The 72089-nt window shown below is 33.4% G+C and overlaps 3 protein-coding genes and 1 pseudogene across 3 annotated transcripts; 2 read left to right on the top strand and 2 right to left on the bottom strand.

The window, feature by feature from the left end:
• Window positions 1-34395: 34395 nt before the first annotated feature.
• On the bottom strand, window positions 34396-35794 carry LOC131664698 (uncharacterized). The gene is made up of 3 exons (XM_058935993.1): window positions 35755-35794; window positions 35562-35598; window positions 34396-35254 (listed from the first exon to the last, which is right to left on the bottom strand). Exons 1-3 carry the CDS (start codon window positions 35792-35794, stop codon window positions 34396-34398), a joined length of 936 nt encoding a protein of 311 aa, XP_058791976.1.
• Window positions 35795-43732: 7938 nt separating this feature from the next.
• On the bottom strand, window positions 43733-51400 carry LOC131664421 (female-specific protein transformer-like). The gene is made up of 10 exons (XM_058935480.1): window positions 51231-51400; window positions 50767-51052; window positions 50491-50678; window positions 46173-46274; window positions 45966-46083; window positions 45603-45674; window positions 45425-45544; window positions 45191-45344; window positions 44301-44460; window positions 43733-44175 (listed from the first exon to the last, which is right to left on the bottom strand). The coding sequence occupies exons 2-10, from the start codon at window positions 51048-51050 to the stop codon at window positions 44156-44158; spliced, it is 1218 nt and encodes a 405-aa protein (XP_058791463.1). The 5' UTR covers window positions 51051-51052; window positions 51231-51400; the 3' UTR covers window positions 43733-44155.
• A 638-nt stretch (window positions 51401-52038) lies between these two features.
• LOC131664697 (ER membrane protein complex subunit 1-like) lies at window positions 52039-55538 on the top strand (annotated as a pseudogene).
• Window positions 55539-55604: 66 nt separating this feature from the next.
• LOC131664411 (female-specific protein transformer-like) lies at window positions 55605-60501 on the top strand. The gene is made up of 10 exons (XM_058935462.1): window positions 55605-55757; window positions 55936-56221; window positions 56310-56497; window positions 57972-58073; window positions 58163-58280; window positions 58575-58646; window positions 58705-58824; window positions 58905-59058; window positions 59767-59926; window positions 60052-60501. The coding sequence occupies exons 2-10, from the start codon at window positions 55938-55940 to the stop codon at window positions 60069-60071; spliced, it is 1218 nt and encodes a 405-aa protein (XP_058791445.1). The 5' UTR covers window positions 55605-55757; window positions 55936-55937; the 3' UTR covers window positions 60072-60501.
• The last annotated feature ends 11588 nt before the right edge of the window (window positions 60502-72089 follow it).

The following is a 72089-nucleotide window of genomic DNA, read 5'->3' as shown; positions in this document are numbered from 1 at the left end:
GTAAGGCTTTATTTTACATATAATATTATGTGATTAGTTACTTGAAATATATTTATATAACCTTATTGTAGGATCATTTTGCTGTAGATTGTTGGGAAGTGAAAAATAATAAAAGGTTTTTAAAATCAACTGCTGTTCCTACTATTTTCTCCAATGCAAATATGGTCCAACATGTAACCAGTAAAAAAAGTGGTAGCATCATACTGTAAAATAATTTATTTTATTTTGTAAAAATTAGATAAATATAATCCTAATATTCCTCATGAATTTCATTTTTTGGTTTCCCCGTATTCTAGCTAAATTTATTCAAATTGATGATAAAAAATAATACAATAATAATTGTTTCAGGAAAGTTCCTCAAGGTTAGATGTCATATCTCAACTCCAAAAGTTAATTGACAAGAATTAATACTGCACTATTGATGAAATTGTATATATTGACAAATTTAATTTATTTACAAGGATTTCAATATAACACATCACATATCAAGACTTTACATATTGAATAATTGCGCATTTGATGCGGAATTGATTTTTTAAACATTTATATTAAAGTTTTTAAGTTATTTTATAAATCTATATATTTTTAATATTATTTATTTTGATCACTATTTTTACACATTTAATTTTAACAATCTCAAATACAAATACGATGTATGCTAATGTTTTACTTGTATTTATGAATTATATTTATGTATAATATCTTGCATCATTTGGCAAAACTAGCACTGATTTTTACTACACTGATAAATAAAAAATATTTCAAAGCCGAACATTTAAAAAAATGTTTTTAAAATAAAAAGAAAAATGCGTTTAACGTTTCCTGTACATTTCCAATTACATTTTCAATCGTTTGAACCTTTAAAAAAAAGTTCCGCGCTATCACGTGATACAGCTACTTCCTATCCAACAGTAAAGTTTGTCGCGTCCCTCCATAGAGGGTCCCTAGCCGAAGATTTTCTCATATACAACGTCTGCATTTGAGCTTGCAATCATAGATTTTGCATAGCTATTTGTCTTGCAATAAAAATCCATCTTTTCTTTATAAGCTTTCTTTTCAACATCATTTGCACTATCAATGAAAGCTTCGGTCTACATTAGCTTGTTGTTTATAACGTCTAACTCTGGAGAAATGCAAAATACATTGGATCAATGTAATAATGGCACATGATTATACATATCATACATACTGTAATAATAGTCCGTTCAAAAAAGCGTTTGAAAAACATTAACTTATTCTGGAAATTAAAAAAGGATGAATATATCTCACGTTTCGAAAACGTTTTGAAACGTTTTTTTCACCAAACTCTATAAACGTTTAGAAGCTTTCCAAAAAATGTTTCCAAAACATTTTCTAAACGTTTTTTTTTGTTATAATAGGCTACAAAATTAAAGTAAAATATGTACTTTTGAGAAGAGAGTTAAATATTGTTTCATGCAAAATAAACAAGTTTGTTAACATGTTTTTGGGTTTAAAGTCTTAAAGTATTATTATGAAATTTTATTTATGAATTTTTTAAATCTTTTTGAAGTTGTTGGCTGTAGGAAAAACAAGTTGAAAAAATTTTTTTTTAAATCTGAAAACATTTTACGGTATTATATGTAAAAAAATAAACATTTTTTATAAATTTTTTTTTATTTGAATTTACAGAGTTATGGAAAGTTGATAAAGTGTTAATTTTCAGAAAAAATGCTTGTACGCGCGTTAAATTTTTGAAAATAATTTTTTAATCATTAATTTAAATAAAGCTTTAAAAGAGCTTTAAAACGATGTGTTTTTAATTTTTTCGCGATCTTTTTTTCGATAATTAGCGAGGAGTAAAAGATGAGCAACATTTTTTACATTTTACAATTATGAATTTTCGATGGAAACAATTAAAAAAATCGTTTGGATGCATTCATAATGTATACTGTTTCAAAAATTTTTGGAAAGAGCTTTCAAACACGAACTTGTCCTTTTCTATAGATTACTTTTTACCAAAGATATAAAGTTTTGAATTATAACCAATTTTTCTCGCGAGGAAAGAGGGAGGGTAAAAATACGTGAGTATATATTAACTAAGAAATATGAATATCACTTTAACTTATTGATTTATTTAACAATTTAACTAATTTCCATGGTTGTTGTTTTTTCTTTGTTTAATAAGCCCTAACGAAGTCAAAGGAATTGCTAAAGAAACCTCGCTTATTTAACGGTAATAAACTTTATTTACTGTCCTACTTTTCCCTCATTGATTGTTCTAACTACTGAATGTATACGTAATATGGAAGGAATCACACAGATATCGAATTAATTAGGATTTATTTTTGGAGGACGAGTAAGAAAATTGGAAGCTATTGATTACTTTTTATTCGGAAGGAGCGAACTATACAATCGTAGAATAGAAAGCCCGTGAGCTGTAAAAACAAATAGCTTTACACAATTTCTAGAAACAAAGACAAGAATCGTGCAATCAAGAATAGGCACTTCTTAATGTACTGCTTTTTTCTATTCTTTATCTGCAGTACCAATGAGGACTTGAATAGTACATATCCAACTAACGTTAAAGTCAAGGAGAATGACATGCATGTAGGTACCATCGGGTATTCAACAGCATTTGCAAGATTAACATCTCTTTCAACCATCAACGTTGCGATGAAAAAATAGCAAAATTTTGCTCTAAAAAATGATATACTAAAATCGAAGGGAGCCGCCCTCTTGCTCTCGGAAAATTCACGCCCTCCGACCAATTACGTAATCTGGTTTGGAAAAGAAAATCATTCCGCCAATACGAAAATTTGCGTCGGCATCGACTTTAAGGATACAAAGAGTGAATTTCCTCTTAACCACCGCCTAGCTTTAAAAAGCCCTGTGCGAGGCCTCGGAGGCCTATTCAGAAGTAGTCCAGAGAAGCTCACGGAAAACAAGAAAAAAGCCAAGAAGTTATAAATTAAAAATTTTGAAGTAAAAGTGACACAGTGCGCCGTAATTCTAAGAGTACAAATAAACGTAAGTTTTTATGAATTATTGTTTTCTCTCTCTTCTTTTCTTTCCCATTAGAAATTTGCACAGTTATCAGAAATACATTAAGCAATGTGTTTTCAATAATATTTAGTTATTACTTTCCCTACACAAGACCTTATAGTTTTTTTTGCACAACCAGATTGTTTGTCGTGGTTTAAGCGTTGTACGCAAGCCAAAACAGAACAACCTGAAATTACGCCTGCTTTTAACATTTGTTAGAGTGATTCAAACATCCCAATGCATAATATAATAATATCAATAATACTAAGTAATAAATTATTTATGAAACTAAAATATAACTTATAATTCTTATAATGAATTAAAATGTTGTAACGATGCGACAAATTTTCAATTAAATTTTCTTTCAAGTTTTTTTCGTAGAATTAAAATTAAGAACTTTGAGTTTCTAGCCGATAATAAAGTCTATATATAAAAAAAGCTTCCTACTGGTTCAAGCCCGTGTTCCTTTGATTTTTTAATAAACTGAAATTCGTAATTTCTATAAATATATCTTCTGTAACAATATACAATGAACCTTAAATTGTATTAAAATCATTGTAAAAAAAAGACAATATAAATTGTTAATTTATTATTTGGAGGAATAAGATAGTAATTTTAAAGTATATTCGTTTTTTTTTTGCAATGTATAATCATTTATTATTTTTTTAATCCAATCTAAACCTCCGAGGTATTTAAAATAATATCAAATAATATTTTTCTTTCTTTATGACAAAATAAATTTGAAAAATAAAAATGTCTAGACGTTAAGATTGCTGCTGCCCTTCATCCTGCCGATAGAACCGAACTTTTCGTAACTAGTCAGGAAAAATAGTGTACCTAACAGATACGTAAAGTTAGTGAGCATGCACGCGCGTTGTCGTCTTCGCTTCTCTCAGACAGCAATCTCCGCGCGGTACTCACCCACTTTCTTCACTAGTTAGGTAGGATGCTATTTTAACCCTTAGTAAAAAATATAATGTGTGTATTTTTGAAATATTATTTTAATTAAAAGAAACAATAAGAAAATCAAATCTAAATAAATATTGATTTTTAAATTATTAAATAAATCTATTGTAAGTATCAATGATACCTTACGATTAACGCGTGCAGTGCGCGATATTTACTCTAGCATAGTCAAATTTATTCGAGTAGTGCGCCTTTCAATTATCTATTTCCAAATATATTCATTCAATTGATTGATAACATTATTATGATTTTAATAAAATGCTTTAATTAATTAATATTTTGATAATTAATTTATAATTAAGATATTATTATTATTACTGTTACTTCAAGAACTATATTCATATGGAACACTGCAAAGGTAGACTGGGAGTGTAGGTATTTATAAGTATTAATCTTTATTCCCTATAGTCATGAATATATAGACGCCTATCTCCCCCACTGCTTTTGAAAGGGTGCAAGAGGAAATGTTTACATACCACATAACTGGATTTACAGCTTAAGGTGGAATTTAAATCACGGTAACAAGCATATATAAATTTAAATTCTAAAAATGTTTATATTTGCGGCTCGAATCCGTAATCTCTTGCATGAAAGTCTGAGCTCTTACCCACTGAGCCACTGTGACTCCTGTAATAATAGCAAAACTGTCGATTCTTGTCTGACCTTCGCGGCTCGTACCGGCGCGAGTCAAAATTCACCCCCTTGCCTCAATCGTATAGGAGTTGGGATAGGGCTGGTGTGAGAGGGAGAGAGAGGATCAGGAGAGGAGAAAGAATACGTGTGCCGCTAAATCGTATCTAGCATGCGTGGCCGGCCGCATGAAAAAGTGATAAAAGAAGGGTGGTGGAAAAACGTATAAAAGAAAGAAGCCCGTAAGAGTTAAGCATTGACCGTCGGAGACTGTAGACGCGATTGTTCTGCCAGGCAGTTAAAGTAAGAGACCATCCGAATTATTGAAGAATTGCGGAAAACCAAGCTTTGACGGACAAATCACAACTGAAAGGGAGCAACAGCTTAAAGCGATCTTTGGTACTTTAACAAAGCTCACTCTTTGGACATATTCGCAACTATGTCTCAGCAAGGTAACGTATTTTCTCTCTCTCACTTTTTACCGAGTTGTTTGTCACGCACAACAGGAGAAATGTCGATGCGTTTTTTGTCGTGTTTCTTTAATTAACTTCTTTCTTATATTCATGTTAGATCAAAATCGTTTTAGTGCATTAATTATTATCATGGAAACGGTACTTTTACTAGTTTTGCTGCAATAATTCGCGATAGTCTAATTAGGATAAGAGCAATTAATGTAGGTATTTGTCGTCTCCTGATAGTCATCCTTTTTATAAATAATTGGTGGCGCGTAGTCTGAGTTTGATTTCATTTTACACATACAGTCTAGCGAGAGTTATACGGCTTTGCTGAAATCGGTTGCGCGTTTGCGAAATAGGTTGCAAAATTCAAAGGGCGTCTGTAAGAAAGATTCGGGTGGCGGACTAGAATCATTGAGTGGTTTGTGTTAGAAATAAAAAATCAATTCGGATAATTTATTGCCTGTGCGATCGCTCACTGCCTATTAGTCTGATTATTAGTCTAATATTAGCGTACGATTAATGTTAACGATGCTCGCCTCATCAAAACTTAAATAAGATGAATGTCACCTACGATACTTAAATTCACGCAAGAGGAAACGTATATGGAAATTGGTATCGTTAGGCCATTTGATAGTCAGCGGTATAACGCATAGCTCGCCGTAAAAACAGCTGATGGTACGTATCGATTTTGTTTAGACCTTAACCACAGAACGCTTCACCGATGTAACGCTCGAATAAGGTTCAAGCGATCGCGGGCCGCTTAGCTTCAAACGTTCAGCGATCGAGCGCAGCTTAGCGGGTGGGAAACGTCGCTTCCGCAGATGCCATATTCGAAAGTGCAGAACATTTCAATTAATAACTTTTACTCTACCGTTAGTTTTCGAAGAAATTAAACACAAATTCAAGTAGTTTGAGTTAATGAAATTGAGATGTTACTCAACAATCTTACTGGAAAAATCGCATAATGAAAACAAAATACAGCAGATCTTGCATGTCAGTTTGAATTTATTGTATGCAAGATGTATTATGTTTTGATGCAAGAATTGGAGTAGTCTTTTTGCCACTCGGAATACATTCATGCTTATTTTGTGTAGATTTTTTTCCAATCAAATAGTCATTTATTTTTTCGAAATAAGTATTTTTTACTTTGAATACCTTATTAATTTAATGATATATAAATGATGTTATCAGATGTTATAAAATTATATTCTTCAGTTAATGTAAAATTTTCTAACAAAGAAAAAAAATTCTGAAATAGATAAATTATCAAGGCATGAACTTATAAGCATGAAATCAAATAACTGATCTCATATTTAAAATAATAAGTGTAGTCTTACTAATTGATATATATATATATAATTTTTAAAGGTAAAATGAAGATAAAAAAATGTTTTCAAGAGAATTTATTTATTTTATCTTTATTTGATTACAAATTGCATTTGCAATTATATAAATTGCAAATTACAAAAATGTTTAAATTATGAATCATTACTTTTTGCATGTTGGCGAGCAAGCAGCCACTTTGAAATGGCAAGCGCGTTCTTGTATGCACATGGCGAATTTGCTAGATATTGGCTATGGTCACTGCATGTACAAAAACTATTTTTTGATAGTGACGTGAGTGATGGGTAATCTAAATCTGCAACGTTAACCACCATTACTCTGTAAAACAAAATAAAATTGGTATATATTTATATATATGTAATTTTTTTCATGTCGCGAAAATAACTTACTTTGCATTGACCAGCAGATTTCTCAACCAATATGATTTCTCAGTCCCTTTCACAAAAATGGTAGATCTATAGAGATGTTCACTCAATATTTTTTCAAGGCTATCGTAAAGTAAATCGACAGACTCCCACGAAATACCATGAAATTTTTTAACCAACCAATAGCTTATACTTTGATGTTTTTTCATTAACCATGCCCACGGATAAGGTGATTTGAATAGAAAAAGTAATGTAGTTGCATCTTCTTCTAGAGAAACGATGGCAACCTCCTTGAACACAAATTCGTTCTTGATGCTTTTGAAACCTTGTATGTCTACAACGAACTTCATCTTGACTGTATCAAGTCTTTTACGGGCGTCTTTTATACCTGGATTGCGCACGCCCCACCAATTTCGTCTTCTGATCCCCCACCGTATCTCTCTAGACCAACCCCCTTCTGTTTTCGAACATAATTTTTGCAAACAGAGTCGACTAATGTTCGTTAAAAAAGTGATCAATATTATCAATTGCTCGCTTATATCAGTATCATCTATAGTAAAAAAAGATCATTGTCATATCGTTATGTTACAATTCTACACTATGGCTAAGTATTTCAAGGACACTGCTCTAGTACTTTTGCGTACATATGGCTGTGCGAAAGCTGGCTACGTCAACATTGAAGACATCGAAGGGTGGTTGAAATTGGACTTGTTGGCTTTGCAGAAAGCTAGTGAATTTGCTCATTCGTGAAACTTAACCGTGGCTAATAAACATAAATTACAGACAGCTATGTGTGCAGTTATAAGCATTTTGCTTCTGCTCAATGAATATAGAATTAGACTTGTAGAGTGGTTCATCCAATTTACTGCTGTGTATTATCATTATCAGTGTACGAACCTACGAATGCGGTTTGCGCTGATCTGGAACTATTCGAGCCTAATGATCGTGAAGCGGTACATGATGCGATAGTTCATTGGTATGATATAAACAGTGCTTTTAACGATCGAATTAAGTCTGGTGTAATTACCAATCTGAAACATCTAGCCTTGACCATGTTTTCGATACATGTCAAACGACACTGTGGCATGCGCAAATCAATAAGGCCTTAACGAAGCACCATTCGTTAAAAGTTAATGTTGTATTAGATGTCGAGTATACAGTCACAATGAATGATAAGGAAGTAGTTGATATAAATTAATTCATTTCAAAAATAAGATAATGATTAAATTAATTAAAATTAATTAAATTTTAAACAGATAATAAATATGATTGATATTAAAAGTATTGTACACCGGAAAAATATACAGTACTTTTGTGTCAGTAGCATTAAACCATTCAAAACTTCATCTAACAAATTTTATTTATAAATTTGATTTACTGACTTTAATTAATAATAACTGTAATAACTGTAATAATTTGATGATTTTTTTTTGTTTTTACTTCTGATACGAACGCGCCTAGTCTAAGGTGATTATCAAAAAGTGAGAATTAGTAAATTAATTAAGATTAATTAATTGATAAGGTGACAGATGATACATATAATTGATTGTATCTAAAAAATATTAGTGCAGAAGATATATGATCTGAAATTTTTTAAATGTAATTTTGATTTACTGTAATTATAGATTTATTGTCTTATTAATAATAAATGTAATTCTTTGATCGGTATTGCCTAGACGGTTTAATGTCAGAAAGTACAACTATCGGCATGTATTTAAAAGACAATATTATTAAAATTGATTGCAAATTACGATCCCATGAGTAAAGTCCAAAATATCCCACTGTACACCGCGGCGTCGAAACCGTCCGAGTGCCGAGGCATCTTCTTTCAATTGGTGTGCCACGCCTTCCGATATGTCGGGCACTTAAATTTTTATGTCTGATTTTGAAAAAAAAATACTCTCAGAAATCCATTGAAGCAGGACTTAAAAAAAACTTCTCTTTGAATTACTCTCAATTTATTTATTAGTTTTTTCAATATAGCTTTTCGAAATATTTTTCCTTAATAGTAAATAATTTTTGATATAGTTAATATTTCGAGAACAAAATATTAGAGAAAATTTACTTCAATCTGTACAACAATTGTGAAAAATTAAGCCCATGAAAATAGCCAAGAATCACTCATATACAAATGTCTATCATACTCATGTTTTTCTCTACATTATTTTGTAGAAACTGCTGACACATCTATGTTCAAAAATATTCAAAAAATATTATAGCAAATAACAAAATGCATTCAATTTCACGAAGCTATTGATTATATGTATAGGACACCATAATAATTATTATTATATTTTTAATTACACAAAGCTATTATATGTAGTACGTCATAATAATTATTATTATAACTAATGGCTTCATGTAATTGAATGCGTGTCATTCCAAGTCTCTAAAGATTTGTACAAAATATCCTACTATTTCATCCCACAACTATTTCACCCTTATCGGATCATACAGTTTACTTTTCACTAATTCTTCTTAAGAAGCACAATATTTGTGCGATAATGATTGCACGTTGTAAATTTGAACCAAGCTATTATAACAATAATTATTTAATAATATTGAAATTATTTATATCTTAAACATTTAGCAGTTGAAAAAATGTGTGCTGAAAACAGTGCGTCGAAACCTTAATAACCACGTATATAATAATGTGAACAAAACGTAGACTTTTTCCTAATGAAGGAGATTTGTGACAGACAACTGCGGGAGTGGTGAGGGTTGACTCCCATCTTAACCGCACGCCCCGCTCCAATCCTTGCGTATCGTCCCGTATAATCAACAAACTCGATTTATCCATTCACGTCTCAATCGATTAGTTAGGATTTTTAAGAGTGGCTTTAGTTTAAACTTTGGATTTTAATTATTTTACACGTGTGTAGGTTCTTTATAAATTTCCGTACATTTTTTCTAAGTGCACTCTAAAATCATCATCGATACCATTCCTCCATAAAAACCCGTGTATAAGAGGTGAACTTCGTGATTTATTTTCATTAGAAGTTTAATGGTATTATTAATATTAAATAATAAATATTGAAAAAATTCAGGAACCTTCTAGTTACTCTAATATATCATAGTTTTTAATTTTATCACGATCTATGCATTTTGACATGACTATAGAACCTGCTTAATTTTGCTTCAACAAGGTTACGAGGTTCATTGAAATTACGATCAAATTACAGCATGCGTGTACAATGCAGATTTGCTTTATAAAGTCGCGCAAAGTTTTCATGTAATGTTTGACAAGAAATAACATTTGATTAATTTTTGAAGAATTTTATTATGACGTAAACATTACAGTAAATCTAAATAAATAAATTCATACAATTTATAGTATGTAAAAATAATTAAAGTACATTAAATCGTAGTAAATCAAAATAATCAAAATAAAGTATTATTAATGTTCTTATTCAGTAACGTATTATTTTCCTTCAATTTTTAATTGTACACATTTATACTTCAGTTCTTTGCTACTAGCAATTTTTTTTTCTTTTTCTTTTAAGGACCAGTAATTTGCACCAGTAATTTGACCAGTAATTTAATAGAAACATTGTATCTGACATTTATGTAAAGAGTTTAATTATAAACTTAAGCTTGAATCACATTGATTTAATTAACAAATACCAAACAAAATTAGAAGAAATCGTTTTTTTACATGAAAAAATTGTTGAATTTAAACTATCTATCAAACATTCACTAATAAATTGTACACACTGCCAGACAACAAGAAATAAACACATACAATCTATCCAGCCTACTCAACGTCCCAAGCCAATGTAAAAATGTAATAAATACACAGATGAACTAGATCTAAGACATACCATCTGAATATAAATCAACATTATGTATAATATATATTAATAGTATATTAATATGTATTAGTAAAATGATATAAATAAACATACATACACACGCATGTATGTATGTAAATAATTGTAAATAGTCGCTGATACCCTCTAGGGATACACGTAAAATAAAAAATAAAAAAAATACATTTCAATAACTATCTATTAATTGAACATTGTTAGCAGGATGTTAGCTACATGTGGGAAAGGTAGCTAGATTGGAGAAATGAAAATACTCTCAGTTTGAAGGCATACTTGCAACTGCTCATTTATTTGTATACGTTACTAGATGCCGCTATGATTTTACACTCATTACACATACACACTACAATAATCGTTCTGTTATCTGAATCAAAAAGTACATACATACTTTGAACTGTCAGACGAACTAAATTATATTCGATACTAACAATCGAATGATATTAACAATAAGTGTGATTACCAGCGGTGAAATGTTTTATTAACGGAGATTTAAATTGATTTTTCCAGAAAAAAAGCCTTGGAACATCATCGGCCGGCTCATATCGGTGAAAACGATGAATCCGATTTTCATCGAGGCAATAAGAGAGGAGGTTGGGCCATTGATCTCGCCGGAAAACCGCAAACGCAAGCAGGCCATCGCCAAAAAAAGGTTCTGGAAAAAAGGCTACCGCGTCTTTCCGATGTCAACGGTGAAGGAGGTAGCGGACGAAAATTCAGCAACCACGGCCGCGGAGAACAAGGCGAACGGCTCTGAAATGCCAACTTCGTCTTCCTTCGTACCTAGTCAGGAACCTCAGACTTCGGTGTCCCTGGACGACGAAGACCCTAATCATCAAGTGACTGAGTTGTAAGGGTTCAAAATACACTATGCTGAGGATAAATAGAACCTCACCTACCTTAATTATTTTTCAAATACTTAATTTCCATTAGATTATCAATAACAATATATATTACCAACAACTAGTGCAAAAAACTTGTAACAATATCATTTATTTTCAATGGACTGCCATAGAACAAAAATAATGACATAAAATGATTTCCGATCTCTTTTGTTTAATCTACATCTTCTTGTACAGTGCTTAAATTCCACCCATTTCATCAATAATAGTTGCTTTCATGATTATATGTACACTAACAATAAATGTATATTGAAAATAACAATAAATTCAGTAAAATAATTCAAAATGATTACATATGATTTATTTCAATTCTATATTTTTATATTTATGATTTCAATTGATATTGATAAGTTGATTCACTTTTCTCTAAAACATTGGAATACCTTAGAAACAATTCAATAGAATATGATTGAACCGACTATTTATTGAAAACTATTAGAATTATTCAAATATAAATTTTTAATTTATTCAATTAAATCTTATTGAACAAAGTATAATGAAAAACTATTGATATAAGACAAAATATAATAAAAATTTCAACACTGACAATTTATTGGAATATACTCAAAATTATAAAATTAAATGCCATTGATTCTTTTGTTCTGTTGAAATCTATTGATAAGAGTTAATAGTCTGAAGATTAATAATAATCTTTTCAATAAATTAAATATGACAATATTTATCTCGTCTTGTATATGAAATAAATTTACATATTGTTGTCAAAGATTAGTCGTCCGATAATAGTCAATACATTGCAAAACCCAATCCAATGATTTCAATACTGAGTCTGATAATCGTGAAAAAAAAAACAATTAAAAACTATACTCCAATCATGATATGAAGAGAGGAAATTATAAAAAAATTTTGCACAAAATTGTAAAGAGTGATGATGGATGTCCCCTGGCTGGTAAGCTCTCGTCATCAAGGTGGACAAATGAGAGTAACGGCCAGGACAGGGGGTATTTATAAGATTAGAAAAGGTAGGGAAACGAAAAATTATAAATGCGTAAAGAGAGGGACAAGTGAGACTAACACGCGCCAACAGAGGGACAACCGGGCCAGCATGCACTATACGATAAATCATATAAAACTATATATTGACTATTTGTCGAGCAGTTCGGAATAACAAAATATTGATTAAAATAGCATGGAATACTGTCGTTCCACTATATCGCTTCTATAATTTTTTCTTATAAATATTAACATCTCAAAATTGATACATCCTTGGGATCTTTATGATCAATATAGTACTAAAAAAAATTTCATTTTCGACCATTGGCAATAGAGTTTTATCCATCAAAGTTATGCATTTTTCAACTCTTGGGGTTTCAATTTTTTCTAAATAAACGGAAGTACATATTGATCTTTGGAAAAGAGTACAGGAAAGTAGATACTATGGAAAATATTCTCAAATTTTTTCGCTTCAATTTATCAATAATTATTTTCGTACAAGCGAGTAGAACGCGTGCAACGCTTTTTTCACACATAAAGATGAGTGAGAACCCTCACATATAAAAGAACATACTTAACTATACACAGTAATTTGTTGATCGATTATTTTCAATTTTACTTGAAGTATAAACATAAGAATATTTTCACTATTACAGTTAAAGTTGTTAATTCGTCGAGTATTGCTATATTCCACATTCTCAGCATTCGATATTGATTTAATTGAAATTGAATTTCATGCTTCATTGTCTTTTCCCAAGTATATTATGAACGGTATTTTTAAAGTTTCCATTAATTTTCTGTTGTTAACATCGTCATAAAAATGTTTTTTATTTCCGAGCAATTTCGATAAATATTGTCATACAAAATATTTTAACATCGAAGGAGATTCGTGTATTTAACAATTTTCCGGTTGATCCCTCTAGTAGATTAAATTGTTTATCCTTGTATGTGGAAAAATTTCGTCGATCATTATATAAACCGATCAAATAAAATTCTAAGACTTTTCAAATTTATTTGCATCATCCGTGTTGAATATTATAAGTAAACTCCTATCCTCTATCAAAAATTGATGTACAAAATTTCTATAACATTTTTTATCATATACGTCATTAATCTGACCGGTCTCGTATACTCTTTTGTTTGATATATGCTTGATAAACTTTCTATCGCCTTCGAAGGCTTTGCAACTACAAAAAATCATCACACGACGGTTCGATAAATTTATCTCTTTTCCACCATGTAAGTACACCATAAGTAGTTTTAAATCTGTTAACTTGTCTATTACGTATTTCACATCAAACATTATTGGTTGCTTCAATATGCAATTAAATAATCGTAATAAGCTCATTAACGCTGAAATTGATAACTTATTTACTACACACCTGAGTGACACTAATAGTATTTCACCAACTGATATTGTTTCAGATATGACAATTGATTGAAAAAATTTATCATCGCAAATAAGCTCATTGAAATTTTCCGAATAAATTAAGCTATCGTTTGCTGACATCTTTATTTGAATGAATTATCAAGAATTTCTTTAATTAATAATGCTCGTAAGATTTTGGTAATCATAGATGATGGTAGTATCTAAAGAAACAAATCTGTTCAATCTATACATTTACGTATACTATATAATTAGAATTTCCGTAGATACATGTAAACTTCCATGGCAGTTTTGATACATCGAAATATTTTATTTTCTATTTTACAAAATTTTAGTTCTAAGTTTATCCGGCCCTATGTACAGGTGTATCTATATGATCTATACCTCTGCCGAATGTTGTATATTATTATTATAAAATATTATATACTATTAATCTGTATTGTATGATTAATTAATAAATACAAATAAATACAAATTCATGTTGCCATGGGCTTATACGGTCGGCAGAATTTTTTTACTTATGTGTAGAATGTTTTGCCGTTGGCTTATAATGTTATAAGAATCTCGATTCTAATAAACATAATACATTGTATTGAAATAACAATTGCACAATAAAATTTCTCTAAAATTATGCCTTTTACAATATGTTACTTATTGATTGTCTTGTGACTTCTGAGTGAAAAAATGTAATGTCCTTCAGTTCGGGAAGTTATTGATCTGCGTATCTACTTCATACATATTTGGCATCAAGTAAAAAAATTTCCTAACAATTTTCTAGTATATTCCGAATATTGCACGAGTAAATATTTGTACTTTCGAGGTAATGTAAACTTTTTAAATAATAGTACCATCGGGTAAAGTGAATTGAACGAATATTGATTTGCTTTCCATTGACTGAATTTTGCTGAGTCCAAAGTTTTTTGTTGGCACTCCCTCGGAATGTCCGAACTCATACCTTTTGGCATCTCGTTGAGTTATTTTCTTTGTTGAAACTTCAACCTATTGGGCTCACTCTAATTAAAATATTGTAGAAAATTTGGCTTTCTATTTCCTGATTCAAATAGATGCATCGATTCCAAGAGTATTATGCTTAACTGATTCGAATCCAAGAACTTTAGTAAGTGGAAAAACTATATGTTTGTGATGATCTTTTTATTGTCTTTTTTTCAACAGTGTTTCCTTTATGCGTGACGAACAACCATAGGCGTTCGTAGTTCGATTAGGACTGAATTCAGACACACCAAAAAAGCATGAATTCGACACAAGACTAGTTGATAATCATACGAACTACTGCGCAGGCATGCGCAGACCACTGCTAGGGATCCTTTGAACGCGCATACTTTGAAAGCAAAAACTACGAAGAAAAAAAAATGAAACAAATATACTATATCCTAATGTCTTAGTATATAATCATGTCCTTAATATTAAGTTTTTATGGTCGCATTATTTTAAATGATTGATTTTTTCCAGTACCAACTCAGTACATTGAAATAAAATAATATCAACAGATATTTAGGGATTCCGTCAATATATTTTCATACACATACATAATTTTATAATTTTAATATATTAGTAGTCAGTTAGTAGAAATAAAATTAATGGTTTACACAAAAGAATGTGCGTTGAGAACATAATGAATTCTGATAGTTGTTTTATAAATTCAGTAAATTTGATGTTTGTAGTAGATATAAATAATTAAACACACAAAGTATGAATAAAATTGCTATAACATAGAGTTACATTCAAAATGTAACTGTTTCCACTGTATATTTTATACATACAGTGAAAGCGACTGCATCGAAATTGGCACAGATTGTTGATCAGAATTTCTGTATATTGGTATCCCATTGATATTTATTAAAATTTCAATTCCATATCTCCATCATAATTATTGATATTATCCATCCATTTATTGATTTCAACACAAATATTTAAAGTATTTTCAATGCTAAAATATGTATATAATTCATTATTTAATGTTATCGTTTGCATAACTTTACTTGGCAGAAAAAACATTTTGGTCTTTACGGCCTAATTTTGAATTTTTTTTTTCAAATCAACGTTATTTATTCGTCGGCTGCTCCTACATTCAAATAACAATTATACAAAAATGACTCATTATTCGATAAAATGAATCATTGGCTTCTTGATTTAATCGCGCGCTGTCATGAATTAATCGACACGAATATCGAAATCACTGAACTTGAATGCAGTACTAATCGAAGCAGTATCGATCATTGGATCATCAATGAGATCGATTACTCGACAAAGCGATCCAATCGATGACATCGATTATGCTATGCTTCCCATGGCAATTTAGTATAGCTTGTAAGCAACCTGAGCTTTAAAGGTACTTTGTTAAGAATGCGGCTAACATCGTATGTCGTGCTTACCCTTCGCGAACCTTTGAGTAATTAAGCCCATACTTGCTAGAAAAGTTCTATTAAAGATTATTATTATTATTACGCTGCACGTAATGCTTAGCACGCTGCGTTATATACACGAGGAAAATTCTCTCGGCCGCGCGCGCACATCTTTGTGATCTAATTGTCACGAGACTGTGCTCGCGTGTATATCGACATTAATCTCCGATAACAGCAGTCGGTTATACGAACCAATCTACTGATATGATCTACGGAGGCATATCCACTCGTCACGCTATTCAAGTATAATCGAGCGCGAGTTCATCTCTATACCCCTCAATTCGTTATCGAAAATTAAGTGCTTCGCTACACGTCACGCATCAAAGAAATATAAACAACAGCGGCATCGGCTTTTTTCAGCCACACGTAGCGCGCTGCCGCGTACTGACAAATACGGCTGCCAAGGAAGATAAACGCGCCTTTTTATAGGACACGAACCACGCTCGATCGCGGCAAGGTCACACCGCAGCATCACCACGCGAGCGTACCTCTAACAAATTCATCTCGTACTGAATTTCAAGGCTTCCTCAAGTTTACATGATTCGTATACTGTCTCTTATATTTTTTCAAAAAATGCTAAACCTACAAAAGTGCAAATCATTTGTTCAGATGGTCAATTAAATAATACGTCGATACGTCGATACTCGGAATTGCTTCGCTCGAAGAATGTGGAAATGATTTAACAAAACTAGGTCAAAATTGAACGTTCGGCTATTAATCGTGTTTTAATCGTATAAATAGACCGATATTTTTTGCAAGTAGGTTAACAGATGCTCCGGGGTCGACTTCTCTAGAATGATTAAGATCGCATGCCTCAAGCACAGGAGGCTGCAACACTATTCGTCGAAGAACTTTGCAGCAGTTTATAAAGCAACTGACGTAGAATACGTATATAGTATGGTCTTAATGTACCTTTCGAAACCTGAATTAACATCGGTTTTAATAACAGACGAATATGAAGACATGCACGTATTATTTTCTGATAATGATTTAATATACAAATACTTTAATAAAATAAGTCGTTTATTTATTGATGCGTTATTTCCAAGTCCAACAAAAATAGTGCATGTCTACTTGATCGTCTATTTGCGCTGTATACCCGCTGCTTGCTACAATCTAGGCTGTATATGCTCTTGCTTTTGCCTTTCGGTTTCGAGCAGGGTGAACTTAGCTTAGCAAATTTAGCAGTGTTCCAATTATTTCGTCAACGAGATTATTGCACAAATGTTTATTATATAAAACAAAATAATAAAAGCAACAATGAAATAAAAGTAAAAAGAGCTACCGCAAGGTTACTTCTGATAAATAATATTCTCATTTATATGTTATCATATAATTTACAATATAACAAAGAAAACTTTTTATTATAGAATGATATGTAACTTATTTTTATGAATATCTTTTATATATATTTATAATTCTTACAAAAAACTCTATATATCAAGATAATCGCGTTAAGAGGAAGCTAACTCCTAATGAATCAGCAGTATTTTTTCACGGAAAAGTTTCCAAACGTTTGAGCTTGGAAATGTGATTAAGTATATTTATTATGTCACTGTTACTTCAAAAACTACGTTTATTTTAAGCTCTGTAGAAATGCACTAGGAAACGCAATGCATAATATTGGTTCCTCACAGAAACAAGAAACAAGTAACTCCCTCCCTTCCACTTATTGGAAGTTTATGGAAAGAGAATTATTATATACAACGTAACTGGATTTACAATTTAAACTCACGACCTCCTGATAAGACACTGACATTGTTTATGCGATAATAAATCATTTGCCTTTTTATGCGTTTATCGCGTGTTCTGACTCGTGATTTTTTACACAATTCCCGTGTTTTTTTTTTAATTATTTACATGTTACGAAGAATCATGAAGATCCTAGGGACTCTACGAAAAAAATCATTGGATTTGTATGGATGACAATGAATTTTTTACAGATATTTTTCTACTTTTTCCATGTTTTTTGACTATATGTTTCATTCGATAGTCAAGAAATAAAAGAAGCGCATTTAGATCATTTTTTTTAAGGATACAGAGTCCAAGCGTATAATCTTGATTATATAGATATAAATAAATCGCGATGAGAATCCTAACGTATTTTGATGATACAAGTGACATAATGCTTATAGTCACTCAATTCGTAACTTGTCGTACGTTTCACATTTTTTTTATTTTTCGACCTTTTCTCCAACAAACCAACAATAAATACAATACCACTACTAACAAGATATATCGGTACTCATAACTTACTTGCGTTTTTTTAAGCTAATCTGTGGTGAACGACAATCAAATCAATGTACGTTTTTTGCACATTTTTATGCTGCCCAATATAAATTTTTCAACTCTACGCGTAACTTGTATACGTCTCTTTCGTGGGAAATTCTATCTTAATTTGGAGCTTTGATCTGTATGGTATTTTTTTGCAGTATGATCTGAAAAAAACTGGAAAATTTGTGTGAAAACGTCCACCGGTCAATCACGTGTTTAAAAGTGCACTTTGCGGGAGTTAAGGGGGACGCCGCATAGCGAGAGCGCTCGACTGTATTTTTTATAGGCAAAGGGAACGGCGCCCCTCGCGTGGAAAAATTGAAAGCACCTAGAAAAAAAATTCTTTTCCCAGTTAACCCACCGTGATATACTTTTTAATAATTTTTATATTGTACGAAGTAATCGTTTATAATTTTATTAGCAAACGGTATATTTTCGTAACCCTTTTAAAAAATCAATAAGGTAATGAGTCTTTCTACTGTTGTCCATTAGATTCTCTCGCGATATAAAAAGTGCGATTGAAAGTAATATTTATATATGAATAATTCCATAAAGAAGGACCATAAATCAGTCAATCATGTACTTAAAGATTCTGTAGGCCATTCTCTGCCCTCTAGTGACATCTATTTTTTGTCCGCGGAAGTACTTAAATCGAGTGATAACGCTGCGATCAGAAATTCAATTCCAAGGAACGCACGATTCTCCATGTTTATTCTGAATACTTCGAAATTTGTATATTTGAATACTTCGAAAAATGCATAGAAGTGAACCCTTTCATCATTTTGAAAATGACATGTAAAGAAACGTAATTATTTTAAGATTTCTTTCAAAAAAATCAATAAAGAAGCAACTTTAATGTATAATATAGAAAAAATATATAGTGTAGAACATTATATTTTTCATTAAAAATGATGAGACTAACGTTTAAATAGAATTTTGAACACATCTAACAATCTTCAATCACAGCATGTCGAATTTGGCACCTTATATATATATATATATGTAACAAAAGTAATTCTCATGTGAGTTGGGTTGGGAAGGGCTTTTAGATAATCTTCGGGGAATCGTTTCTTTCTACATTGTCAGCTTGAAGATCAATTAAGGAATACGTTATTGAGATCCGTATAAACTGTCTTCACGGCGATTTTTGTATTTAAAAGAAATCTGAGCTATTTGATGGATTAGAGTTTTGAACATTGTATACGTGTCAAATGAAGATGGAATCGTCCAGTACAGAGTGCTTCATTGTATGGCAGACCGGCTAATAGCCTTTTGATTTTCTGCTATGCTTGAGAGCATAGAGAGTCGGTTACAGATAAATTTAGAATTCCGACACGTATATAACCTCACAAAATTACCAAACAATTCAATTGTAATGTCGCGATTCATCGATAATAATTTAATCACATGTCAAACACTCACGTTTAATTGATAGCGCAAATAAAGCACAAAGCCCATTTTTCACAAATCACTCATCATTACTTTATATTGAAAGTTAGCTCCAAAAAAACATGCACGTCTTGAGCAAGCAACATTAATATTCATCCTTGCCAATCAAAGTTCACGAGGTATACATATCGAGAAACGAAAATCGTCCGTGCGTTTCTATCCTCGAAAAAGAAAGAAAAAAGTCGTTATTGTCCAGTCTCGCGAATCGAATGAAATCTCGTCGGCTTGAAAAATTTATGTGGCCTGGACATTCCTTGATTCGATCGCGACACGCTGCTGGCCACATCTGCGACCCCTACGGTCATCCGCGTCACGCTGAATTAGCCGCCTCGACGCCTGGAGACGCGCTGCGACTTTCGAGGAAGTGAACGCGCGTTTTGTATTTCAACAACTGGTCTATTAAGCCTACAGAAGGGGGATAGAAAGAGAGAGAGAGCTCGGTGGTCTTGGTCAGTGAAAAGTGGCCACGGCGCGTAACGACTTCTTTTTGTTTTTTTAAAGGGTGCGCAATGCATTGCGTATCGTTCCTTTTTATCATCGAACAATTTATTGCTGGTTAACGTTTTTATGCAGTTCGACTGATGATTAACGATGGCCAACTGTGTTTCATTAGACATACTACGTAGATAATTATGAGCGAGCACGTTTGTGCATCAGATGTTGATGCCGATTAAATTGTGTACAGTCGATGCACATTTTAGTATGAAATTATTCTTATATGGAATATCACTTTGAATCGAATTATTATCGTGAGCATTAATAATTTTTCGATAAAGTCTGTAGAGCAAATGCAAAAAGTGAAACGACGACAATATTTTTAAATACAAACAACCATTTTGGCAAAATTACGTCGTCGCCTTTTATTATCGCGGTGTCTCTTTTCATGTTCATTGAATAGTCATCAACTTATTGAAAGACTGTAAATGCTTCAATAAAATAGAAGGCTTGTTCGAATAATCGTCGCAAAGCAAGTTTTTAAATATATTTTTTTTTAATAGTTTTTATAAGACCAACGTATTTATGTTAACGAATTCACAGCATTTGCCGACAACGTTTGTACGTTGCACTCACATGTCAAACAGAAGCGTATCCGTTGGATTCCAATTTTACGAGTATCACGCATTAACGTAAAACTGCAACGTATTAAGAAAAGTCAGCATCTCATTCGCTACCTTCGCCCATAAATTACGTTCCAGAGCCGTCTGCTTCTTGCCCGCGCACCAAAGGAAAAATTTTCCAACTTCGGCATGTCCCCTAATTCGATAACGTCTCAATAACTGTGCACGCGTGACGTCGTAAATAAATCAGTTCGATGACCAAGCTTTTTAGGCATTCTCAAAAGATCACTGGTAATCTTCATAGTTGACTGTTCGATTTACGAGCGGTCCACAATTTTCACGCTTTCTACATTTTTTCTCCATTCGTGTAGGTTAGCTATGAGATTTTATATATTCTGTATACTACTATGATATAGGAGGTGCCTGTCTAGGTGTTTGTGCTTTTTCTACATTGAAATCTGTGGCGCGTGCGCGCGTATGGCAAGGCTCAATGGGGTGACTTTATCGCGCTAATCGGATTAAAGGTTTAATTCAGTGACACGATGCCCTTGTTAAGTTGTCAGATGATCCGTGATTGAAGGGTTCTGATACGTTTTTTTTTTTCCATGATAAGTTGTACATGTCGTTTCGGTGGTATACATTTTTATTATTTAATTTATCACTTCTTACTGATATGTTTCTTTGCACATTTTCAAGTAAAAATATCCATACTTTTTCATTTGCATTAATTGCCATTAGTATGTGCTTTAATTTTAATGAAGTTGAGCTAATCATCAAGCTGCTCATATTTGTTTAACGTAATAACAATAATTCACATGATCAGAAAAATCTTCAGCATCGCGTAGAGCAAACGTGCGCATTATTCCTTGCAAAATTTTAAGCTCGATATTTCAATAACGAATATATGAAACTGTTTTTCAGCTGGTGCTTCTATGTGAAACGTATGTTTCAAGTATCCAAGTAGATCTTAATTATTCGCATTTTACGTATGAAAAAACATAACTAAGCATACTAGTAACTATTCGTGCCAACAAAATTTCTGCGAAATTGTGTAATCGTAATTCTAATTTCATTGGTTTTCTTTTTCTTGTCAAATTGACAAATATTTTTTGGATTATATACTTTTAATAAAGCTTCAACAATAAAAATTTGTAAAATGAAACTTGATACAGTAAATAGTGAATAGTCGATTTAATATTTTGCATTATCAAATAAGACAGTGTTAAAAGTACTTTGAATCACAGTGCTACGATAAATTGAAAAATGCAAAGATCGATAAGCAATGAGATATGCAGTTTTAAATTTAATCAACTTTAATATTCACAGCACTCAAATGCGCATTATGCTTTACGCTTAATTTGACCAATAAGTTACGAAATATGATTTGACTCAAGATAACATATAAACATCTTGCAATTACTAAAAAAGCACATATTATGTTAGTAACGCGGGGAAGTAGACGCTTGTCACGTTGTGAAGTTGACATCCAAGCGTACCACAAGAAAAACAAATGCAACGTACACTACGGCATGGTCGTAAGCTTTTGAGCAAACTACAATTTTCGCAGTATAACGAACGCTTGGCATATCGTTCAAAGCATCAAAGAATAAACACGCGTAGCTTAGACTCGGCGATAAAACATATCTCTCAACCGGTTATTTATTGGCGTGTAACTTTCGCCGCACGGACTGCTATGTATACGAAAAAAATTACACCACGGGGGAAAATTACCCCACTTGCTAGCTTTTTACAATGAAGTCTCAAAAAAAAAAGAAAAAAACACACGTATTAGGCAACGTAAAATTTTTTTTTAGTTGAACTGGGGGAAAAGCGCGTGCTAACGTTCGTACATCTGTTTCCCCCGGTTTTCAGACAAGTCGGCAATGTTTGCTTTTGATTTTTTTTCATCACTGCCGCACGTATGTACGCTTCAATAAATTAAACGCCCTTAATCCTTGCGTGAGCGATCGACGAAAATGGTGCTTTTATACGCAATTGATATACGTATGTGTACCCAGCTCCAGCGATGAATAACGCGTATATCCTCCGTACTCCTTGGCAACGAGTTCTGCTGGCGTCATGATAATATTTGACGTATGCTCGCGTATATATCAGCTATCCAGCGAAAAATGAGAAACAGCGTTTTTCCTAATGCGTTTCTTATCCCATCGTACCATCTTTTTCTCTTTTGACTTTGAAATGCGATTCAATTACCTTTAATTACGGCGCGTCGTGAATGCAAAGATGCGGCACACATGTTTTCGAGTAATTTTTATATAGACGTTTTTATGATTAATTACCGTGAAAGTGAAAGAAAAAGACCTCCAAGTATGCCACGTGGCTACGCGCACTTCTGCTGATGCACTTACGAGATACGTGAAACGCGGTATAAAGTGAATTTAATTATTTCGAATATGTAAAGTGTGTGCGCAACATCTTGTGCGTATCGTTAAAGGGTTCTTTCGTAACATCTGCCAGTCTATATAAAAAATGTAACGGAATTACCTGTACTTTCATGACTATCAATCAATATTATTACTACAATAATTACATCAATAAGAGGCATTCAGTTGTACGTTAATTCAAAATATAATTGAATATGTGACATTAAAAATAGGTTTTAATGCATCCATGACTTTTCTTTAATCACTTGTACAGCATCTTGAAAAACATTTTTGTCTATATTCTTCGCATAATGCCAAATAAATGTTCAAAAATTTGCATAACCGCAAAAATCACCTATTCGAACGGATGTACATTGAATTATTCCGCAAATAAAAGGTATGTTACATTAGCCGACGCATAAAATTTGTAATGATAACTTAACTTTTCGTGAAAACTATTCAAAGAAAGCTTAAAAGCCAGCTGACGCGCCGTGTACTTGCGCTCCATAATGAACGATCGCCCGCTCGTCGCTGGCGACGACAGATGAAATAAATCGCGTGCGAGTACGACCAGCATTCGCGCCGTCGACAGAGTCATTTTCATCGGAAATAAAGCCGCGTAAAATTATCACGCACTCCGTCATCTCGGGCAGGCAAGTTGAAGTGAGAGAGACGGAGTGCACGTGGAAATAAAAGGAAACCGGAAGCAATATCTGTGCGCTTTCTTCGTCACTAATTGGCGCGGATGACGCACGGTTCTCGTAATTGAGAGAACGACGATGCCAAGTACCAGCTCGACTGTTACGTAGGCCTGTTTTGCGTACGTTTTTTTCAAGCTACCGTCGGCTCATGTGAACTTTTTTCGCGAAATTGCGCGAATCTAATGCTGTTGCCGCTTGCATTACGTGAAAACTTTTCTTTTCTATCTTTATCGATAGTCTTATTGGAACGATCACGTTTAAAAATTACTCAAAGTTATCGGTTTCGCAAATATCATCAATACCGTCTCATAGCGTATCAGACTTAAAAATATACAATATCGATAAACCGAATTATTCGTCCTTGAGGCAGAAAAGACCGCGCGAAAATGTAAATTCTATACAAGATTCCATATCTCACGAGAACCGCCCGATTCAATTAAACGGATCCTACACGCATATATACAGACAAAACAAGCCAAGCAATCATAAAGATTAACCAGATAAGCACGTACCTTACAGCGTTAACGGCTAATTGGCCTAGAAAGGGCGCATTAGGCTAAACAGCGTCTTTGACACCCGCTGAGCGATGGCATGGGGTGTAGGAGTCAAGGAAGCGGAACCCAGGAATCCCCCACGGCGAGCTACTTGAGAAAGTGAAAAAAAAACAGAACCCAAGAGCGGAACTGCAAGCGTCTCTTTTATAAATATGCATGCCAATAGATATACAGAAAAGCAATACAACAGGGAGGGATCAGGGGCAACGAATAAATAAGTACGCGCCAACCCCACGCGTATATACTTTCACTTTCGGATAGACTGCGACCATTTCTTTACTTTCCGTTTGCGGTCGACAGAAATGCGTTCTGATAATTTATTAAGATTCATTTGTTTGCATTTGTCGTAATTTTTCTTTACCGTTCGTTTGCGCGACGGACCTACTGCGCAATAATGATTTCCCACTATAGAGAATAGTGAAAAAAAAGCTTGATTAAAGTCTCGTCAACGCAAACGCAACAACGAACACCCCTCGTGCAGAATCTAAGTTATCTGCATCCGTGCGCGCGTGTCTAAAAAAAAAAAACAACAAAAAAATAAATATTTAACTCATCGGAGGTGAGCCGATCAATCCAACGCACACATGCACGCGCATATAATCTGGAGCAAAGTTTAGGTGGCACGTATGCGAGTCATTGCATTATAAAGTGTACTGCAGTGCATATGGGTGTTAACGGTATAAGGGTGGCCGAGCGTGAAGCTTCCGAGAGACGGATAGAGCGGCTGGCATGCGTGCACGTCATTAAGAATGCACGCGCACAAGGGCCCGCGACTACGTCAAGGGTTGCTTTGTCTCTGTGTATGCTGTGTATGCTGGGGGCGAGAGGGAGAGGGGAGTTCCTTGGGCGTTTCGAAGGTAAACTCGACTCGAGTTCATGCATACTAATTGCATGTGCCACGTGACGCCAGATCACATCGCGCACAAATGTGCCTATCCCGCAAAGATAGTTGTGTATATGTATATCGTGTAAGTGCGGTTTACCGACAAATACTTTGCTTGGGGCTTTTGTTTTTTAGAAAATGCGCGTTGTGGGGTCGCATTAGTTATTCGGTGGCTGAATATTTAGAATAAAGTAGCACAAGGTGTCGTGGAATTTTGATTATCGAAGCTTTTGATTTTCGTCAGGTTGGTATACTGATTTGTGAGTGACTCGATGAATGAAAGATAATATTTTACGTAGAAATAATTTTCGTCCAATTTTTGTTTGTTTGTGCGTATTGGTATTTTTATGTAATATTACAATTATCGATTGAAAGTACAGGAGGTGTGTTATACCAGCCGATACGTATGTTAAAAGCACCAAAATTCAAATTGCAGGAAACATGGCAAACTCACACTAACAAAACCTATAGCATTAGAACTTTGATAATGTTACATCCGAATAATGTTATATTTTCCAAGAGAACATTTATCTCGCCAGAGTATTACTCTGCAGTCATATCAATATTCTCCAAACCATATGGAATATATTTCTTGCGTTGTTGAAAATAGAAAATTAACAGCACATTGTCATATATCGATGTTTTTTAGTGTCATTCTGACAGATATCATCTGAAATATGTGATGTAAAAAAGTTTCGTACGCAACCCTCTCTCTCTCTCTCTCACTCTCTCTCAAGTGATTCGAAAGCTTAATACTCTGATAAACGCATGTATCTCAGAACGACGAAAAAAATAACGAAAACGTCATCGTGTTTAACTATGCGGTAAAACTCGCGCCATACGGTCGTGCAGAATATTTTTTCGAACGTGCCTTGTGACGTTACAAAAAAGAGAAGCCAACGCGAAAAGGAAGAAAAGTCAGAGCTCGCGGCACAATGCTCGCAGCACGCCCGAGCCCTATAACATTAAAATCTTGCAAAATCATCGGTCTTAATGTGCTCGGTCATCGATCATATTATACTTTTGCCCGGTATCATACGCGTTTTATTGGCGACCCCCTCTGTGGCTAGTATTCGCGAGGTTTTTGTATGAAGCGTAAGGCGGGATGATTCCATAAGATATTACGAAGGGAGTTACGACAATCGCAATATCGTTGCGGGTCCAAATCAACAACGAAGCGAAATGATTTGACGGATTTAATGTGCGCGGATAAGTGAAATAGATGGTAAACTTTTCGAGAAAGCCGCCTCGCGTACAATGCGCGTGACCAATGTGCGCGCGTTACAAAAGGCTCGGAAAACCCGAGGGAATATCTGATAGACGTATCGATGAAGCGACAGTCGACATTTCGATTTCGCCGCCGTGAAATATGTATCAGATTTTGATTAATCATGCGCAAGGACTATCCGATAACCGACATTAAATTCATGCATTTTATACAGGAGTCGTATATTGAGTTTCAGATTGATCGTCGCACGGCCACTTTTGGTATTTTACGGGAGTGAGGGATTTTAGAATTTTAGAATTCTCAAAGGTACGTCACTTGCGTAAGATCGGTCAATGCATTACAAGTATATCATTGTTACATGCATTTTTTAATGCAACAACTATTTTCATTTTGACTCATCACTTATTGAATATTTACGTGAAAAATTACTTTGAAAATATTCATGTGATTTTGTAAATATTTTTATAACAATATTCAATTAATTCTGTGAAACTCGGAAATTACCGTGAAATATTTATTTCCAGTTAAAATTCATCAGTAAAATTTAAGTGACTCGTTTAGTTACATAAAGATTTTTGTACAACCAATGTTAAGCAATATATTATTACCTATAAATGTGCAGTAAATAGTTATGTCTATAAGGTGAATTGCTCATCCGTATAACGATTAGAGGACTCCCGATGACAAATGCCGTCTCTGCGGTCTCAATTCAAACCAACAAAAAATGCCTGTAAGGAAAGACGAAAAACTTTAATAAATCTGAAGAATAAACGAGGTGACATCGTCATAGTCGATTATAAAAAATGTAACCATTCAGAAGCGAACGATTAATCGACGCCTAGACGCTTCTCTCAATGGTGCACACAATAGAACTGAGCATGCTATTGCGTTGCAACTTTTTTTCCACCGGTAGCAATGCCCTCTTGATGACTGACAAAATTGTTTGGACACCTTGCCTATTTTTTTTCTCCCTCGTACCGTTCGCGCATATGGAAATGACAAAGATGCTTATCAACTTACCCTCGACAATTTCACTGCCTATTGTCGTGGATTTTTCTGTGAAATCGATGCACATTTTTTACACAGCGATAGATTCGTTACTTTGTCTCTCGTAGAGAGCATATTATTTTAAATTATGTCCGATCATTTTTTTTCGCTTTCGTTACAATACCATATTTTTCATTGAAGTAGTTCATTGATTTCGAGACTTGAGGAGACCGTAGCTGAGTTGCCGGAAAACCGCAGGTGTTCAAATTCAACATTAATTTTTCATCTAGGCCCCTTCGATTGTAGCGCCGAGGGGACCATTAGCATTTTAGTCACTATTCAAATCAGTTCGGCGAAAAACCATTAGCCAATCAAATATACAGCAGATTCAAGTAACCGAATACTTCTTTACGGTAAGCTTCCCACCGTAAGAAGCTCTAATTAAAATTTAAAACCTTTGAGAAATATAATTATACTTGAAGTACATCAATCAAGAGTATTCTCGACACATGATAAACCATTTGAAAACTATAATTACACTTGAAGTGCATCGGTAAAGAATGCTTTTAATTTGTAATAAAATGATAGTCTTTTACTACTGCACTGAACTGAACATAGTGCAAATGACGTGATGTACAGGGAAGACCTCTAAAACCATATGTTGAAAATTATGATTTCGTCGGCGGTAATGCAAGTATGGAATCATCATCGCTTGAAGGAACTGCAGAACGACTGCTGCGAGGACATATGACATTTGGAAAAAGAAGCGACTCATCACCTTATTGCATTGTCAATGTGTTTTACCGAATTTTCAACCTCCGTACGTAGCAAATTGAATCGCTTTCTGCTTTCCTTTCTCGCTCATTAATAAATGATCCGTCATCTGGGTTTATTCCCCTTTTTAGCCTTTCATTCTTCGAAAATCGAACCGAAACGCAGGTCTGCGTGTTCACGCCTCGGAAACAAGATTTTTCCGAGGGAAAATTTTGGGCTTTCAAGCTTGGGAAAATGATAAAGTATATTTACGATCGTTGATATGATTGAAAAACAGACTGTTGGAAAAACAGGCTTTTCAACCCTTTTGTATCACTATAATTCTTCGCGGAAACAAATCGTTTACCCTGCTGTATATTTGTTACGCATTTGTCTTACAGTTTTCTACGTAACTGCCATGCTTTTGTAGATGGGTTGATTGGTCGTTTGGATAACGTATCATTGAATTATATGCACAACAAATCCATTGAGGTGTGTATAAAAGACTTTTATTCGTTGCTTTATTATACTTTAATAATTTTAGTAGTAGTATATTGTTAGATCGATAAATGACTGATGCATAACAACAAGATCTGTATATATGTATAAACATTTTGTAAATTATTCTGTTCATTATAAAAGGTAATCAGAACATTCGAAAAGTTATAACAATAATTTATTAACGTCAACGATTGTTTTTTTCATAACTATTTTGTGACACAGATTAGTATCATAAATAACTTCTTTGATTTGTATTCAGCGTTAGATCTCAGGGGGATCTCAGACGTTATAGATGTATTATGAAGATCGAACTTGAAATTTGAATCGTTACTACCCAATAGTTACAGGAATTCTGAAATAGTTAAAGCTTTAAAAATCTAGAGCCATATATGTATGATATTGCAATGGTGAAGCAGAGACTAAAGTAGAATGTATCTACAGATAACTCATTACTATATGGTAACATTGATAATAAATTACCACGTTATATAAAAATCTTTCCCACGGTTCAGAGAAATATCGTGAGTGAGTTTATATTATTTTACGACTCAGGAACTATTTTGATCAATAAAAATAACATATTATTCATTTACATTATAATTTTTGTACGTAAATAGTATTTGTTACATACCGACATATAAAAAATAAAATATAAAACGATTATTTGATCATGTAAATTAGAAAGCCACATGTAAGAACATGTAACATTTTGTGAGGTAAGTACACAACAATAAATGAATAACAAAAAAAAACGCTTGTAATATAGAAATAAAAATTACTGTTTGAAATTAGCTACCTCTACTTCGTAAGTTTCGCATTATATCAAGTTTACACGTTGTTAATAATTTGGCAAATAAAAATATTAATTTAACATTTAGGAAACTCGCACGCCGTCATTATTCATCTATGCAAGTTTAAACCGGATTAATTGTCGAAAGTAATAATGATGATACACCTTCATTCTCTTCTTTCAGTATACACGGCGATTGAAATCTATTACATCAAGAACGTAAGACAAATAGTTAATTATCATCAGCTTTATGAATTTGATGAAAGACAAATGTATAATAGCAATACTTTTATACATATGGTTTTGGTCAGTATTTAGTAAGTTACTTTAGTTATCAGACGTAGTTATGTTCCGGTATATTTATAATGAATTTTTTCCTTATATTGATTATCGGGGAGCATTAAATGGTTCGAATACGTTCTGTAGGTCTCTAATTTATTTTATTTTCTGTTCTCTATACATATAAACGTACGCAGTCATCAAAGTAATGCTTCCCAAAATAGTATCTGTAACGTTAAATTAAAAGTATATTTTCAAAATACTGTTTACCGATTCCAAATATAACTATATTTTATTTTTTTCATTTCCTCTATTATTTACACTAATTTACGTATTGAAAATACTAAGTTATGCGTTCTCAAGTATCAACGGAAACGGAGAAATGACGACAAGTCACGTAAAAATGCATAAATTGCATGTACGCATGAGCGTCGTCGAACACAAGGGCCTCCGTATCGATAGACAAGAAAGTGCAGCAGCGATCTATACTTCACGCTTGAAAATCGAGTACAGAGTCGGCGGAGGCATGCACAGAAGTGAAAAGACAACGGACAATGGCAGACACGTCGCCATAAATTTCAATTAGGATCGGCGGCGCCGACGCGCCAAACACGCTGATTTTTCTCTCAATTTCCCACAAGATACGCGCTCTGTTCGCATATTATAGGAGGGGAGTGTGCCCAGGTGGCATCGTCCACTCGACCTCTCTCTACTGCGAGAAAAACTGAAAAGGTGCCATCGCATAGCACAGGGTAAACAATCGCTGAATGTCCTTCGGCATACCATGCGATATTCCATATACATACCTATAACTTCAGTCTTATCCTCTCATTGCTATTATTGGTATTCAATTGTTGTACTTGTCATTGCTCAATGCCAATTTCTGTTCATTTCTGTTGATTTTTTAGAAAGCTAATACTAATAATCTACAAATATTACACAGAAATTATCAATATTATGATTCAATGTTCTCTTTACTCACAATTCTAATTCTGTGACGTGTGAAACTACCCACAAGCAATCCGGCAATCAAGTTTACGCTGTTCAAAAATGTTGTTCTAAGGATAGTATAATGATCTGGTGTGTACAAAGACGATCAACAGCTACGAGAAATTTATAACAGCCAAACTAGATTCTCGTAGAGGTGGAGTTATTGTCAAGTCTTAATATATTATACATCCACTACTCCCAGCGCTCTCTTCAAACAATAAAAAGATATACCCGCATCCCTGCTCTTGCTTCATTCGTCTATCCTATATACATATTCAAAGTCATTGCAACGATAAATAATACTTTTTAAGTATTTTCGAAATATACAAAATTAGCAAGTATTCAAATATCTTGTATCATGTCGTAAATCATAATGATGTAATAATGAAGCTTTTGAATAACATGATTGGTAGCCTTGAATTAATTTTTCATCATGAAGTAAAAGCAAAATTTGGATAACTGAAGTGCCAGCTGTAACAATAAAATGATAAAATGTTAGCATAATAATAATAATAATAATAATATTTTTCCACTTTTCTAGAATGGATATTAATTATTTAAATTAATCATACGAATTTCGTTAATTTTTTTTTGTTTTAAATTAATCATATAAAATAGTTATAAAATAATTTAATCGTTAACTTCATTCAAATCTTCTTGATCAAATAAATAAATAGTTAAAAAATCACTTTTCTATCTAAACTTATTATGAAAATGCTTTTATTTCCTTAAATAAAAAGTTTATTTTAAAAAAATTTCAATGCCAAAGATTAAAAATGATATGAAAGTCAAATAATAATTTCCATATTTGATTACGTCAACTTAAGTCTTTATTAGCACAGTTAAGATAAGTTCTGCCTTTTATTAATACAAGTAAATTCTAAATTTTTTTCGATCTCAGTTTAGTTATCAGAAGAACAGAAAAGGTGATTCAAGAAAACATAAAATAATAATGTTGAAACTACTCCTTATTGTCCTCATCAGCTCCACGACCATTTTTGTGAGTTTGCATAGTATCTACAACATTTTTTTTCAATATTTTATAGATACAGAACAATGCAATGAACCTCAATTTCAACTTAGAGCTTATTAAAATATTTTTTTTTTATATTTATCTTTTCTAATTAAACGATTATATACCTTGATAGAATTAGTCGTGTCCCTGGAAAATATGGAATGGTATTAAGAAAGTTTATGGTAGAAATGTTTAGAAGTATCTTTTTTACTTTCTGTTTAAATAAACAAAGATTTCATCCACCTGTATCTACATATTTTGAACTGCTACTATTATTTTATTAATAATCGTTGTAAAAACCTTAAGGCTCTACATGTCGATCGAAAACATCATGCAAGTGATGAAAGTGAAGAAGATGACAATAATGAATCATCAGAGGTTCGTACTAGTTTATTGATTCGATTAAAGCATATGTTGTATATTATATTAAAAACTGTGATTGAAACGTGTACAGATAATCCCTCCAACATTTGGATCTATAAAGGACAGTTTTGCTAAATCTTTCAGCAAGGTAAAATATTGAATTACATGAATTATTAAAAATCGATCATATTTAACACATACGCATATTTATAAGATGGATGAGACTGTTTTCAATGCCTTGAAAAAAGTATTTGAAGATATTGAAAACAGATTAGAATCACAACAATTTAGAGATTCATTGAAGGATCTGCAGCATATTGCAGAAAACATCTTCTTTGAGAAAGATAAGGTAAACGTAAAACACCAGTTTTCAAATGTATAGCATTTATTATTACATACTTTATAAATATATATCTACAGTTGAAAGGAGATGAAAAAACTAGGAGAATTGTTGATAAATATCTCCTAAAAGTAAGTAACGCTGCTTTGTTTTCGTTAATCTCGTTTATACCATAAAATGAAAATTTACGTTATTTCGTAGGTCAACGTGGCATTCGAAAATATGCTTCAACAAGGAATTAGGCTTATGCAAAAGCGCTTAGATAGAACAGTTGATGCTAGTCATTTCAAATTTGCCGTAGACAGGCTCAAACAAATAGTCGATGTACTATATTAAATTAATTAATAAACATTTCAAAATTAAGATCTTGCAATATTATATTTAGAAATCTTATTTGACTTATTCGTATATTTGATGTATAATTAATTTAATTTATATCTTATATCAATAAAATTGTATAATAGAATAAACCAAATACAAAAGTCGGTAAAATGCATTCGTTCTGACTAACAGAACCGACAACTAATAATTCTTTTCTAGACAGATTGACTGATCTGTTATATAAGGTTCGATTCTTTAACTTCCTGAGCCAATCAAAGGCAACGACGTCGGCTTGACACTTTAACGCTTGTTTTAAATCAAAGTTTCTTACGTTTAAAAAATGTATAATTTATCTGGCATAACCAAAATTTATACAATCACAAATTTTTACAATGACAATCGAAACTTATTTTCCATAATTAAGGTTCTCGTGTGCATATATAATTGATAAATAATCTTTGTTCCAAGGTTTAGTCAATGAATATGCATAAAAAATCGTGCAATATATACAGATAGATTAATATGTTAACAATATTGTGAATTTATCAGTATAGTAATTTTTAATAAAAATATTCTTGAAAACTAGCTTGTAAGCATAATTAAACAAATCATCAAAATCAATGAGGCTGAAAAATTAAAAGTCAGATTCCAGAGATACCTTTACAATTCATTTCCAAAATTATTTTTCGAAAAAAAAACTATTACCTCAAATAAGAATGAGCCATAATTAGTTTACAATCCTTTTCTATAAATTTATATTGTTTTACCGGCATTATGATATTTTTCCTAGGCTAAATAATATAGCAAATTCGTTACCTATACATCTATAAATATGATTTAAGTGGAGGGACCTTGAGTTGATAAATATTTACACATTAAAATTTTTTTTATTCTTATTTTATAGAATACAACGTTGACCATAACCCTGACAGTTTGTGTAGGTATCAAATAGAAAAATGAAGTATACGTATTCCATTTTCATTCAAACTCACCTAAAAAAAATATGTTCGATAAAATCAAAATGCTCAATTCACCCACAGAATAGTTTAATAATGATTTTTTATATCTTTCAAACTTATTTTGATTTCAAAATATTGTTTTAAAATACTATTTCGGATAGTTGCATAAAAAATTCATGTGCTACACTATTTATTTTCATTTGAATGTTTATTTGAACAGTTCAGTTATGAATATCAGGAAAGAACTTTCGCTCATGTGAATTGGAAAACAAAAAATAGTGGTTATTAATTATCTGGTAATTAGTAAAGACGATTAGTCGGATATTTTATTGTCAGTTAAATCTTTGTTCGGAAGGAAAGAAGGGCGATGAGTTGGATATTTTTCTGTTAAACTGGATGGAATTTTGGTTGTTTGGTGAGAAGGACGATGAGTTGGTTTATGAAATGGACGATGAGTTGGATTATTATTTGATGGACTAGTCGGATATTTTTCTGTAGAAGAAGTTGGTTGATGAGGTGGTGTAGTTGGATAATTATTTGGGCTACAAGTAGGATAGTTATCTGTTGGATAATTTGGAGAAGAAGTAGGATGGTTCTGTGATGAAGTAGTCGGTCGTTGAGTAGGTTGATTAGTCGGATAGTTTTGTGATGGATTAGTTGGATGGTGAGTAGGAGGATTAGTCGGATTATTGTGCGATGGAATAGTTGGATGATGAGTTGGATAGTTTTCTGATGGAGGAGTAGGCCGTGGAGTTGGCCGATTAGTTGGATTGTTTTCTGATGAAGGAGTAGGCCGAGGAGTTGGTCGATCAGTAGGATAGTTTTCGGGTGGAGGAGTAGGCCGAGGAGTTGGTCGATCGGTAGGATAGTTTTCTGGCGGAGGAGTAGGCCGAGGAGTTGGCCGATCAGTTGGATAGTTCTCTGACGGAGGAGTAGGTCGAGAAGTTGGAGGTTTCATAGTTGGGTATTTACATTGACAGTAAGCTGGGCAAACTGGCGGATAATTATCTGGAGGAGATGCAGTTGGCTGGTTCTCGGGATAATTATTCGGTGGAGCAGTTGGCTTTCCATGATGACCAGAATGATGACCTGAATGATGACCTGGTCGATTTCCCCCTTGATTCCAATGGTGACCTGAATTAGAACCTGGTTTCTCGGGTGGATAATGCGGCCTTTTTTAGAAAACAAAAACGGAAAAGTAATCGTTAACTTTGTACAAGTTTTAAAGACATTGTATAGAAATAAATACCAATAATATTACTTACGGGCGTTGAGGAAAATGTTGATTTGGCCTGAGATGGGAAAAATTGATAGTGTTACAAAAAACTGACAGAATATTGTTTGATATAATGGATAAATATTTACGGATATTGTGAGCCACCGTGGGATCCATGGCTGGATTGAAAATAAAAGTACATAATTAGTATAACGTTATTGTAATTGTAAACTTTAACAATAGTAAATTATTGTAATACTTACTGGCGATGCGAGTCGACAAGACTTTCCATAAATGTTGCTAGAAAAATAATTTGAAATAACATGATTTTTATCGCATTGTTATTCAAGTATAATTTAATACTTGTTAGAAATTATTACTTTTATGTATGAATTATCACGAAAAACATGAATGAATCGTGAAAGCTATATTAAAATAAAATTAGAATGTACCTACCGATTAAAGCAAACACTACTAAAAGAAGAACGGTCTTCATATTTAGATTCAAGCTTGCTTACAAAGGTCAACGTATAGAATTAATTGTGCAATAGCTATTGTCAGATGACACGTTTATATAGTAATGTGCAAGGTTCGTTGCGCTTCTAATAGGCGACACAATTAATCGGTCGAAGCGTACAGCCAATAGAAAAGTAGGAAAAATTAAGATAATCTGTACTGTAATACAATTCAATCACCAGCATTTTACACGATTTATGTGAGCTTTTTAACATTATTCGTAATTATTAATATGCTATTATTTTTATTTTATAAGCAAGGCTTCGTTTCCATGACAATTTTGTACGTGAACATTAAAATTATGTTTGCTTTTTCAAACATAATATTTAATAATCCATTTTTCAATGTGCTCGACATATGTTCTTAAAATTAATGTCATATGAAAGTATTCTTATTATAGTATATTACTCATCATTATCTACCGTGAATTTGGATACCTTGAAAATTATATGGCAGTACCTACAGGGTTGTATACAGACTACAAGCATATATCGTGGTGGGAGAACCCGCAGCATAATAACTCATCAGTACAAGATATCAATGAATTGTACTATATGAAAATTGTTGTTAAGAAATGTTTCTGTTGTTGCGGACCTGTAGCCTTATCGAATATTTTCAAGTACGTTCTCAATTTAACAGACGTTCATTAATTAAAAGTATTTACTGCAGAAAATGACTATCAAAGTAAAATCGTGTGTATTGTTGACATGCGAAATCAATTTATAGACAATTTCACAAATTTAATAGTAGACGTTGATCGTGCGGCTTTAGCCTACAGAAGACAAAATAGCTTTTTCATAAAAATTGTAAAGTCGTGGAGGATTTATAATACAATAAAAGAATTAAGAAGGATTTTTTTAATTCTCACGCCAGTCTTTGGAACATTAGGAAAATAAAGAAATTTTTGCTCATTCCTAGTGCGATCCTCTCATCTCGCGTACATCGCTATACATTCGCAAACACCATGAATAAAAATCAAAAGATATGTCCCTCTCTTTTATAACGATTGTTATCATTGTTAACAAGCTAATCGAGCGTGTCATTATCAATTTTCGGACAATTGTAAAAGAAAAAGAAGAGATTGCATATATGTAACGGTAACCGCATGAACTCGCGATGCGCACGAAAAAAAAAAATAAATAAATAAAGAGAAAAAGAAATTTTAATACAAAAGCCAAACTCAAGCACTCCTCGCACAATGAAAACAAGAAGAAAAAGTGCATATGGCATGAGTGTCACACGTGCAGCGCGGCGGCACGATAATGGAGAAGGACAAGCAGACGCGCGGCGTCATTTCTTTTTTGCGGTGTGTCCCAGTAGACCGAATAGAGAGGATCACTTCCGCTATGAAAATAAAACCGAGAGGAAAAAATAAGGAGAAGCGGAGCGCTGGTTGTCAAACAGTTCTGACGCCTGATTTACCGTACGCGCCGACGACGCTTTGAGGCCTTTTATTTTTATAATTATGGGCTACCATCGAATTGTGCACGTTTGTACGGCTTCCGTATCGCAGGACGCTTCCGTTAATAGCTCAGGTGGTTAATTTAATTTCGTTGCTTAATATCGTTCATTTGAGTTACCTATTTTATTTTCAATGTTATGGTGGTAATGCATTTTTATAGTTGAGTTTCATTTTGAATTTTGTTTATACTCATTTAAAAATTATGCACTTTCAGAGTAATATACTAAAACAGTTCCTTTTGTAATGAAAGGCGATCCTTTTTGTGCCAGACAATCCATTTGGTATAAACATAAAATCATTCCTTTTACTATAAGAGACCATTGTTCCGTCTGTAAATGTTTCCAATTCAACACTCAATAGTTTACGAATCTGGAAAAAATATAATTATTTCTATTTCATTTCACATTTGGTGTAATCACTTAGATATTTAGATGATACCTTGTTTATTAATATAAGCTAAATTCAATGAAAATTTTCTTGGATAATTAAATAATCTCGTTAACATAATTACCATGAAAATCATCACCACAAAATCTTCATTAGCCTCGTCCTCGTAACATCAAAAGAGCCTATAGATCAAGACGAGGTTTCGCGCCGAAAATCACGCGTCAACAAGGAAGCCAAGGCAACGGGATAATTAAGACGCGTGGTGTTTCTTCGAGCGAAACCATAACGTCCAAAGGAAATAATATATAAAGCTTGTGGGATGCCAGGGCGGTTTATCAAATAGACCGCGACACTGATTTATTTCTTGAAAGCGGAAAAACGAGGAAATCGAAAAAAATATTGTTACAGTATGTGAATACGGTGTTGGAATATAATAATGAACTGTATACGGACGTTGTACAGAAATTAAAGTTTTGGTGAAAAAAATCGAGTTGGTGTCCGTTGAGATGCTTTTGAAATACAACTCGCGTAATTGGTGGCTTATTTATGGGCTGAGCTTCCAAGTATTTCGTGACTTCTTAACGTATGAGCTTTAACCTCTCGTACAACAAGTTCAGAGAGGAGCTAAATTTCCATTGCATTTGCAAAATAAAGTTGATGCGCACGACTCGTACAGTTTATTTACTCGAATAGGTTGAAAAAATATCAATAGTCTCAATTCAATTTGTTCAAATCTTGTGACTTGCTCTTTTCTTAATTACACTTTTTTTCACACATACTTCACAAACTGACAGGCTTTATCGCTGCAATGAATGCAATAACTTATCTTACAGTATCCATTAATCGCGGCAATAAAACATCCAAATAGAAATGTAACGAGTGTATGATGAAAAACTTTCTCAGGCTTACACCCTCGTACCTATACGCCCCCCACCCCTTCCATAAAAGTTATATGGGAAATTGGAGCGTCGAAAGTCCAAACACATGTGACAAGTATTATATGCGAGGAAAGATGTACACCCCCACCGCAGGGCGTCGTCGAGAGAGAAAAGAGACACTTAGATTCTGAAAAGAGAATGATCTTTTCATGTTTATACTCTTTTACTTCACTAAGTTTCGGCGCATAGAAATGGCATGACCTTTCTTTCATGTGATGTTGATGGTTATAAATTTGATCGCGGAAGAGCGAGAAGTGTCTTGGGAAAATCGACTGGCATGAATTCGAGTGAGACGATACTTGACATTTATCTATTTGGACGGTAAATGGCAGGTATTGTACTTGTATTGTTGAACAAGACAATGTTTTCGTATAGCTGTTCGTTAGCTGTACAATTCTCACGTGAGCTTTCACGCGTCGGTTTCGCTTATTCTTTATCAAATTTACGAATTGACCATCATAATATTTTTAGCAAAGTTTCCTTCTGATATTGCAACTAGAGAAATTTATTTTACAAAAACCTAGGTATTACGCTTATTTATACACAACGATATTTGTCGTTATTAGTTCGATAATCGTAATATTAGCTCACACTTGAAAAAGCATCCGCATACGTTTCATGTTCTAAAGTGAAACATTTATCAGAAAATTCAAGGCTATAATTAAGTCGAAAGGTGGCTTTTTTTGCTTAGAAAAAAATCTATCCAAACACAATAGTCCGGGAGCTGAGTATGATTCCGTATGCACTTAAGAGGCGAAGGATAAAAACCATGTATTCCCATGTATTTTGACCCGCTGAATCCAATGGTGCCGGTTATTTTTACGGGAAATGGATAGGTTTTGTTTAAAACGCAATTGATTAAACAAATTATGAAAAAATGCTTTTTTCGAACAGGACAATTTTATTTTAGGTAATTTGGACTATTTTAAGACGAAAAGGTCCTTAGTCGTTTTTTCGTAAAATGCATATTTACAAAGTTATGAATTTTTTAAGGTCGAAAATTGAGCATTTTTCACTATCTTTGCATGTTTATAACTTATTAACTATTGCATATTTTTCAAAACTTGACAAACCAATCTATTTTTCAAGATTTCCTCTATCGATTAACCATATTCAATGTTGGATTATCAAATTAGAAGCCGCTGTTATCGCAATTTACAAGTAGCGTTTTTTACGCGTTCAAGATACGCCGCGCACTACGCGTGCGGCGAGTTGCTGGTCTGCCGGGCGTTCGCCACTCGGTCGCTCACCGCGAATGCGATTTGTTTCGGCTTATTATAATCAATAATTGATTTGTCAAATCTTGTCTTTTTACATACAATAAGACACGACCAATAATACATGGAAAACATAAATACCTTATGTTGCAGAATATAACAAAATAAATAAAATAGCAATATGTTTGTTTTACCTTTCTATTCCTTAGGGATATAAAATTTGTTTTTACATGTATCTTGTTTTTTACATAAACAAAACGATATACACTCTACTTGAGCCGCTAAACAACAACATGACGTAGTACGAGAACAAGTGGTACAGCGACAACTTGGGACGAATTCGTCACCCGGCGGTAATTATTCGAATGAAGATGCGCGCGAAAATATTTGAATATTTAAAAAGAATCATTAACAGTTCTATAAAATATTGAACGACGGAATATTATGTAATATTCCGAAATATCATATAATAATAAATACAATTATATCGATATCGAAATATAAGTAACATGCGATATAAAATTTATGTGTGTTTGTTACATTAGACGCATACGTTAATAAGACATATAAGTTCATAGAAATATGAAGTTTCGACCTTCCACTCCAATCATTGAACTATATTAAGTTAATTAAATAATAATGATTATTTACTTAGATGATCAGCAATATTTTATTTGTTTCGAAATGCGGGGACATTGGCGAGCGACCGAGTGGCGAACGCCCGGCAGACCAGCAACTCGCCGCACGCGTAGTGCGCGGCGTATCTTGAACGCGTAAAAAACGCTACTTGTAAATTGCGATAACAGCGGCTTCTAATTTGATAATCCAACATTGAATATGGTTAATCGATAGAGGAAATCTTGAAAAATAGATTGGTTTGTCAAGTTTTGAAAAATATGCAATAGTTAATAAGTTATAAACATGCAAAGATAGTGAAAAATGCTCAATTTTCGACCTTAAAAAATTCATAACTTTGTAAATATGCATTTTACGAAAAAACGACTAAGGACCTTTTCGTCTTAAAATAGTCCAAATTACCTAAAATAAAATTGTCCTGTTCGAAAAAAGTATTTTTTCATAATTTGTTTAATCAATTGCGTTTTAAACAAAACCTATCCATTTCCCGTAAAAATAACCGGCACCATTGGATTCAGCGGGTTAAAATACATGGGAATACATGGTTTTTATCCTTCGCCTCTTAAGTGCATACGGAATCATACCCAGCTCCCGGACCACAAAGTATACATGCTTAAACACCGATTTATTTGTATTTTGCATGAAAAGGCTTTGAATAAGCATCCCTACCTCTATACTCTGCCGTCCGCACAATAATCCCCCCTCTCTCTTGTAACCTTCACCATTGAAAAGAATAACAATGCACAGTTACTGACCATCCCTAGGGGAAATCCAACAAGCCACGGAAGGGGAGATTTCATAGAGCAATAGATTCAAGATTGGAAAAAGGCGCGAGAAAGATGCCGTTTTCTAAAGCATACATATAAATTACGCCAATGTTACTTATAGAGACGAATACCGCCGATAATCAGGAGAGTGCCGTGTAAACATAAAATTGACGTGGCGCGCGCGCATAGGTATGTATATATATAATTTTTTTTTCGGGACGCATGCACAGACCGTTGGAAATAATTTTCCGGGCAACTCGCCAGGACACACTGTGCACTCTAGAAATGGCCTTGCGCCAAATTGTCTTTTAACCTCGCTTCAAACGTATAATAATGTAGCTCGATAAGTGCGAATCTCTAATTTCTTAATGCCAGCAAACCGATGTTAGACAGCATAAATTTCACGCGCAAACTTATATTAATGAGAGGAAAATGAATGGATGTTTATCCGTCGAGTTGGGTTATTAATACGATAAGCATGCTACTGAAATCTCCCAATAAAAATAGATATAAGGCGAAGAAAATAAAACAATAAACTAAGTTTGCTAAGGCAAATATTTGCGGTCGAGCGAATTCGCATACATTGTATGACTACGTAAAATCCCCGTCAAGATGTACGCACGTGTAACTTGCCGATTAATGAACAAAAGACTTGCCTTTGAGCTTGCACAACCTAAGAATCACGCCCACCTCCTTTTAATTTCTCGTTTCATTCGACTTTTGCATGGTATGCCTCAAACTCGTTCGTTATTCTTATACTTTCCACGCTTTATATTCTCTCTCTCTCTCTCTCTCTCTCTCTCTCTCTCGTTTCCTTGCTGCGCGTATCCATTTATGCACGAAAACATTTTGCCCTTGGGATTCTAACTGCGGGCTGTTTTTCGGCCCAGTAAATGACGCTTATATTTACGATGGGTTACAGTTGCGGTTTTTATTGTCGAGTTATTGTAGAGTGATGATACTTTTAAAGCATTCATTATTTTATTTCATCCTATCAAATTTAAAATGAATCTGACAAGTGAAATTCGAAAAACAACGATATGTTTTATCGATAAAATGACCAACGAAAGAGTAAATGGCTAGTAGATTTGTACGAAACTATTATTCATTTTCATCATAACTTTACCACAGAAGTAACTCTTCACGCGCAACATCCAAATTTTACCGTCAAAGCTTAGCTGCATTCTAGAAAATATCGAAGGCGCCGCAAAACAGGGAGATCTCTGTTTAGACCGTAAGCAGTACTCGAAAGGACTCACGTAGTGCGTGTATACACTGACAAGCCATCGGAAAAGTGATAAAAATCTTTTCCTCAAACGGCTATACATTGTGGCGCACCCCTTTCGAAACGGCAGGATTTCGCACTCGACTGACGCTTTTTGCACATACCTGACTTTTTCTCTTCCGAAGCTTGGGAAGAATTCATCACAAACAATGCTTGGTGTTTGAAAACACTGAACGGCTGCAGTCGCTTAATTTTTTTCTCGAGGCCTTTCTTTCGGGATCAATGCGAAAAGGGGGTTGTTGTCGCGAGGCCTCTTTAATTCGGAAGTCAAGTGAAACGATAAAAAGGAAGGTGTTGTTTAGTGAGCATTGAAGGGTAAATGTAGATGACTGAGTCTATTAATATTATATGAAGCGAAAAAATGGAATAAACTGGTTTTTTCACGGTCGAATCTACTATAGTCGTATAATTGATATTCGTGTGAAATATGTTTCACAAAGTGAAAACTTAGTGTTCTTAGTTAGTTCTCAGATAATATACTATTAAACCAATTGACTTTTGTTTGTTTTCAATATAGCAAGTAAAACGAAACCATCAATTTCAAAATTCATGATTTAGTGTATTAATTATATGTGTCAGCTAAATAAATAATTTTAGATTTTAGAATTTTATCTTTATTTGTAATTTGAAATCTTTATGTAACTGAATACTACACCACTCTTAAAATAATCGGTAAACATTATTAAAATAGAAAAATGGTTTCTTTGTACAGGGTTATACATACATACACCTACTCCGTGTCGAATTTACGATAATCGCTTTGCAACTAACCGAATATTATACTGATAAATTAAGCGGATGGGTTGTAATAACGTGGCATGCTTGTGGTCTATAGATTTCAACGGTAATTTACCATAGCGCCTATATGCTAGCATACGCACACCATACCTAATTTCGAGTCTCAAGTTAAAAAACGTGACCTTGGTGCACGAATAATTGCCATTACGTTTCATTTACACGGCCAAAATCACGGTCGTACCGTCATTTAGTTTGTTAACTGCTTCGTTAAGTTATTTATAACTGGATGAAATCTATGTGTGATTTGTCATTTTATTCTAGAATGAATAATGGAATTTTTAGCTAATGATTTATAAAACTACATCGTTGATAAAGACGAAGTTTATTTGACATAGAGATGATTGGTATCAGTGGATTTGTAAGGTAACATCGGATAAAGAATTGTAAATAACAGTATGTATTTTATGAAATAAATATTTTTATTGGCACAGTATAAAAGTAACGTAGAATTGACAATATATTCAAATCTGTCCCCGTCATACATAAATCAAGAGCTACTCATGCATTGTATCATACCAAGTACAAATTCTGTAGTCCAAAACTAAACTTTAACAGTAAAAATACATTAAAACATATTACTATTGAAGATTGAATATAAAATCAAATAGTAATCGTAATTATTTATTTGAATAAAAATCCAAGCACGCCAAATTTCAATACAAAAAGCTCGAAATATATAAAAATATTTAAAATTATATGAATAATTACTTGACTGAATTAAAATTGAACCGACTTAAATATGCATACTCTTAATTAAGACAATTCTCAACATGCACTATTTTAAAGTTATCAAAGACTACAAATTATTATATTTCGTGAATCAAGACTTGGCATGAACACGATCAAGGTAATTAAAACATTCGTGGGTACCCTGCAACAGAAAGTAAAATAATTTTCATATCATATATTTATTTTTTAATTGATATATATTTTTTTTTAATTTAGAAAGTTTTCAATGTCATGTTTCATTACAAAACATCATGACATAATACGTACGAGGATCAGAAGGTAGAATGCTCCGATACATATCCGGAGGTACGAATCGTGGGGGATAAGGTGGACGCATAGGAGCTAGAGGCATTCGGCCCCTTCCTGCGCCCGGTAGTCTGATCGGTGGCAAGGCAGGTGGTATCATTACAGGCCTTGGTGGGAAGCCCTGTAAAAAGAATAAATACAATATAAAAATATTATTATTATATAATTTTCTCAAATAAAAAAAAAATTCTATTAAAAGTTGTATGAATTTATAATAATATTGTTACAGCGTAGATCGATCCTTTTAATTACTCGCGAACTCTTCTGCCAAGGAAGAGGTCCAATACCGAAATACGAAGGACTAATTATTCCGATTAAATCAGTTAACCCGTCGTGTGCCGAATTCGTAGGATATCAAGGCCTTACTTTTTAATAAACATATTATAAACAAAGATCTTATTTCGATTGCTTTGCTCAGTGGCCATGAGTATCCATTGAATCTTTCTCGCGAGATGATGGATAGGAGAACTTATGGCGCGGTCGACTTTTTCGCGTATCCTTGACTGTCGTCAAAATCTGTGCTTCGTACCTTTTGGGCTGGGTCCTATCTGCGAGGATAAGACCTTCATCGACATAAGGTTCGTTTCGCACGAAAGTGAAACAGCCAAATGCACCGTCGAGCGCACGCAAGAAAAAACCACGAACTTTCAGCTGTCAGCTGCCGCGATCGCTTGATTGCGTATCATCGGGTCACGTGCCCTCGTTAGGTTATTGGCTAACCCAGCTCTGCTCTCTCATCTCCCTCACTCGCTTTTGCAGCTCGCTGTTCGTACATGTGTGTCTCTTGGTATACATCTCTCACCGTCTCGCGTGTGACGCGGATGGCCTCTCAACAATATAAAATATCTTACCCCAAAATACATAGGATACGTTATCGGTTCTATGTAGGCAGCTGTAGTTGAATGGTGTCTTTCTGCAGAAGAGTCTCGTCTGTCTCGGCGATCGTAAGATCTATCTTTAGATCTAGCTCGGAGCTCTCGATGAACTTTTTCAGTCCGTCTTGAACTGAAATACAAATGCAGAGAAATGCAATTGATTAAAATGTACTATTTTGATTCTTGGCAAGGTTATTGAACTGATATTACCGTGAATAGTCATCACGCTCGGACCTACGGTAATCACGATCTCTTGACTGAGAACGTCTGCCAAGCGACCTAGACCTTCGGGATTCTTCTCGACTTCCATTTCGTGTAGATGAATTATGTCTTTAAAATAATGAGCAAAGAAGTACAGCAATTCATTCAAAGGATATTTAAGTATTACCTGCCACTTTTATGTTCTTTATGGTCTTTATAATAACGATCTTCTAAGTGATACCTGTAGTGTTCTTCATGTCTGTGAAAAACAAATGCACATCTTATAAAGTAGATAAAAAATTCGTAGAATAATATTAAGCGTGACGTAATTTACAGAAAAAAAAAGTTTTTGAGTTTTACTTCTTTCTAACAATTCAATTTAATTCAAAACCAAACTTTTTTCTAAAAAGAAAATTATAATAAAGTGTGTATATCAAAGTATAGAATACTTTAAAAAGGATAGAATTTGTTAAACGCCGCAACATAAAATAAGGTATGAAAACGGCAATAATCAAAATAACGAATATTGAAAGCGATCGTCGGCAAGAACCTTGACCGGTGCGAAGGATATCGTAAGCCATGACGCTCAGAACGCGAGTGTGGACTTGAGGTACGATGTCGTTTAGGGCTCAACGATACAGAACGACGCTTTTGACGTGGCTTCTTATCTAAATAATAATAATACAAACAAAAATCCATGATTGGTATTAAAATACAATGGACGATATGCTAGAAATAAAAATGAAACCGTTCAAACCTTGACTTCTGCTACCACTAGCTTCGACGATGCGGCGTTCTTCAACTTCGACTTCGGCTGGTTTCAATTCTTCGCGGTCGAATATCGGTTTCGCTCCTTCTCCTGTTGTAATAAATTGTAAAGTTCTTTCTCACAGTAGAGTTTTTTAAACAATGTTTAACCTGCATGTTAGAAGCTTGACGCAACTCTAAATTTAACTAGTGATACTTTCTGACAATACTAATAATATTTATTAGAATATATATATTTGAGTATCATTTTTCATTATTAATTTCTACGTAAATTTAACTGGTTAATACATCAATTATTTTTCCGCCATAGGAAATTGAAAAATTCTATTTTACAATTCCATTTATCATTTTTTATATTATTTTTTTTCACATATTGTTCATTCATTCAAATTATACTTCTTTAGCTTACTACGCCCATGTGATCATGCGCACTATAGCATTTGCGCACTCGCAATCGCTATGGAATTTACTAACTCTCGGATTGTGAACACAGGAATGAAACCGTACAAACCTTGACATCTGCTAAAACTTGCTTCGACGTCCGGTGATCTTCAACTTCAACTTCAACTTCGGCTAGTTTCGCCTCTTCGCGGTCCTTCTCTTCATAATTTTAAATGTCTATCTGCATAATTCTTAAATAAAGTTTCTACAATAATTCTTAATAAATTTAACTAGTAATAGACGATACGCTAGAAAAAAAAATGAAACCGTTCAAACCTAGACTTCTGCTACCACTAGCTTCGACGATGCGGCGTTCTTCAACTTCGACTTCGGCTGGTTTCGCCTCTTCGCGGTCGAATATCGGTTACGCTCCTTTTCCTGTTGTAATAAATTGTAAAGTTCTTTCTCACAGTAGAGTTTTTTAAACAATGTTTAACCTGCATGTTAGAAGCTTGACGCAACTCTACTTTTTGGTAACTATGTATTACCCAAAATGAATTGACATACAAATGTCGATACAAATCTTGATCGGCGCAAAGGATATCGCAAACCAGAACGCTCAGAACGCGAGTATAAAGTTCATAGTACGATGTCGTCTTGGACACAGTGGACAAAGACGCACGGCGTGATGTCAATCGAGGGAAGTGAGATCGTCATTTCACACAGTGCGCGGTTTCTCTACTGTATTCCCTTGGTGCAAGTACAGGTTTTTCATACAGTTCCGTCAGGTCGATTACACATCAAACTATGCTTTCCGTAAAGTCAAGGAAGATAACTATGGTAAAGTACGGATTAATAAAGAAAAGAACCATAACGAGTGCGTAAAATCTGACATATCTAATTATACAACAGCTCCAGTTCCATGTGCTTGTTACTTTAGGGTATATTCACGCATATATAATTTGCAGATATTTAAGTGAATAGACTCGTCAATCATGTGAAGTGAGAATGTCTATTCAATAAGCTGCCTTAACGTATTTGGATTTATGTTTGTAATAGGCACAAAAGTACGACCTTTCAAATTTATATCAAATAATAGGTAGGTATTCCCATTGTCATGAAGTTAGTTATCCCTTTAAGATCAGTAAATAAAAGAACAGGATTCATTATATTCATAATTTTAAATATCTATCTGCATAATTCTTAAATAAAATTTCTGCTTAGCAGAAGATAACTTATTACGTTTGTACTTTCATGGCATGGTATTTAATAAGTTTTATTACAATTAAGAAGCATTCATGAGTGTCGTACAAAAGTTGCCTTTCTTCTAACACAATACTTCTTGGAATGAATTTAACTAGTAATAGACGATATGCTAGAAAAAAAATGAAACCATGCAAACCTAGACTTCTGCTACCACTAGCTTCGACGATGCGGCGTTCTTCAACTTCGACTTCGGCTGGTTTCGCCTCTTCGCGGTCGAATATCGGTTACGCTCCTTTTCCTGTTGTAATAAATTGTAAAGTTCTTTCTCACAGTAGAGTTTTTTAAACAATGTTTAACCTGCATGTTAGAAGCTTGACGCAACTCTACTTTTTGGTAACTATGTATTACCCAAAATGAATTGACATACAAATGTCGATACAAATCTTGATCGGCGCAAAGGATATCGCAAACCAGAACGCTCAGAACGCGAGTATAAAGTTCATAGTACGATGTCGTCTTGGACACAGTGGACAAAGACGCACGGCGTGATGTCAATCGAGGGAAGTGAGATCGTCATTTCACACAGTGCGCGGTTTCTCTACTGTATTCCCTTGGTGCAAGTACAGGTTTTTCATACAGTTCCGTCAGGTCGATTACACATCAAACTATGCTTTCCGTAAAGTCAAGGAAGATAACTATGGTAAAGTACGGATTAATAAAGAAAAGAACCATAACGAGTGCGTAAAATCTGACATATCTAATTATACAACAGCTCCAGTTCCATGTGCTTGTTACTTTAGGGTATATTCACGCATATATAATTTGCAGATATTTAAGTGAATAGACTCGTCAATCATGTGAAGTGAGAATGTCTATTCAATAAGCTGCCTTAACGTATTTGGATTTATGTTTGTAATAGGCACAAAAGTACGACCTTTCAAATTTATATCAAATAATAGGTAGGTATTCCCATTGTCATGAAGTTAGTTATCCCTTTAAGATCAGTAAATAAAAGAACAGGATTCATTATATTCATAATTTTAAATATCTATCTGCATAATTCTTAAATAAAATTTCTGCTTAGCAGAAGATAACTTATTACGTTTGTACTTTCATGGCATGGTATTTAATAAGTTTTATTACAATTAAGAAGCATTCATGAGTGTCGTACAAAAGTTGCCTTTCTTCTAACACAATACTTCTTGGAATGAATTTAACTAGTAATAGACGATATGCTAGAAAAAAAATGAAACCATGCAAACCTAGACTTCTGCTACCACTAGCTTCGACGATGCGGCGTTCTTCAACTTCGACTTCGGCTGGTTTCGCCTCTTCGCGGTCGAATATCGGTTACGCTCCTTTTCCTGTTGTAATAAATTGTAAAGTTCTTTCTCACAGTAGAGTTTTTTAAACAATGTTTAACCTGCATGTTAGAAGCTTGACGCAACTCTACTTTTTGGTAACTATGTATTACCCAAAATGAATTGACATACAAATGTCGATACAAATCTTGATCGGCGCAAAGGATATCGCAAACCAGAACGCTCAGAACGCGAGTATAAAGTTCATAGTACGATGTCGTCTTGGACACAGTGGACAAAGACGCACGGCGTGATGTCAATCGAGGGAAGTGAGATCGTCATTTCACACAGTGCGCGGTTTCTCTACTGTATTCCCTTGGTGCAAGTACAGGTTTTTCATACAGTTCCGTCAGGTCGATTACACATCAAACTATGCTTTCCGTAAAGTCAAGGAAGATAACTATGGTAAAGTACGGATTAATAAAGAAAAGAACCATAACGAGTGCGTAAAATCTGACATATCTAATTATACAACAGCTCCAGTTCCATGTGCTTGTTACTTTAGGGTATATTCACGCATATATAATTTGCAGATATTTAAGTGAATAGACTCGTCAATCATGTGAAGTGAGAATGTCTATTCAATAAGCTGCCTTAACGTATTTGGATTTATGTTTGTAATAGGCACAAAAGTACGACCTTTCAAATTTATATCAAATAATAGGTAGGTATTCCCATTGTCATGAAGTTAGTTATCCCTTTAAGATCAGTAAATAAAAGAACAGGATTCATTATATTCATAATTTTAAATATCTATCTGCATAATTCTTAAATAAAATTTCTGCTTAGCAGAAGATAACTTATTACGTTTGTACTTTCATGGCATGGTATTTAATAAGTTTTATTACAATTAAGAAGCATTCATGAGTGTCGTACAAAAGTTGCCTTTCTTCTAACACAATACTTCTTGGAATGAATTTAACTAATAATAGACGATATGCTAGAAAAAAAATGAAACCATTCAAACCTAGACTTCTGCTACCACTAGCTTCGACGATGCGGCGTTTTTCTAATGGATTCCAAAAATAGATTGAAACTGGTTTTTAGAAAAATTGGCAATTAGTAACTCTTCCACTGTTGATGAAGTATCACATGAAATTATCTTGGAAGAATAGAGTATTTGAATAAACTTGTTAATTGTATTAATTTTTAATTAATAAACAATAAAATATGCATCTTATATACTGCAACTATATTCGTCATAAAATTTATCAATGATCTAAGTTTGCTTCTTGAAGGAAATGGAAACTATTATGCAAGTACATCTAATAAAATCTGCAAAATACTGGCTCCAATTTTGATCTTCTTAGTTGAACCTATATATTTTCAGATAGAAATAACAATAAAACATAAATTTACCCTCTCTTCTTTTTAACTTTATCTCCTCTGGGTTAACAACTGCACGATTAATTTCAGTATTTTCGACTGACGAAGCTGGTATTTTTCTATGAATTTTCACAGTGATTTTATGCAGATCACTTTCACTTAGTTTCAGAGCTTCCGATGGACCATTGAATAGTGGTTTATTTCCTGATGAAGAGTTAATTCTGAAATAGCAAAATGAACATTACATTGAAGTTATCTGTATTAGACATTAATCAAGTACATAAATGTATAATATTGTATTTTCTATACTTTTTTGACACATCTTGGGATACACTGTTGTGAGTTGATCTTGAGTGACTTCTCTGATGAGACTCTTCTGACCTACTTCTGCTTCTACTTTTGCTACGACTTACATGTAATGATTTTCCTTCGTAAGGCAATCCAAGCTCTTTTGCTCTTCTTCTTTCATACTCTTCAATTTTCTTCTGTTTTAGTCGTTCATGTTCTCTTATCTTCTTCTGCTGCATCATCCATAATCTCCTCCTCCTTTCTTTTTCATGCTGAGAAATAGAATCTAAAGGACCTTTTTCCATGGCTGTAAAATGGCACGCACATTCATAAACTCGAAGACTTTTATTTAAATCTAATAAAATAATTTATTTTAATATAATTGCATTCGTAAATTAGTAAAAAACGAGTTTCACTACAGATCAAAGTAAGAAGCACTATACACGTGCACTGAATATAAAGAAATGAACACACGAGAAAATTACTTTTAAGCAGTCACAGCACGTCTACATTTGTGAAGTAGAAGGAACGTTGACAACTACTACACTATTTCCTAACTATTATTATTAATTAAAGTTATCACTATTATATTGAAAATGAACGAACAAAACAACATAAACTTGGAAGTCGGAGTAGGTTAAGGTGCGAACGATCAACGACGCGATGTCACTACCAGGGAGTAAGAGAGAATCCTAGATAACACAGCGTGCCGGCACGGTTCGGCACGCGCGTGCTCGTCACGGCGTGCCGTCATAATGCGGGCATAGTGCGAGCACGAAAAGCTACGCAAGCCGTGCCGTCAGAATGTAGGCATAATGCTGTCACGAAGCGCTGCACGCCGTGCCTTCATAATGCTGTCATTTTGCCGCCCCGCAAAATATAATTTCAAATGAAAGCATATTGCACGCATTATGAAAGCACGGCGTGCATTGAATTAAAATAAAATAAATTTATATTATTTTGTATTTGAGATGCAATAAACATCTTTTAGTAGTAATTTTGGATATTTTTTATTTATTTATACAATAAATTAATATACATATTAAGATATCTCAAAATTTGTATACGCCCATATACATGCGCATGATCCAGATCGTCTTTTGTTAATATCGGTTATTCGATTTGCGAAGTCTTCCTTTGTATTGTGTGTGCTGCAGCGAAATTCTGATTTCAGTTCTCTTCCATATATTTTCAAGGTGCGTTCATTTTTATTTAATATAATTATTATTTATTTAATATTGTAGGAAATACTAGTATTTAATATCGGATAAAAATATAGCTATATACCCCTTATATAGCTATATTGATTATCTATGTAGTGCATTTAATTAAAATGTTTTGAATTAGTTTTATTAAAACCTATTCATAATTTGATGAATAATCTTACTAATTTCAATAAAAAATATTTCATCATTCATTTTTATTCCAGGAGACAAAATTATGTAGGAAAAATGAAGTTTGCTAGTTTTGATACGGTTTCAATGGCTAAAAAAGTAGTTGTTACAACTGAAGAAAATGTAATTGCAGCTTTAAGTGTTAAAATAGGTATTTTTATATTCAAATTTAATAATTTGAATAATATGTTTGTTAGAATAAATTGAAAATTGACATATGTATCTTAATGTCGGACAACTATTATGGAGGAGAGTACTATAAAAAGGATGTGCTGGTCGAATACAAGCATTCTGTAATGTTACAAGTGGAGAATTGATTTCAGTAAATGGTGTCCCAGCTTTAGTCCGTTATTGCAATTTAGCTACTGGACATATAATAAATGAATGGACATTAGCAGAACAAAATCAAGACAGGTATTATTTTTTCTCATAATTCACTCAATTTATAATTTCAAACTAGTTTTTATTAATCTACTCTTCGACTAATGATAATAGATATGACAACTAATGAGTTTAATGCTACATGAATTTAAATATTTTATAATCCAATGAAAAAGTATTAAAAATCACTTTTATACATATTTAAATTTTGTAGTGTCTATTTCAGAATTGATTCTCTATTTATATCATATTCTACAGCAGGGCTTTACAATAGTGAAAGGTTTTACTTTGTTAATTTTTTTGCTGTGCACTATTAAATTTACAATTATAAATTGTATGATACACAAAATTTTTCATAAATCTATATTTTTTCAATATCTTGTAAAGAGATATTGATAGAATTTGTTTATGTTACATGTTCGATAAAATATAAAATGCATTTTGTGTGTATTTTCATAGGCAATTCAATCAAGTAATACTGTTGTAATGTTTGCAGAATTGAAGATGTTTAATGGCACATGAAAGATGGAACCTTACATCACATTTTACTAATTTATAATAATGGTATTGAGGTCACCTCATATCATAGTAAAACTGGAGAAAAATTGAAAAATAAGAAAATTTCTGCACCTTTCATATCTCAAGAAGCCGAGTAAATATTTTATATCAAAATTATCTTAATTATTTTAAAATAGAGTTTTTTATTTATGGAGATAACTTATTACAGGTGTATTTGAGCAGCATAAAATTATGTTTGCTTGAAAGGTGACAACAATTTAGCACTATTGTTTTATATCAATATATTTGAACCTAAATCGGAGCCTCAGTCAATAACAATTAACACTATATTTGGCGCCGGTGCTCAAGGATCTTACAAGTTTACATTATACTTCCAGGAAACATATCTGTAATATCTATTAGAGCCGGCAGTAATAACAGAAAGCGCGTAGTATTATTTGAGAAAAGCCCAAAAATTATTTCACGAGATATGGATGGAGAGACTTTTTGTATGTTATTAATTTACATAGCAAAAAAGTAGTATTAGAGTCATCATATCAAAAGGTGAATATAAGAGATTAATATACGAATCTAGCGATGCAAGAAATATTTACATATTTGATTCCAATAAATATTACATATTTTAAAATAAATGAAATTTGTTTTTAGATTATAAGAATTACCATAACTGAACTTAGCATAAATGAAGCTCAATCTGAAAAATTAGCATATGTAACAAATAGTTCACTATTTAAGCCTGCGATCGTTGCAGCCGATTGTTCTTGTTAATCACAACAAGTGTCAAGAAGGAAAACGTGTAGATTTTTACTCTCCTCTGAGGACAATATACTATCAGTTTAGTCCAACAAAATATTATCTAGACTAGAGAGGAATCTATCTCACAAATATTGTAACCGTTGAAATTGTTAAGTTGCCAATGTCAGATCGTGATCAAGCACGATCAATATAATTTTAATTGTTTTAGTTAACAGTTTAATGAAATTCCGTCAATTTTGAGTTTCAAGTACATCTTATTCTAATTCAATAAATCAATATATTAACTAACTTTCTTTTACGAATGGTTGCTGTCCGGTCATGATGTTAATAGTTCATGTAAGTAGCATATACGTATAGGCAACATCAACATTTAAGTGTGGAGTTTGATTTTTCATTGTGATTTTTTTATAAAAGCATGATTTTAAAAATTTGAAATTTTTGTCTTAAATTTTTCGTCAGCATGAGGGTTCTAGTGTTTATTAAGCGTTTGAAAATATTATTTTCAGGCATTTAAGTATCAATATAAAATCAACTATATTGTTGAATTATTATTAGATAACAATATTTTCTTAGCGTGTTAACTCTTTACAAATAGATTTTTTATTAGTTTAATTTATTTAATTGTTTTAGTTTTGTCAAACGTTGAACTGACTAAATAAACTGATGTATTGCGTTCGCTAGGCTTTAATTTTTAAGTTATTGCGGTATTTTTTTGAGTTGTTAATATCTAAATTGTTGATTTATCTTCTCTTTTAGAAGCAAACCAGATAAACTTTTTCATGCAAGGAACTTTGGGCTTTGAACCACAGTAATCAAATCAACGAGCCGATTTAGTTTACACAAAGTGATTGTAGCTGTTACATCGTCAGGGAATGTGAAACTGTTATATCAAACTTGAACGATAGATAAACTGATATTAATTTTCGTGTGACTTATATTAACAATTTATTATTATAGCTGTACGGAATAGAGTCAACAAAAGGTTGAATAATTTGGCAATCACGAGTCAATAACATCAAAGGCTTATCTCAGGATTTTGACAAGATAGTTTTGTATGTTTAGGAAGTAGGCACTTGCCGCATTCACCTCAGTGCGCATTGCTTGCAACAGGTAACGTAATTTTTAATTTTATCCGCATTTTCAATCGCGACCTTTAAAGTCGACGTAAAATTAAGAGTATTATTAATTTTGTAGACCACTGGAAATGGAATGATATACACTTTCAACCCAATAAACGGACAGCTACTGATCCAGTATATATATCAAATTATATATATATATAATAATCCAGTGTATATATAAAAAAAAAGTAAATCCAGTACTGATAGACTGACAAAGTTAAATTACCAAATCAAGCAGTCAATTTTGTTACATGCATTAACCGATATTTTTTTACGTGGTATAGTTATTTTGGATGAGCACGACCGAGCGCACGTCTTTCCAGAAAGTGCAAGCGCTGTTGCAACTTCTGCTGGACGTGCTACTTACATCTTCACTGCCGACAGAAAGACTGGTGTATTGTCCGGATACTCGCTTACTTATAGCAACTCGCAGAATCTAATCGCTCACAAGGTGTGTAAAACTATTTAAAAGCTTAAAAGCTTCCATAAAGATTGTGATATATTTTCAAAATTCATTGCCTTCGTTCAGGTATGGGAATTAGTTTTCTCGCCAAAGACACAACAAATAACACATGTCGTCTCAAAAAGTTTCTCAAACTGTCCATTACACTTTGCCGGCTAGGGAAAGGGGGGTGTGTCCATCCTGGCCGTGAGTGGTGACATCGCGTAGTTGATCGTTCGCACCTTAACCTATTCCGACCTCCAAGTTTATGTTGTTTTGTTTGTTCGTTTTCAATATAATATTGATAATTTTAATTAATAATAATAGTTAGGAAATAGTGTAGTAGTTGTCAACGTTTCTTCTACTTCACAAATGTAGACGTGCTGTGACTGCTTAAAAGTAATTTTCTCGCGTGTTCATTTCTTTATATTTAGTGCAAGTGTATAGTGCTTCTTACTTTGTTCTGTAGTGAAACTCGTTTTTTACTAATTAACGAATGCAATTATATTAAAATAAATTATTTTATTAGATTTAAATAAAAGTCTTCGAGTTTATGAATGTGCGTGCCATTTTACAGCCATGGAAAAAGGTCCTTTAGATTCTATTTCTCAGCATGAAAAAGAAAGGAGGAGGAGATTATGGATGATACAGCAGAAGAAGATAAGAGAACATGAACGACTCAAACAGAAGAAAATTGAAGAGTATCAAAGAAGAAGAGCAAAAGAGCTTGGACTGCCTTACGAAGGAAAATCATTACATGTAAGTCGTAGCAAAAGTAGAAGCAGAAGTAGATCAGAAGAGTCTCATCATAGAAGTCACTCAAGATCAACTCACAACAGTGTATCCCAAGATATGTCAAAAAAGTATAGAAAATACAATATTATACATTTATGTACTTGATTAAAGTCTAATACAGATAACTTCAATGTAATGTTCATTTTACTGTTTCAGAATTAACTCTTCATCAGGAAATAAACCACTATTCAATGGTCCATCGGAAGCTCTGAAACTAAGTGAAAGTGATCTGCATAAAATCACTGTGCAAATTAAAAGAAAAATACCAGCTTCGTCAGTCGAAAATACTGAAATTAATCGTACAGTTGTTAACCCAGAGGAGATAAAGTTAAAAAGAAGAGAGGGTAAATTTATGTTTTATTGTTATTTCTACCTGAAAATATATAGGTTCAACTAAGAAGATCAAAATTGGAGCCAGTATTTTGCAGATTTTATTAGATGTACTTGCATAATAGTTTCCATTTCCTTCAAGAAGCAAAGTTAGATCATTGATAAACTTTATGACGAATATAGTTGCAATATATAAGATGCATATTTTATAGTTTATTAATTAAAAATTAATACAACTAACAAGTTTATTCAAATACTCTATTCTTCCAAGATAATTTCATGTGATACTTCATCAACAGTGTAAGCATTACTAATTGCCAATTTTTCTAAAAACCAGTTTCAATCCATTTTTGCCAATTCATTTTGCTATTTTGCCAAAAGTTATTATTTTTTAACATTAAAATTTAAAATTAACAATGTTTACTACACTGAAGATTTTAATTCTTATTTTACCCAGACTCATCACTGCATTGAAGTTTCAGGAACATTCTTCACAGAAGATTTCTTTTTTTATACTGAAAACCAGCAATTGCAAGTTTTCAAATTTACTTGAATTAAGTCAAATTTTTTATGATAAAATACAATTGTTTACAACTGTTGACATTGGGTAATACATAGTTTCCAAAAACTAGAATTGGATCAAGCTTCTAACATGTAGGTTAAACATTGTATGAATAACTTTACTGTCTTATCTTACTTTAAGATCTTACTCTTTACTTATCTTCTGTCTAAGCAGAAACTTTATTTAGGAATTATGCAGATAGACATTTAAAATTATGAATATAATGAATCCTGTTCTTTTATTTACTGATCTTAAAGGGACAACTAACTTCATGACAATGGGAATACCTACCTATTATTTGATATAAATTTGAATGGTCGTACTTTTGTGCCTATTACAAACATAAATCCAAAGACGTTAAGGCAGCTTATTGAATAGACATTCTCACTTCACATGATTGACGAGTCTATTCACTTAAATATCTGCAAATTATATATGCGTGAATATACCCTAAAGTAACAAGCACATGGAACTGGAGCTGTTGTATAATTAGATATGTCAGATTTTACGCACTCGTTATGGTTCTTTTCTTTATTAATCCGTACTTTTCCATTGTTTTCTTCCTTGACTTTACGGAAAGTATAGTTTTATGTGTAATCGACCTAACGGAACTGTATGAAAAACCTGTACATGCACCAAGGGAATACAGTAGAGAAACCGCGCACTGTGTGAAATGACGATCTCACTTCCCTCGATTGACATCACGCCGCGCGTCTTTGTCCACTGTGTCCAAGACGACATCGTACTATGAACTTTATACTCGCGTTCTGGCTTGCGATATCCTTTGCGCCGATCAAGATTTGTATCGACATTTGTATGCCAATTCATTTTGGGTAATACATAGTTACCGAAAAGTAGAGTTTGCGTCAAGCTTCTAACATACAGGTTAAACATTGTATGAATAACTTTATAATTTATTACAACAGGAGAAGGAGCGAAACCGATATTCGACCGCGAAGAGTTGAAACCAGCCGAAGTCGAAGTTGAAGAACGCCGCATCGTCGAAGCTAGTGGTAGCAGAAGTCAAGGTTTGAACGATTTCATTTTTTTTTCTAGCATATCGTCCATTGTATTTTAATACCAATCATGGATTTTTGTTTGTATTATTATTATTTAGATAAGAAGCCACGTCAAAAGCGTCGTTCTGTATCGTTGAGCCCTAAACGACATCGTACCTCAAGTCCACACTCGCGTTCTGAGCGTCATGGCTTGCGATATCCTTCGCACCGGTCAAGGTTCGTGCCGACGATCGCTTTCAATATTCGTTATTTTGATTATTGCCGTTTTCAAACTTTATTTTATGTTGCGGCTTTTAACAAATTCTATCCTTTTTAAAGTATTCTATACTTTGATATATACACTTTATTATAATTTTCTTTTTACAAAAAAAAGTTTGGTTTTGAATTAAATTGAATTGTTAGAAAGAAGTAAAACTCAAAAACTTATTTTTTTCTGTAAATTACGTCACGCTTAATATTATTCTACGAATTCTTTATCTACTTTATAAGATGTGCATTTGTTTTTCACAGACATGAAGAACACTACAGGTATCACTTAGAAGATCGTTATTATAAAGACCATAAAGAACATAAAAGTGACAGGTAATACTTAAATATCCTTTGAATGAATTGCTGTACTTCTTTACTCATTATTTTAAAGACATAATTCATCTACACGAAATGGAAGTCGAGAAGAATCCCGAAGGTCTAGGTCGCTTGGCAGACGTTCACAGTCAAGAGATCGTGATTACCGTAGGTCCGAGCGTGATGACTATTCATGGTAATATCAGTTCAATAACCTTGCCAAGAATCAAAGTAGTAAATTTTAATCAATTGCATTTCTCTGCATTTGTGTTTCAGTTCAAGACGGACTGAAAAAGTTCATCGAGAGTTCCAAACCAGATCTAAAGATAGATCTCACGATCGCCGAAACAGACGAGACTCTTCTGCAGAAAGACACCATTCAGCTGCAGCTATCTACATAGAACAGATAAAATATCCTATGTATTTTGGGGTAAGATATTTTATATTGTTGAGAGGCCATCCGCGTCACACGCGAGACGGTGAGAGATGTATACCAAGAGACACACATGTACGAACAGCGAGCTGCAAAAGCAGAGCTGGGTTAGCCAATAACCTAACGAGGGCACGTGACCCGATGATACGCGATCAAGCGATCGCGGCAGCTGACAGCTGAAAGTTCGTGATTTTTTCTTGCGTGCGCTCGACGGTGCATTTGGCTGTTTCACTTTCGTGCGAAACGAACCTTATGTCGATGAAGGTCTTATCCTCGCAGATAGGACCCAGCCCAAAAGGTACGAAGCACAGATTTTGACGACAGTCAAGGATACGCGAAAAAGTCGACCGCGCCATAAGTTCTCCTATCCATCATCTCGCGCGAAAGATTCAATGGATACTCGTGGCCACTGAGCAAAGCAATCGAAATAAGACCTTTGTTTATAATATTTTTATTAAAAAGTAAGGTCTTGATATCCTACGAATTCGGCACACGACGGGTTAACTGATTTAATCGGAATAATTAGTCCTTCGTATTTCGGTATTGGACCTTTTCCTTGGCAGAAGAGTTCGCGAGTAATTAAAAGGGTCGATCTACTCTGTAACGATATTATTATAAATTAATACAACTTTTAATAGAATTTTTTTTTATTTGAGAAAATTATATAATAATAATATTTTTATATTGTATTTATTCTTTTTACAGGGCTTCCCACCAAGGCCTGTAATGATACCACCTGCCTTGCCACCGATCAGACTACCGGGCGCAGGAAGGGGCCGAATGCCTCTAGCTCCTATGCGTCCACCCTATCCCCCACGATTCGTACCTCCGGATATGTATCGGAGCATTCTACCTTCTGATTCTCGTACGTATTATGTCATGCTGTTTTGTAATGAAACATGACATTGAAAACTTTCTAAATTAAAAAAAAATATATATCAATTAAAAAATACATATATGATATGAAAATTATTTTACTTTCTGTTGCAGGGTACCCACGAATGTTTTAATTACCTTGATCGTGTTCATGCCAAGTCTTGATTCACGAAATATAATAATTTGTAGTCTTTGATAACTTTAAAATAGTGCATGTTGAGACTTGTCTTAATTAAGAGTATGCATATTCAAGTCGGTTCAATTTTAATCTAGTCAAGTAATTATTCATATAATTTTAAATATTTTTATATTTTTCGAACTTTTTGTATTTAAATTTGACGTGCTTGGATTTTTATTCAAATAAATAATTACGATCACTATTTAATTTTATATTCAATCTTCAATAGTAATATTTTTTAATGTATTTTTACTGTTAAAGTTTATTTTTGGACTACAGAATTTGTACATGGTATGATACAATACATGAGTAGCTCTTGATTTTTGTAAGTCGGGGACAAATGTAAATATATTGTTAATCATATCTTACTTTTATGTTGTACTAATTAAAATAATTATTCCATAAAATACATACTGCTATTTACAATCTTTTATCTAATATTACCTCACGTTCTTTTTTCCCGTGATTAAAATCCAAATCTACTGATACCAATTATTTCTATGTCTAACAATCTTCATCTTTACCAACCACCTGTTTTTGATAAATCATTAACTTAAATGCCATTTTTATTATTCCTGCTAAAATCAAATGACAAGTCACACATAGATTTCACCCAATTATAAAAAGCTTAGCGAAGCAATTAAAAAACTAAAGGACTGTATAGCCGTAGTTTTGGTAGTGTAAAATTAAACGTAATGGCAATTATCACTGTGCAACCACTGTTACGTTGACAAGCTTGAAAGGCTCAAAATTAAATATAGTGTGCGCGTGTAAGCACATCGACGCTCTAATCTTCTATAGATCACAAGCACGACATTATTACAACTGTTTCGTTTTATTTATCAGATTATAATATTCGGTTAGCTGCAAAGTGATTGACGTAAATTCTAGACACAGTGTGTATATATATATAGCAGTATATATAGCTTACAAGGAAATCATTTTTCAATTTTCATAATATGATTTTCTTCAAGAGCGGTGTAGTCTTCAGTTGCATAAAGATTTCAAAGTATCAACAAAGATAAAATTCTAAAATCTAAAATTATTTATTTAGCTGACACGTATAATCAATACGCTAAATCATGAATTTTGAAATTGATGGTTTCGTTTTACTTGCTATATTGAAAACAAACAAAAGTCAATTGGTTTAATAGTATATTATCTGAGAACTAACTAAGAACACTAAGTTTTCACTTTGTGAAACATATTTCACACGAATATCAATTATACGACTATAGTAGATTCGACCGTGAAAAAACCAGTTTATTCCATTTTTTCGCTTCATATAATATTAATAGACTCAGTCATCTACATTTACCCTTCAATGCTCACTAAACAACACCTTCCTTTTTATCGTTTCACTTGACTTCCGAATTAAAGAGGCCTCGCGACAACAACCCCCTTTTCGCATTGATCCCGAAAGAAAGGCCTCGAGAAAAAAATTAAGCGACTGCAGCCGTTCAGTGTTTTCAAACACCAAGCATTGTTTGTGATGAATTCTTCCCAAGCTTCGGAAGAGAAAAAGTCAGGTATGTGCAAAAAGCGTCAGTCGAGTGCGAAATCCTGCCGTTTCGAAAGGGGTGCGCCACAATGTATAGCCGTTTGAGGAAAAGATTTTTATCACTTTTCCGATGGCTTGTCAGTGTATACACGCACTACGTGAGTCCTTTCGAGTACTGCTTACGGTCTAAACAGAGAGATCTCCCTGTTTTGCGGCGCCTTCGATATTTTCTAGAATGCAGCTAAGCTTTGACGGTAAAATTTGGATGTTGCGCGTGAAGAGTTACTTCTGTGGTAAAGTTATGATGAAAATGAATAATAGTTTCGTACAAATCTACTAGCCATTTACTCTTTCGTTGGTCATTTTATCGATAAAACATATCGTTGTTTTTCGAATTTCACTTGTCAGATTCATTTTAAATTTGATAGGATGAAATAAAATAATGAATGCTTTAAAAGTATCATCACTCTACAATAACTCGACAATAAAAACCGCAACTGTAACCCATCGTAAATATAAGCGTCATTTACTGGGCCGAAAAACAGCCCGCAGTTAGAATCCCAAGGGCAAAATGTTTTCGTGCATAAATGGATACGCGCAGCAAGGAAACGAGAGAGAGAGAGAGAGAGAGAGAGAGAGAGAGAGAGAATATAAAGCGTGGAAAGTATAAGAATAACTAACGAGTTTGTGGCTTTACAGCTTTATTTGGCGTATCACGCAAAAGTCGAAGGAAGCGAGAAATTGAAAGGAGGTGGGCGTGATTCTTGCGATTGTGCAAGCTCAAAGGCAAGTCTTTTGTTCATTAATCGGCAAGTTACACGTGCGTACATCTTGACGGGGATTTTACGTAGTCATACAATGTATGCGAATTCGCTCGACCGCAAATATTTGCTTTAGCAAATTTAGTCTATTGTTTTATTTCTTTCATGTTGCGCACGCTACACTATTGTAAAAGTAAGCACTATACGCTATTGTAAAAGAGTAAATCTCAAAGCATACGAATTCCAACTAACAGGTCTATTTTTATTGAAGGATTTGAGCAGCATGCTTATATTCTATATATATATATATATATCTGCATAAGGTTTGAAAAGAGCAATTTATCCAATACTTAAATAAGAAATTTAATTTCAATATTCCGTCATCTTGAACGTTGATCTATTCGACATTTGCGACAACGAAATATATGAGTAATATAAACGCATTATCTCTGAAAACTAAAATTCACTATTTTGTGTAAAAACAACAATATAAACAGGCAGTCGGCACATTTAAGAATCCAAAAAGCACATGCATAACTAAAACATCTGTTTTCTTTCTCTTTTCACAGATTATTTCTCGACGGTATTCACCTAGGCTTCGCTAGGTATATTCTAATCTCGTTCCAATAATGCCTATAGCACTTAATGGGATTGCCGCTAAATGTATATAGTTTAGAGACCCGCATAGCAGTAAATCAGAAAAGCACCCTGCACTGAAAATAAAGATAAAATTTTTACATAAAATTCGTACAAGGTTTGGATTTTTATTTTTTGAATAGATTATTCTTTTTTGAATTTTCGTACATTTAGCACATACGGGTTCTGTTGTAATATATTTACATATATTATATACTGTAGTTTTATAATTGCGTGAACTATAAATTGCATTATTTTTATGAAAATACCATTTTGCTTTTGAGCAAATGAATTATTAATTTGACCGTAGATCTGCCCTTCTGCAACAAGTGAAAATATGATTATCTTTTAATAACCTTTTGTATGTTTTAGTGTACTTCTTACAATTAGAGAAATTTCTCGGATTAATCCATTCATTTTCAGCATATAATCCATTAACGTCCAATCGGACACGTTTTGTACATGTTTCTACCCGCGCTCACAGCTATTGCATTTCCAGGCAAACAAAATCGCAACAGGTGTATTCTTATAGTTTGAAGTATGCTCTTTCCGGTGATATCATTCAAATTTATCGAAGCATTTCGTTTTTTAACTGAAAAATGTTATTCAAAACAAAAACAAATTCACTATTGTTGAAGATAATTTTTTTTTTCAAATCGAGTTTTCAAAGAGTTATCGGCTTGGATTAAACTTCGAACTGATCTAAATTGTGTCTTTGTTTTCGACGAAAAAATTTTAAATGATCACTTTTTAATTGCCCGATTATAAAATTTTGGAATTTGTTTTTTCATCGAAACGAAGTACTACTAAAAAATTACTAATAACAAAAAGTATTAAGAATAAACTTAGGAGTACATCTAAATTTTTTTCAAAACGATTCGAAGAGTTTTTGCAATTTATCAATAATTGATAATTTGCAAAATTAAAAAGTTATTCATGCTTCGCCTCCAAGAACAAAATTCATGCATATTTCAGCAAAAATGTATTTGTACTTCGGGCGCTACTTTGAAAATTCTAGTTGGTCAAACTGACTTCAATACTCAATATCCTTTAGATTCATACATTGCGTTCACGTTAGATTATCTGTCCATGATTTAGACGAGTTCGAAATTAATTCCAAGCTCGTTCGGATTCGGATAAAACTTTTTAAAAACTCGAACAAATACAATGTACAAAAATAAAGTTCTTCGATAATTTGAATAGAACCACCGAGAAGAGCATACTTCAAACTATAAGAATACACCTATTGCGATTTTTAATTTTTTTTGCCTCGAAATGCAATAACTGTGAGTGCTGGACGAGAGGTGTACAAAATGTGTTCAGCTAGATATTAATGGGATATACAGGAATTTCCCTAAAATTTGTTTACTCCTATTTTTAGTAAACTTTTAGACATATATCGACTTGTTAATTCAGAAATGAACTTTAGTACCAGTGAATTTTCATATGTTCTAGTAATGTGTATTTCCGCTAAGAGTATAGCACTATTTTTATATTTTATTTTACCTTTCTACAAATTTGATGCAGTATTTCAATAGATGATTTGATCATTCGTAGTATATTGCTATTTTCTGAGTTGAAAAGATATTCAAAATAAAATGAAATTGGTACCCAATTCGTTACGCTGTCAACTAAATGCAGAAGCTGATGAATATTATATAAGTCATTGCAATTTTACCATAATGTTCTTCGGTTCTGGCAACAAATTTTTTAAACATTTTTCAGCATATTTAAGCTCGTTCTCGCACTCAAAGATGTTTCCTCAACATATAAAAGGCTTTAACAATTAGCTGCCGTGTTTTGCATATGTTTCAAAGCCTGCGAGTTGAAAATCGGTAAGCTGTAATATACAACCGCCAATTCTTCCACTCTCATGCCTTCCAATTTTTTATGTCCTTCAAAGATCTAGGTAAATGCCTTATTTGTTTAGGTGTTTGAATCTTGAAAAATAAATTATCTATTTCTGTAATTTTAAATTGAGTGAATATGGTGCATTGGCTTCATCAAACCAATTACGAGAAATTTGTTGGGCAGTACAAAAAGAAACGCAATGCTATTCGTCTGGAAAATTTTCATCAATATTGAAATATGGCAAGTATGCTAAAGGAGACGTTGCTTTAACTTCATTTGCTGGTTTAGATATTGACAATTTTTTATTGAGATTTTTCATTTGCATTAGAGTATCCTGATCAGATTGTTTTTGTGGCACGTAATCAAGAAATAGATATTTAATAACTTTTTTCTTGTAATGCATAATAGACTCACTGGAATACAAGTACTAGCTACAGTTGCAGTACCCGTTAAATTTTTTAAGACCTTGCATTAATGCATGCGCAGCACAATCGATACAGCAATAAATAGGATATATCCTTATGTCTCGTAATGAACTATTAAGTTTACATGTTCATATTAGGTTAATCGTTTTTTTTTCTGAATAAAAAGCAGCGCTTATAATTTTTTTCATCATACATTATTAGAATTAATATCCATTAATTTCCAATTGGATAAGCCAAATAGAATAATTCGAACTTTTCCATATTGGAGAACCGTAATTATATTGAAGTTACATGTGTGCAATAACATACGAATCTTTCTGTATATTTTATATTCAGAATCATTAAAAAATTAGTATTATTTCCTTTGACATTAATACTATTTCTGTATTTATGACCAGATAATGTTTGTTTAAGAAAAGAGCGAAGATATATATTGGATTTAACGCACACCTAATGAAATTCTACACATTATGAACTCTTAATAATTTATCGATATTATATCGTGCATCTATGGAAGAAAAGTTTTATCTAGAAAACTATTAAACATTTTGCACAAATATTCCATGTTAATTATTTGTAAATGAAAATATTCAGAATATTTCTCATTGCGCATAACATTTCTGTCTAACTTACGAGAACTTTTGGAGATATTACCTCATCCAATTTATCACTGCCAAATTTGCCTTTATATATATCATGTTTTTCTAGTTCTATCTTTAAAGCATTCATCTTGATGGCTTATTCATCTTCAAAGTAATCTAAGTTAATATTTGGTGCTATTTCCATACTTGAATTGTCAATCTGCAATAGTTATTAAAAAAATTAATGTAATTTTTAGATTTTGCATTGGGAAATTTGTAGTTTTTGTGTCGCCATCTAGTGTATACAATGAGCACTGGCTACTCAGTTCAGTAACGAATAAGTTCTGATATGAGCCTGGATCACGCGGCTCACGCCCAGTCGCTCTACCATACCATGCGGGAGTCGGGATTAAAAAAAATGACGGATGCTGCGTACTAAATACGCGCGTGCCTATACAGCAGCACGCTGCCGTCACAATGCGTCTAAAATAGTATCTGTACCTGTATTGGACGGCACTGCATTGTACCTGCTCTGAAAAGAGTACCTAAATGGTGTGTGGCGCCCGGAAAAATGTAGATTCCTGAAATTTTTACCTTCGAGTTTTTTGGAAGAATCAACAAATTAATATTATAAAATATTATTAAAATTATATTACTATTTTTATTTTAGTATAAGATTAATGTTTTCACAATTTTTTTTTGGCGTAACTATATTTCAATTACTTTTACAACTACTAGTAGTATATGCTAGAACTGCGTGTATATGTTGGTTTGAATAAAATAAAATAAAAAATAAAATTATACATTGAAAAATCTTTTAAAATTATTTATCTAAAAAAGTAATTGTATAACAACCGATTATAATTTATCAATACTACGTTAAAATTTGCGTTTCTATTATCGGAACTCAACCACTATCCCATATATATTTTTTAAATTTAATTGAACAAGTTTCGGTAATTTACAAACAAAATATTAAGTTCAAAACAATTTTAATAAAGCTATCGGATGCATTAAAACTTTTTTTATAAAATGTAAATATCCAAATACCTAATTATCTATTTGTATGATAATAATATTATTAAAAGGTACATTGAACTTTATATCATAAGATCACGAAACGAATGGAACGAAGGAATTATGTTTTCATTCGCTTATGGTAACCTTTTTAAATTGTAGGGTAATTTACGTTTATTTATAGCAGTCTGATTGTACAGCTCAAATTGGCAATGATTGATCTGAAGCCGCCGGTAATAGGAACGCTCACCCTATGTACTCTAACTACAAGATTAGTTTAGTATTCGATATCCCATTAAACATGCCAAAGTTGCTGCTTCGTAATTATAATAAAAATTGTTAAACGACAATTTTTACTTGCTTTCAACTAATTTTAAAATAGTCTCTAAGGAGGAAGGGGGTTACGAAGTCTCTTGTGTCATTGCTGATTGTCGCTGTCAAGGACGATGAGCAACAAACGTACTCAATTCCTGCTAATGCATGATTGTGGAAAGCTATGGAATTCAAGAATTAATGCTGTCCGTCACTTCAGGGAGACTGTATAGTATACCGAGCCTTTCGATTACGGAATCGTATTCGTGTATCTACTGAAATGCTTTATATCTGTTGACGAGCAACTCTGGATATCAACATCATTCGACCAATCATTGAATAACTTCGACTACATTCATTTTAAAAATTAAAAAGTTCAAACCGCTCCATAAAATTGCATGTGAGCCATAAGTGTCTACTCAAAATTTGTTACAAAGATATTATACTTTCTACTTTCTTTCGAAGTGAACATGGAGCGCAGTATATTATGTATTACGTATATCCAAACTCAAATGGATAAAAAAAAATTACATGCGGTGAGAACATCTCTATCATAACAGGTTATTGATGTAAAAAGTAGGCTCTAGTTCCCATTGAAAGTATGCGATGTCAAGATCAGGCTCTCACACGTGAAGCTTAAAATCTAATTAAAAAAGGAGCTAATCCAAAAACGATGTTCCCGCGGCTGGCGTGTGTGCTTTCGGACACAAAACTCGAAAGTTAATGAAAAAGAACTCATTTCTTTGCACATAATAAAAGCCAACAATGCGTACAGGCTAAAAGAGAGTAGAAGAAAGCATTCACGAACTGCTATTTAATGTTTAAATGTCTCGTTAAGAGCCTCGTCGGTCAAAAGAGAATAAAAGAGAAAAAGGAAACTGGTTCGTTCGTGCGCGCGAGCGTAGGGCACAATTACCTGTTGTACGGAATTAAAAAGTCAGACAACAATGTCGGCGAAACACTTTGCAATGTAGGTTTGGCTTGTGAAGATATTTATCCAAGAGAGTATATGTAGGTTTTCTGCATATGTGCATCCTTAGCCCCGTTGTGAATTGCTTCTGCATAATATTCATGCGCGACCCTCTCTTTTTCCCAAAAAATCGTTCGAGAGATGCATCTCTCGTGCATTGGAATTTTTTGAATAATAAGCATATTGTAATTCAAACTCCATTTTTTTCTTTTCTGCAAGCGTGCAGTGTTTGATAATAACTGATTTTTCATATCACCTTGGGTATTGACGGAGAAAGTTTTTTTATTTTTAGACAGAACTCGAATTAATATTTAATAAATCGAATTTGAAAATTATAGCAGCAATTATTAAAAGCAATATTAAAGAAAAATGATCCGTTGATAATTTTTATGCGCAGTAACGTAAGTTTTAGTTTTATATAGTTTTAGAACTAAAGAAGGAATACAAATATAAAATTGATTTCCGATTGACATTCGATAATCATTTCCCGCGAAGAGGCACACCAACCAAATTACGATGTTTCTTGAGAGGTAACTTAAATGTCAAGCGTACAACTTACATATAATCCGAATCCATCGTCACTAGTTAGTAATAGTATTTTGTACGGTCATATAACGTATATTAGAATTAAAAATAGTGATCGCCTGATACAAATAGAAAAGAAGGAAGAAAATTCGTTAACAAGCAAACTATGGTTAAATGTAAAAAAGGGATTGGGTACTAATGAGGTTTAAGTAGAATGACAGTTCACGTTGTACGAGTGTGCGTGTGCGCGTGTGTGTACGAGTGTGCGAGCGAGCAGGTGCTTTTGTGATTTACTGCTATGCGGGGCCCCTGCGTTATACATTTGACCGCGATCCCATTAATTGTTATAGGCAGAACGATCCGAACGAGATTAGAATATACCTAGCGAAACCGAGTACTGTACGAGAAATAATCTATGTAAAGGAAAAGAGAATAGATGTTTTTACGATTCCCGTGTTTTTTGCTTTTGATTTTCAGATGAGGCGGTTGGATGTGTATATTGCTAACGTGTTCTCACGCTAAAGAGTGAATTTTAGCTTCAATTCAACGATAACACGTGTGTATGACTTATAATATAGTTGTTTGTTGCAAATGTTGAATGGATTAACATTCGAAACGACAAAGCATTGGATCGATTGCTCTTGTCAAAGCTTATGCAGATATACGTACAATGTATTTTTCATTGATTTTCCGTGCTTTATCCTTCGACCTGGACGCAACGTGTTATATATATATACATATCGTGAGTAGTTACTGTCGTGTGCATAACTGACATACTTCGGCGTCGAAGAAATCGCAAATACGAAATTAAAGTCGCCAGAAAGTAATGAAAAAATTGAATAAATTTGGTTGAACGGGTTCAACGTAAATATTTCGTGTTTTGAACAACCCTTTACTTGAATAACGGTCGATTTTTCCGCATTATCATTCACATGTCCGTTGCATGCGATTAATACGTATCATCGGCATACTTGAATGAAGAAAGAGAAGGATCATTCAGCATCTCTCGCCATAACGTATATAGCTGTTATACATCGATGTTTCGCAACTCGCCTGGAAAAAAAACAACCCTTTTTCAGGGAGCGTCATATATTGGTTTTAGCTGCTAGTCATTTTTTGTCCTCGCTATCGTACATCTCATTGAGTATCGAGCGGTGCGGGATTAAGAGTTTCCAAGTTCAACGGCGCGGAAGTAATTTCAAGAGGGAACGTTCCCGAGGTTCCTTGGCAGCTTGCTAATAAATATTTCGCGCCCCTTACTTCACGGCAACGACATCTACGCATCTTACTTTCGTCGCAGACGTTCTTTTCTAATTCAATCTCTACAGTTTGTATGGGAATTGGCTGATCTCTTATTGATCAAACTTTTTCTTCGTTTCTTGTTGTGTCTGCCCGTTTCACTATCCCTATCGTATACCGTCAAATTTATTGACTAATGAAAACTCTTCCTTACCGAGAGAACAATGATTACGCTTGAAAACTTCTTTGCAAAAACATCAATAAATTATTTCGATAATAAAAAGTCAACAAATCTTCTTTACACCACACATTATGCAACAGTAACTTCATTGCGCGTGAATTTTCAGTAGATCGTGCAAGCAAGAAAAAAATACACTGGAAAATTTATGAGCTTATTTTCTGTAGGATGAAACGAAGTAGAAAGGCCGCATGCAGAGTAGGTGTCTTTTTTTTGCGCGCCTACACATTTTGTGTTTTATGACTGCAATTTGATCTTTTACTTTCGACTTTCGTCTCTAATCCTTCGATGAAATTAGCATCTTTACTTCTTTATTCTTAATTTCACTGTTGATTAATTTAATTAATTGACTTTTCAACCTAGATGTGAAAGCGCTAGATTTGGAAAGGGTGTCATCGAAGTAAATGTTGCATTACTTTCCTACGTGACAAAGTTCAAAGTGGATGCGCTCGATACAGCACATGTATATTTGGAGTTTGAAATTGAATCGGACTGTGCTACGTAAAACCTTGTATGACCTTATGTGCTGTGACAAATTTCAAGCAGTGCAGTACAGTTGCGAGAGTTCAGTGAATTTTCACTGCCTCTAAAAGTATCATAAAAACCTTTATAAATCAGGCCTGATCGCTGAGAAAAATCGTTGTTCACTAGTACCATTTTTTTATTTTGCACACGTCAGGGTCAAAAACAAAAATTTGCCTCCACGTGCGCACATGACAATATTATTTCAGTCACCAGATTTCTGTGACATAGACTTTTCAAAAGAAGATATTACGAAATTTCAAATAAACTTCTATAATAATAATGTCTTTTGACTTTGAATATCCCATTGATTCTCATCTCTTCCAGAACTGAAAAAGCTGTAAAAAAGAGACAGGGAATAGGATGACAAGATGTTCCCAAAAGACATTCTCGACGGCGGCTATTCAGTGTTCACCCCTCAAAAATGTTATCCCGTCACTCGACTTTCAAGTTCGATGTGAAACCTCATGAAAATTTATTAAAAAATGTTACTTGATCTACTTCCCCTATATTCACTATTTTTCAAAACATTGATATTGTTGTGATAACAAACAAGACACTCAATGTTAATAGTTCACACGTTTTGGTATAATACTATAACACGGACACCAATGAAATATTGTAATTTCGTTTCGTAAATTTAGCAAATATCTATTCATAATTGGTTATAATATCAGAAATATTAATTGAACTGGTAATGTTAATAAGTCAAAAAATGTTACGATAATTGTTGGCAGCGATTTCAAAGCAATATAATGTAAGTCCAATGAATTTTTTAGCCATTATTACTCTCGGATAAATATGTGCTCAGACTCAACGAAATCCCTATTTATTAGTAAAACCAAATGGAGTTGCCAAAAAGCAGGCAAGACAAATGTCTGAGTATACGATAAAATATGATGTCTTTGGAGGCATTTAGTATCCCACCGATTTATGTTTCCTCAAACACGAAGAAGAACGATGAAGAGGAAAAGCGAAGCGAAGATTTCTAAAAGGCGTATTCCGGTCATCGGCTTTTCACCCCCTTCAAGTCTCACTCGAGATTCAAGTTCAGCGCAAATCCTCGTGAAAGCTAACGTGGCTCTCGGCTGGCTCCCCTTTCATTCTGTTTTATCTTACCTCTGCGAAGTAACGAGTTTTCCCTTGATCCAATGAAAGATCCATGCGCAAATCAGCAAATTGTTATTCTATCTAACTTTATGGAGATTTCAAGTGTTCGAGGAAAATGTCAATTATAAAGCTACGAGACGATCGATTCTATAAATTAAAGACCATTCAGAGGATAATCCAAGTTATTCACACTACGAAGAGAGATTTTATCACCCGCAATTCACTGTAGCCAACGGTAGGTGTGTCCGACGGGAACAACCGTACAGCTGCAAGGCAAGTCGCCAAT

This window comes from Phymastichus coffea, unplaced genomic scaffold (assembly GCF_024137745.1).
Source record: "Phymastichus coffea isolate CEN01 unplaced genomic scaffold, Cenicafe_Pcof_1.1 PCOF00044, whole genome shotgun sequence".
Classification (NCBI taxonomy): domain Eukaryota; kingdom Metazoa; phylum Arthropoda; class Insecta; order Hymenoptera; family Eulophidae; genus Phymastichus; species Phymastichus coffea.
Note: the sequence above shows the minus strand (reverse complement) of the source record. Positions and strands in the feature narration are given on the sequence as shown.

Coding starts and splice junctions, on each gene's coding strand:
- LOC131664411 (XM_058935462.1), top strand. CDS start 55,938: ATGGAAAAAGGTCCTTTAGATTCTATTTCTCAGCATGAAAAAGAAAGG. Junction 56,498..57,971: donor AAAGTTAAAAAGAAGAGAGG/GTAAATTTATGT, acceptor TTATTACAACAG/GAGAAGGAGCGAAACCGATA. Junction 58,281..58,574: donor TATCCTTCGCACCGGTCAAG/GTTCGTGCCGAC, acceptor TGTTTTTCACAG/ACATGAAGAACACTACAGGT.
- LOC131664421 (XM_058935480.1), bottom strand. CDS start 51,050: ATGGAAAAAGGTCCTTTAGATTCTATTTCTCAGCATGAAAAAGAAAGG. Junction 50,679..50,766: donor TCCCAAGATGTGTCAAAAAA/GTATAGAAAATA, acceptor TTGCTATTTCAG/AATTAACTCTTCATCAGGAA. Junction 44,176..44,300: donor CATTCTACCTTCTGATCCTC/GTACGTATTATG, acceptor TTTCTGTTGCAG/GGTACCCACGAATGTTTTAA.
- LOC131664698 (XM_058935993.1), bottom strand. CDS start 35,794: ATGAAGACCGTTCTTCTTTTAGTAGTGTTTGCTTTAATCG. Junction 35,599..35,754: donor AGTAGTGTTTGCTTTAATCG/GTAGGTACATTC, acceptor TTATTTTTCTAG/CAACATTTATGGAAAGTCTT. Junction 35,255..35,561: donor CTTGTCGACTCGCATCGCCA/GTAAGTATTACA, acceptor TTTCTAAAAAAG/GCCGCATTATCCACCCGAGA.